This window comes from Cyprinus carpio, chromosome A14, assembly GCF_018340385.1.
Source record: "Cyprinus carpio isolate SPL01 chromosome A14, ASM1834038v1, whole genome shotgun sequence".
Classification (NCBI taxonomy): Eukaryota; Metazoa; Chordata; class Actinopteri; order Cypriniformes; family Cyprinidae; genus Cyprinus; species Cyprinus carpio.
In genome coordinates this window covers 8,730,066-8,802,154 of record NC_056585.1, presented here as the reverse complement: position 1 = coordinate 8,802,154, position 72,089 = coordinate 8,730,066, and the positions used below count along the sequence as shown (strand labels likewise).

The 72,089-nt window shown below is 36.2% G+C and overlaps 5 protein-coding genes and 2 long non-coding RNA genes across 7 annotated transcripts; 2 read left to right on the top strand and 5 right to left on the bottom strand.

Moving 5' to 3' along the window:
- Window positions 1–23,459: 23,459 nt before the first annotated feature.
- Window positions 23,460–26,039, top strand: si:ch211-175m2.5 (uncharacterized protein LOC568697 homolog). Its single transcript, XM_042769851.1, has 5 exons — window positions 23,460–23,620; window positions 23,872–24,039; window positions 24,149–24,248; window positions 25,244–25,374; window positions 25,489–26,039. Exons 1-5 carry the CDS (start codon window positions 23,567–23,569, stop codon window positions 25,780–25,782), a joined length of 747 nt encoding a protein of 248 aa, XP_042625785.1. The 5' UTR covers window positions 23,460–23,566; the 3' UTR covers window positions 25,783–26,039.
- Window positions 26,040–26,713: 674 nt separating this feature from the next.
- LOC109073775 (extensin-like) lies at window positions 26,714–27,468 on the bottom strand. Its single transcript, XM_042769850.1, has 3 exons — window positions 27,422–27,468; window positions 27,083–27,331; window positions 26,714–26,929 (listed from the first exon to the last, which is right to left on the bottom strand). Exons 2-3 carry the CDS (start codon window positions 27,305–27,307, stop codon window positions 26,903–26,905), a joined length of 252 nt encoding a protein of 83 aa, XP_042625784.1. The 5' UTR covers window positions 27,308–27,331; window positions 27,422–27,468; the 3' UTR covers window positions 26,714–26,902.
- A 30-nt stretch (window positions 27,469–27,498) lies between these two features.
- Window positions 27,499–28,108, bottom strand: LOC122147414. The gene is made up of 3 exons (XR_006161610.1): window positions 28,064–28,108; window positions 27,929–27,985; window positions 27,499–27,839 (listed from the first exon to the last, which is right to left on the bottom strand). It is a non-coding gene; the product is annotated as an uncharacterized LOC122147414 (long non-coding RNA).
- An 8,561-nt stretch (window positions 28,109–36,669) lies between these two features.
- LOC109054593 (proline, histidine and glycine-rich protein 1-like) lies at window positions 36,670–37,478 on the bottom strand. The gene is made up of 3 exons (XM_042769847.1): window positions 37,467–37,478; window positions 37,078–37,377; window positions 36,670–36,918 (listed from the first exon to the last, which is right to left on the bottom strand). The coding sequence occupies exons 2-3, from the start codon at window positions 37,321–37,323 to the stop codon at window positions 36,892–36,894; spliced, it is 273 nt and encodes a 90-aa protein (XP_042625781.1). The 5' UTR covers window positions 37,324–37,377; window positions 37,467–37,478; the 3' UTR covers window positions 36,670–36,891.
- A 1,161-nt stretch (window positions 37,479–38,639) lies between these two features.
- On the bottom strand, window positions 38,640–41,551 carry LOC109060327. Its single transcript, XR_006161609.1, has 4 exons — window positions 41,412–41,551; window positions 39,149–39,247; window positions 38,736–38,819; window positions 38,640–38,657 (listed from the first exon to the last, which is right to left on the bottom strand). It is a non-coding gene; the product is annotated as an uncharacterized LOC109060327 (long non-coding RNA).
- A 1,770-nt stretch (window positions 41,552–43,321) lies between these two features.
- On the top strand, window positions 43,322–54,688 carry ppp2r2cb (protein phosphatase 2, regulatory subunit B, gamma b). Its single transcript, XM_042769849.1, is given in 11 exon segments — window positions 43,322–43,531; window positions 43,959–44,057; window positions 45,094–45,191; window positions 49,516–49,657; window positions 49,789–49,901; window positions 49,976–50,173; window positions 50,838–50,853; window positions 51,808–51,933; window positions 52,307–52,476; window positions 53,759–53,850; window positions 53,939–54,688. Coding segments are annotated over 10 exon segments (1,341 nt in total). The 5' UTR covers window positions 43,322–43,531; window positions 43,959–43,999; the 3' UTR covers window positions 54,267–54,688.
- Window positions 54,689–57,288: 2,600 nt separating this feature from the next.
- Window positions 57,289–70,291, bottom strand: LOC109076604 (C-terminal binding protein 1). Its single transcript, XM_042769844.1, is given in 10 exon segments — window positions 57,289–58,494; window positions 60,475–60,589; window positions 60,760–60,887; window positions 62,073–62,203; window positions 62,294–62,394; window positions 62,397–62,507; window positions 63,014–63,220; window positions 63,323–63,467; window positions 67,309–67,463; window positions 70,136–70,291. Coding segments are annotated over 10 exon segments (1,344 nt in total). The 5' UTR covers window positions 70,200–70,291; the 3' UTR covers window positions 57,289–58,307.
- Between the last annotated feature and the right edge of the window lie 1,798 nt (window positions 70,292–72,089).

The window sequence follows — 72,089 nt, the reverse complement described above, 5'->3', positions numbered from 1 at the left end:
GACTTTCCCTCTCTCTCTCTCTCTCTCTAAAACACACACACATGCAAATCCACATATAAGCACAGAGCAGATGTGTAGGTCTGATTAAATGCACATCCAGAATGCTGAGTTGCATCCAGACCAGAGAAAAGATCTGGATTTTTTTCTTTATTTATTAATTATCAGTTAACCCAAACATTTCCAGTATTGTAAATAACAGAATAATACAATATAGTGCAGTGGTTTTTGATGTAATAGTGCAGTGGTTTGTTGTTGTAAATGTGCCAAAACACATAAAAAGTTTTCCATTTTTAGTTGAAAATGGTGTTGTGTAAACGCCCCTTTACTTGTTACGCAAGTTACATGTGTTACAAGTAACACATACTACACAAATGCTTGTAGATGTTACATTTGCTTTTATTTTTTATGCACTGCATATTTTTTCAAGCAAAAATCAGGGGTGTAATAGTCCACATAATCATACCGAAAATGTTCTGTACGGGTCTTTTGGAGTCGACACGCATGTGTACCAAACAAATGTAGCATTTTTTTGCTTTTAATTAAAAATTACAAAGGCACATGAATTTTAAATCCATAATGATAAATAATTTATAATAAACACTGCAAAAACTTTAATGCTGATCAATATCATCAAGTTGATGAAACTAAAACAATGAATTATTCATTAAAAAACGAATGTAAATGAGATTAACTTTATGTAACCAAAATTAAGCTTTAGTTAAGCCATTTTATGAAACTATATACAAATCATGCATCAAACAAGCTCAAACCGCTCTGGTGCTCGGCTTCCAATTCCTTTGATTTGATGTTTTCTTACACAGATATTGTGAAGTATTACTCCATTAATTCAAAGTGTACACACACACACACACACACTCAGAGAAAGCTGTGAGTTCTCTCATATGCCTGCCTGTCTCACAGCAATTACATGATGTGCTGTAATTGCCGGTCTTTCATGCATCCTCTTCAGACATACTTCAAAGAGATCTGAACACATCCAGAGCTGCAATTAGCAAGCACAGCGCAAGCCCCAGAGAAGCAGCACGGCTGCCGCAACGATCCCATTGTTCTCCATCTCCCCTCTCAATACTCACTCACGGTCTGCAGGGGGACACCTGCGCTCCTGCAGTGCCACTGACAAACATCCTGGTCAGGCATAGCTCAAATCGTCTCAACTTTCTCTTTTTTGCACATTAGCATGCAGTGTTGGGGGAAACATGTTACATGCAACGTGTTACAACTTGTAATATATTGTACAACTTAGAATGCATGTTTTGTGTATGTTTTGTAAATGCACATGCAGAACTTCCAAGTTGTCCTAAACATAAGACATGTTTTATTTAAAGTGCTTCAAACTCAATTATTCCATGCCCTCTTGTCCGATGTATGTGCTGTTTTCCTTTAGCACATAAGTTACATCTGATGGAATCCTTATCCATAAATGTTTGAAATTCATGCAAGTATTTACATTTTGGAGATCTGACACTGAGAAAAAGCAATTCAAGTTGCAAAAAAAAAAAAAAAAAAAAAAAAAACCAATCACCTTCCATAAAAAATAATATCAATAAATCTTATAGAGCAATATTGTAATACTTTTAACATTTTTGTAGTGAAGTTTATTTGCTGGCGGAGAGTAAAGATGCTTCTGAAGAACAGATGAGATGTTTTAGAGGTTTTGTTTACTTCCAAGTCAGTCTAGGTTGACCAACTCTTTATTCATGGAGTGTAATAGTTAGCATGATGAGAAGGACACTTTAGATGAGATTAATGGTTCTTTATGAAATTCAAGGTTTTTTATAAAAGCTTTATGATTTAATAAAATTTTTATGGGTTCATAATTTTGCAGCTGAAGGTTAAACAAAGATGATGCTCTGTGTGTGTATTTGTTGAGCGGTGTTTGTGCATTGCTACAAACACAATGAATCATCACAGACAGAAGCACAAAAGTCTCCACAGCAACTCGTATGAAGCTTTCAGCGGGTGTAAGACTGATAGTTCTGCGTGATAGTTACACAACATATCATCTCTGCCCTGATATTCTACACTGAGCAAACATACACGGTACATGCACAGATGTCCAAATGACTGACAGCTGATGATGGCCTCAGAAAACGGACGGCCCGGCTGTGTCTTGATTTGGTTTGGATTATAGCATCGGAGTAGAGTCAGGACAGACCAAACGGTAGGTAACAGATATGTTTGCTCCTACAGTAAAAGTTGGGGTGAACCTTCAATTCCTCATTCACTGAGATGCTGCAGTCGCTAGAAAAAAACGTGTATGTGTGGACTGGTATATATAACTGAGTGGGCTTGTGAAAGTCATTTGGTCTTACAAAAAAGAAGGGGTGTTGTTAGTGGTGTTTATTAAGTCAAGAATTTTTTAATTTGAAAATTAAAGGTTTTAATATAAATCTGTGACTGGGTATTAAATGTTTGTTAAATTTTGGAATATTAAAGGTTCTAGCTGAGTTTGGCCCACTCCAAGGAAAGGAAAAATGTGTATAAATTATAAAATATTAATAATAAATTATTAATAATTATTCAAAATATATGATTACAAATTCAAGTAGAATTTGTAGAATTTATAAAATAATAATAATAATATTGAAATTAATGAAAAAATAAATTATTATTATTACTATTATTGAAAATTATCAAAAATTAAATGAGTAAAAAAATTAGTAGAAATTATATAATGATGATGATGGTGGTGATGATTACTAATACTACTTCTAATAAAATATTTAATTAAAAACATGAATCATGATTTATTTTTATTTTTTTATACAGCTGAAGTTTGAAGGGCCTTTCCAGAAGTTAGTGAAGAGAATATGCGATGGTCACTTCAAGGAAGAGATTTCTATTTGTGATCACGTGATCTTGGGTAATGAGTTCTTGCTTTGCATTTTGAAGCGAAGTTGGGGTTGATTTCGACTTCACATACACATCCTTCTTTATTTTAAAACAATACAAAATATAAGGAGGTAAGAATGTAAGCAAGTTTAGTTTGTGAGTTCCAAACGCTTACATGAGACGGTAATGCCCTACACCCTTCAGTAACACACTTCAAGGGCTCTGCCCTTCAAAGGGAGTAGGGCAGAGGGATGCTCACTTTTGCTTAGAATTTACCCTTTAATTACTTATTAGAGTCCTGGCAACCACTTAGAACGCCCTGGCAACTGCATAGCAACATGCTAAAAACCACTGAAAACACCTTAACAACCTCTTTAACACATATCAGCACCTTGACAACCACCGTAGCATGATGATGGTGAAGGTGTACACAGGAAGTATACACTTACATATAAAAATCTAGTTCCAAAATAACCTAAATTTGCAAATAATGCCTGAAATGAAGTTTGATTAACAGAAGGAAAACAGAATGTGAACAGAACAGAATGTGAGCGATTTCAAAAAACTCCTGCACTCTAATAAGTGCCAATCATCTCGCTGCCTTTTAAAAGACAAACTCTGTGCAGAACGTCTTTCCTTATTCAGATAGAATCTTGATTTTGTCAGAAAACATCATGAACTGTGTGAATGGTTTGTCAGAAAGCGAAAGGAATGACTGTGAAAAGTAGATGTTGAGGAACACGCGTGAAGCGCCGCAGCAGAGCAGTCAATGGCTTTGCACTTTGATCCCAGAATCACTGTAGTGAACAGTGGATGAAATGGACTTTGAGAAGCCTCTTGAAGTTACACACACTTAGTACAAAGTACACACTCAAAAGCACAAAACAATAAAAATCACTATCATGTTGGCAAATGTTATGAGCGCTCTATCATCAGAAAGGGACGGTTTTTAAACACAAGCTGATCGTACAGCAGGCGCTCGAAAGCGGTGCAGGACGAGTGTGTTGTGTGCTATTATAAACCTGTCAATGAGAGCTTGTTATATAAGCAGCCAGGCAGTGCAGAGCACCAGAAATGGAGTGTGTACGTCTGGCCCCTGTCTATCTGACCACAGTCTAAGCCCAACCCAAACCAGCGTGAGACAGGGTGTGCAAAATAACAAGAGGCTCTTGTAAAGACTCTGGTCCAAGGGCTGCATCAGGCCTGTAATATATATAGGTGTGTTATTTAAATTAAGCTGCTTAGCAGTAAAGTGGTATCATTTTCTGGTAGAAGAGTTAGCTTGGAAATACTTCTCTTTAAACTTGCCAGAGCTGTACAAATTGTTTATACTGTAGTGTTAGTGCAGAGAAATGCACAGTTCAAATCTTAAAAGCTTACACACACACACACACACACACACACACACACACACACACACACATATATATATATATATATATGACAACTTCATTAACACTTTAATCATATTTCAGACAATATAAATAATTCAAGAATTTCATATAAAGATCAAAAACACTCTAAAGTTCAGCTCATTGCATTTAATATACATTTACACTATATCACATTTTAATTCAGTTGAAAATAACAGGCAAATAAGTGTCTGAAAACAATACATTCAGTTCACAATTAAGTATAATCTTTTAGTACATTTTTTAAAGTATTTAAAAGTATCTTTTTCACACAGGAAGTTGTAACAAGTGTTAGTTCAGTAACAGAATTTTATTTTTAATGTTCCGTTAAGAAGTTTTACAAACCCAATTTCAAAAAAGTTGGGACACTGTACAAATTGTGAATAAAAACAGAATGCAATGATGTGGAAGTTTCAAATTTCAGTATTTTATTCAGAACACAACACAAATTACATCAAATGTTTAAACTGAGAAAATGTATCATTTTAAGCGAAAAATAAGTTGATTTTAAATTTCATGGCATCAACACATCTCAAAAAAGTTGGGACAAGGCCATGTTTACCACTGTGTAATCCCCTCTTCTTTTTATAACAGTCTGCAAACGTCTGGGGACTGAGGGAGACAAGTTGCTCAAGTTTAGGAATAGGAATGTTGTCCCATTCTTGTCTAATACAGGCTTCTAGTTGCTCAACTGTCTTAGGTCTTCTTTGTCGCATCTTCCTCTTTATGATGCGCCAAATGTTTTCTATGGGTGAAAGATCTGGATGCAGGCTGGCCATTTCAGTACCCGGATCGTTCTTCTACGCAGCCATGATGTTGTAATTGATGCAGTATGTGGTCTGGCATTGTCATGTTGGAAAATGCAAGGTCTTCCCTGAAAGATGAGTTGTCTTGTTTGGATGATATGTTCTTCTAGAACTTGGATATACCTTTCAGCATTGATGGTGCCTTTCCAGATGTGTAAGCTGCCCATGCCACACGCACTCATGCAACCCCATACCATCAGAGATGCAGGCTTCTGAAACTGAGCGCTGATAACAACTTGGGTTGTCCTTGTCCTCTTTAGTCCGGATGACATGGCGTCCCAGTTTTCCAAAAAAGAACTTCAAATTTTGATTCGTCTTACCACAGAACAGTTTTCTACTTTGCCACAGTCCATTTTAAATGAGCCTTGGCCCAGAGAAAATGCGTGCGCTTCTGGATCATGTTTAGATATGGCTTCTTTTTTGACCTATAGAGTTTTAGCCAGCAACGGCGAATGGCACGGTGGATTGTGTTCACCGACAATGTTTTTTTCTGGAAGTATTCCTGAGCCCATGTTGTGATTTCCATTACAGTAGCATTCCTGTATGTGATGCAGTGATGTCTAAGGGCCCGAAGATCACAGGCATCCAGTATGGTTTTCCAGCCTTGACCCTTACACACAGAGATTGTTCCAGATTCTCTGAATCTTTGGATGATATTATGCATTGTAGATGATGATAACGTCAAACTCTTTGCAATTTTTCTCTGAGAAACTCCTTTCTGATATTGCTCCACTATTTTTCGCCGCAGCTTTGGGGGAATTGGTGATCCTCTGCCCATCTTGACTTCTGAGAGACACTGCCACTCTGAGAGGCTCTTTTTATATCCCAATCATGTTGCCAATTGACCTAATAAGTTGCAAATTGGTCCTCCAGCTGTTCCTTATATGTATATTTAACTTTTCCAGCCTCTTATTGCTACCTGTCCCAACTTTTTTGGAATGTGTAGCTCTCATGAAATCCAAAATGAGCCAATATTTGGCATGACATTTCAAAATATCTCACTTTCAACATTTGATGTGTTATCTATATTCTATTGTGAATAAAATATAAGTTTATGAGATTTGTAAATTATTCCATTCTTTTTTTACTCACAATTTGTAGAGTGTCCCAACTTTTTTGGAATCGGGTTTGTACATGCTGAATACTTCTTGTGTATCATTAACAGTGTATCATTAAAAAAAAAAAAAAAAAAAAAAAAAGATATGGTAAATGCATAATACTGAGCTAACAACATTGTTTCATAATTAATGTTTTTAACGTTCTAGAATTGAAGAACTAAAAAAATAAATCAGTGAAATCTTTTGCATCAACGGAGGAAATGTTCAATAACTTTTCTTTTGTCAAGACTTACACCTATATATAAACTGGGTTTTTAAACATGTAAACGACAAAAAAACAGTTTATCTGAGAGTGCAAGTCAAAACTATGACAAAATTATATGTATTGTTTATGAGATAATGATGCAGACATTTCAAAGAAACCAGATTCCAAATGAGTAAAATATAACCAGACATGTTGTACCAAAACATTTTCAAGAATTCCACAAATTCTCTTTAAAAATAAGGCTTGTGTTTCCAGATGGATCGTGCATTGCCTGTATTATGATTATATGATATTCCAGTGAGAGTTACTGTTTATTTGTCTCCTTCTGTCTGTCTGTCTCTCTCTCTTTCTCTCTCTTCACAATCATACACACAATTCATTGCAAAAGTAGGGCAGGAGTTTATATGTAACCTTTTAATAGATGTACTGTAAAACACACACGTCTGTTGTCCTAAAGCAATAAAAGAGCGCCAGATTCAAAGAAGTCATCCTGATAATCCTGAAATATTTAGTTAGCATAATAAGATATTAGATAGTTAAAATTATGTGGTTCTTGGCTTTGCAGATCTGATGTTATTAAGTCTGTCTGTCTGAAAAACATGGTTTACAAAAAAGGTTATTGTCTGTAAACTTGTGCAACCGAAAAACAAGTTGTTTTTTAAAGAGATTGTATTATGTAACAGGTTTTAACACGTCTTTTATTGTTCTAGACAAGTGTTGTGAAAAAGGAGGGAAAAACACAGTTTACATCCTCGATGGTGTGTGTTCATGTGTGTGCGGGGCAGCAGGCAGATAGTTTAGCCGAGCCAGAGTTTAAGAGGCTGGTAATTATGGTTAACCGCACTCACCCCTCACACTCATATTTATAGAGGGCCATCAGCACGGCCCTGTTTTTCACCGCAAGGGGAATTTTCACCAGATTTTTCTCCTCAAAGTGAAACAAAACTTATTTCAAAAGCCATATTGGTTGAATTCCATCATTCTGTATGTAGGGCAGTGCTGCCCCCAAAAAGTACATTGGTATGCTTTGTGTGTGATCCCTGATAGCAAGCATTCAAGATATGAAGTGTATGTTTACATACTGTATGGAAGATGTTACTTTCAAATGTCAGATCATTCAATGACATTCTATCATTTAAAATGTATTTCTTTAAAGTTTTTTGAACTTATTTTTCAAATAATCCTCACAAAATGTATTACAGTTTCCACAAAAATATTAAGTAGAACAATTATTTTCAATACTGTTAATAATAAATGTATAAAATCTATTAAAATAATAAACAAAAAATAAATTATTTAAAAACTATATAATACTTATAATACGGTATTACTATATATTACTGTATCTGTATCAATATTACTGTTTATACTGTATGTTTGATCAAATAAATGCAGCTTTGGTGAGCGCAAGAGACTTGTTACAAAAACATTCAAAAAACTTACTGACCCCAAACTTTTGAAAACATTTTGAATCCACTTTTCTTTTTTGCTGTAATCCCATATTGAAAATGTCTAACGTATATTTCCCTATATGCCATATATGTCACCTATAATAATATATATATATAACTCACAATTCACTAATAACATAAATAAAATCCCCAATAGAATCCCCACAGTAATCCCCATTTGTATAGGTATATTTGTTAATAATATCTATATGGTGATTTTTTTAATATGGTATTATATGGTATTATATGTAGCAAACACATAACATATATATATATATATATATATATATATATATATACACACACACACACACACATGGGCTAGATAAATATGAAGTTGTTCCAAATTCGAATAGGTTTCATATGCATTTTTACTACATATGACAATAAACTTAATATATGGAAATTTGTTATATTTAATCTTATTATATGTGAATTTGTTATTTTTATTTTGTTTTTTGTTTTGTTTAATTTTTTTAATATATGGACTCCCTGTGAACGCCAGTGCAAACAGATGCCCACAAGTAAAGTCATACCTGACTTAATGGTCCTGAAAAATAATAGACAAGCTCGAAAGAAAACCCAAAATAAATTAGTTCCAAATCTTGCGAAACTCTGAGGCTTTGAGGCTCTGATGTTATTACGTCTGTCTGTCTTGAAAAAACATGGTGGTTTAACAAAACAAATGTAATTTGTCTATAAAACTTGTGCAACCGAAAAAACAAGTTGTTTTTAAAGAGATGGTATTATGTAACACGTTTTTAACACGTCTTTTTTACTTTGTTCTAGACAAGTGTTGTGAAATCAAAAAAAGGAGGGAAAACACACGTTTTAACTCCGCAAGTGCCGTGTCGTTCATGTGTGTGCGGGCAGGCAGCAGGGAGATAGTTTAGCTGAGCCAGATTTTTAAGAGGCTGGTAATTATGTTGTTTTTTTTTTTAACCGCACTCACCCCTTCACACTCATATTATAGAGGACCATCAGCACGGCCCTGTTTTTCACCGCAAGGGGAATTTTCACCAGATTTTTCTCCTCAAAGTGAAACAAAACTTATTTCAAAAGCCATATTGGTTGAATTCCATCATTCTGTCTGTGTAGGGCAGGTGCAGCCCCCCAAAAAGTACATTGGTATGCTTTGTGTGGGATCCCTGATAAGAAGCATTCAAGATATTGAAGTGTATGTTTACATACTGTATGGAAGATGTTACTTTCAAATGTCAGATCATTCAATGGACATTCTATCATTTAAAATTTATTTCTTTAACAGTTTTTTGAACTTATTTTTCAAATAATCCTCACAAAATGTATTACAGTTTCCACAAAAAATATTAAGTAGAAACAATTATTTTCAATACTGTTAATAATAAATGTATAAAATCTATTAATAAATAATAAACAAAAAATAAATTATTTAAAAAACTATATAATACTTTATAATACGGTATTACTATATATTACTGTATCTGTATCAATATTACTGTTTATACTGTATGTTTGATCAATAAATGCAGCTTTGGTGAGCACAAGAGACTTGTTACAAAAACATTCAAAAAACTTACTGACCCAAAACTTTTGAAAACACATTTGAATCCACTTTTCTTTTTTTTGCTGTTAATCCCATATTGAAAATGTCTAACATATATTCGCTATAATGTCTAATATTCACCTATATATATATATCTATATATATATATTCTTATAATATATATATATGCAACTCCCCATTTAAAACCCCATAGTTTACAGAATCATTCTATAGTTTTATATATGTTTTTGATAATATCTTATATATATTGTCATAATGTATGGTAGATTATATAATATATATATATATATATCAATATATATATATATATATATATATATATAATATAATACACACACACACACACACACACCCACACATGGGCTAGATAAATATGAAGTTGTTTCCAATTCGAATAGTTTTTCATATCAGATGGCTTGGCAATGAATGTCTGCTTACTGGTAAAGACTCATTTAAGTCGTAGAACAGCAGTCAGTGGGTCCAAGTCGAAACTTCACCAAGCGACTCGGCTCATCTCCTGCTCCTTCTCTCTCAGCACTGTTAAAGATTGTGGTTCACATCCTCATTTCTGCCCCCGGACCGAGAGACCAAGTCAGTTCACAGCGTAAACAGCTGTGTGACTGAGAGCATGTTGAAGGTCAGGGATGTGCCCTGAGGACAGGATCAATTGTCAAGAAGAGTTGGCTGGAGCTAAACCGTACCGACAGGCCTCATCAAAGAAACATGGGCGTCAGAGTGGCTCTAAATCAAAGAGTGGGCCAAACTGAAAAGTGCCTTGACTGTCCTGCGTCTGTCCGGCCCTTGACACATTCACTGGAGTGAAAAACCCTCAAAGATCCTTTTTGCCTTCTTTCTCATACACCGTTTCCGGAAAGCAGCTGGAACCGTACAGGAAGTGGACCAACATTTGCTTTTTAATGAGCCACTGGAGCTTGTAAAGGATTCTTAATAAAAGAAACCTGAATATCAGAAACTGAAACATGTGCAGCACAAATGAGGGAAATGTAAAACATAACGACAGGATATCCGGGTTTGATTGTCATGAGGGGGGTGGCGTCCCCTTAGATGTGGTCCTTCATTGAGCCGTTCAAGTGGCACATGCTACAACTATAGGCAGCAGATTTTGTGAACACATATGGGGTTAGATACAGTATGGGGCTTTTGTTGGGCATTCCACCCTGTTAAATGTTGGGGTTTTGTTCATTATGGGGCTTTTGAAGGACAAGGTGCATTTGGATTTGTTTTGTTTCTGAGGTCTTAGGGTGTCTTTCATTTTTTTTTACAAATGTTCTTAATTTCTGTACGTGAGCAGAAAAGTCACAATAGCAATGCAGATTTATTATCCTCCTCCTAATGTTGATAAATCCAGAGAATGTGCACAGTTTTCAATTAGTATAATACACGCCCAAACATCTCCATACATGGGGTTTCCTTTTTCTTAACCAGCTAGTCATTACTCTTTTCAAATGCATGCTTTATATGTTTTCAAACTCGAGTGCAAAGTCAAGTTCCTTCTGACCTCCTTGCGTCTTCGTCTTTTGTTGTTTTTTCATTACTATGGTATTTTCAGTCTTCTTCTTCATATAGTTTTTAAAAGCAGTGGCCAAACTTTGAGTGTTGCCACCTAGTGGACCAACAAATCAGTGCAGTCAAATCCAGGCACATGCACAAATTACCGAGACCAGCTGGAAATAGCCTCACATATTGTTTGACCTTGGTATGAATCCTGCTCAGGGGTGTGTTTCTGCTTATCTACCACAATAGGATGCATTGTTTGAAAAATTTATTAGTGATTAACCAGTACTGTAGTAACATGTTTGCACCTCTGTTGTTTGAACCATGCTGGTTCAAAAATATAGGACTGGCATTAGCGACGTCACATGTAGGTGGTGGAGTAACTTCTGCTAATTAACCATCATGAAACAGAAACAGAACGCCATTCACTTTTTTAATTATGTTAACATGCAATATGTAATTGGCATACTGCATCATGTTAATATAAAAACAATGACTTTATTCAATGATTTCTTCTCTGCGGCGCATTCAGGAGAGTACCACGACGCATGTACATGTATGCAACACGTGTTGGAGACTGACACAGAAGAGAATTAAATTGTTAAATGAAGTTGTTTTTGTTTTCTTTGCACGCAAAAAATATTCTCATAGCTTCATAAAATGAAGCTTGAACCACTGATGTCACATGGACTATTTTAACAATGTCCTTACTACCTTTTTGGGCCTTGAATGGGTCAGAAAGCTCTTGGATTTCATCAAAAAATATCTTAATTTGTGTTGAAGATGAATAAAGGTCTTATGGGTTTGGAGCAACATAAAGGTGAGAAATTAATGACAGAATTTAAATTTTTGGCTAAACTAACCCAAGTAATTGTAGGTTCCTTCTTACAGTACATCATGCTCTAGGGTTCCTGTATGGCCGTACACATGTGTACTTTTCTAAAACACTGATTATTACACATTGAAATATATAGACTTAAATGTATATATATTAAAAATGGAAATAAATATATAGATTGTATTGAATGTTAGCTTGCTTGTTTTGCTCAAGAGCATGATGAACTGTTCGTACTAGCAAGAAATTCTGCTTCTAACCAAATGTCGACAGCTGTAGTTTCAACCACACAAGTTTGTGATGCTGAAACTATAGTTTCAGGAAATGCAGAATTGTTAAACTGTGTTAGTAATGACAGAACGTGGGACCATAGTTGGTTAGTGATGTTTTTTGGGAAACACACCCCAGAGTGGTAAGAGTGGTATGGGGACGAGTTATATTGGTGCCATGACCCGGATGGGGATGGAGTTTAGGCAGGCTAGCTTGTAAACCTAACTCCCCTGACTTCAAGTGATACACTAGAGGCTGCAGTTATTAGAATCCCTCTTAGCCTGTCGACCTCCTATGCCAGGTGACGGTGGTTCGAATCCCAAATACCATACTTTTGGCATGGTATTCATCTGGACCTTAACACTGTTTCCTAGTTAAACGTTATGCAACGATAACAGGTATCTTTTCCATGTTAATCAGACATTTTGCCCTAACTAGCCACGATGACAACACGTGAAATTTCTATTTTAGAAACGGTTTCTATTTCCGCAACGCCGTGGCTGGAACAACAACATACAAACTATATGACAGTAGATAATCTCAAGTGATTTTGTGCTTTATTCAAAGTTAAACGTGTCTAATGTGAGTTTGAATATCATTTTTCGAGACCTTTATAGCCATTTTGTTTATATAAAGTCATTTATTGTGGTATATTTGTGATGTGGGCTTTAAATTTTTAACCGTCTGCAGATGATGGGAAATTTTCTACATGGAGGTTTTAAAAACTGATGGGAAATTTATATACACCAACTCCTCTCATCGACTGCACCAGTGTCCACAGAAAGAGAAAAGTCTCTCACTCTTTCTGATTCGACTGCAGCTGAGAGAGGTTTTTAGCACTGTCCAAAGAAATAGTTGAGGTTAGAAGAGTAAGCACAGAAACCACTAACAACAAATAGACAAGAGGCAGTCTGTCTGTGTCAATACGGTACACAGCACACTTCTGAAAGTACAGGAGAGAGAGTTCAAACCATGAAAACTATGGGTAGATGAGGTAGTTAAAACAGTTATAAAGGGAATACGTTGATGAGATGCACTGATAGAGAAAATTATAGGGATATGCTGAATTTGGGTCTTACAGTAATGCATCGGTTAAAATCTGCCATGTGTGAAAATATTTTTAGTTGTTGATGTATAATATTTATTTATTTTTTTAAATGCCAGAAATGTTTAGAACTAAAATATATAATGGATTAAATACATACATACATACATACATACATACATACATACACAGTGTATACAGTCAAACCAAAAATTATTCATCCACCAGATATAATTTTTGATATATTTTTTACTAGTGGGTGCAGGACACTATAGTTCATTTATGTAAGTGAGGATAGCAAAATAAAGAAAACTGTGACATATTATACCCCAAAATTCGTCATACAGTGGACAACCAGTAAAATTTATAAAAATTTGGGACCAAAAATGATTCAGACACTTTGATCTGACCATGTTTTGCTTAAGTGTTATCTGACATTATCAAAATGAATTTGTTCTGACACAGTTTAACTCTGAGTTCTTGTCATATTTTATTACCATTTTCTAAACTATAGCCAGCGAATAAACTGTGATAATATGTGAATTTATTATTTCTTGGTCATTATTGGCCATATTATACATAGATGATATGATATGATATGATATGATATGATATGATATGATATGATATGATATATAAACAGGAAATTAAAAAGTCAGGGAGTGGATTAATGGTGTGAGCAAAACCTGAACTCACATTACTTGTATGAACACCATTTGATTTTATTAACAGTAAATAAATTGTAGTTATTTAAAGTTATTTACTGCATTATCAAGGTGCTAACAGATTTCAAAGTAATGTCTCTTGGGTAATAAACATGTCTGGCTTTTCGTCAGATCAACCCATCCTGAGTTTGGCCTTCTTGCTTTCATTTCCCAACTGAGGCAAATATTGACTGAGGTGTCTTCTTGGCTTGCCATAAGTGACTGTGGCTTTTCAATTCTCCTCTTGTTGTTTATTGCAGAAAGCATGAGGTGAAATGGAGCCTGCGGCGAAGCCATGGCTCACATCCATACGGCGGTCCATACGTGTGATGACGGGCTCCGTGGATACAGTCTGAGTGGGGGCCGGAGAGGAGGTTCAGTCTGGGTCTCTTGTTTTTGCTGTTCAGGTCTTGGCTCCACGGAGGCTGGTGGTCAGACAGAAACCTGGGTCATACCTGGACTGTTCTCTGCCAGTGACCGAAGCTGTCTGCCCTGGCGCAGAAGCCCCCGAGGGGCTCTTCTTAAGACAGACCTGAAACCACACACATGACTAATAGCTCTGAGCTTTAAGAGGCTGGAAATTTGGTGTGAAGAGCAGTTGACCTCAAAGAGATGGTGAGAGCCAGAGACAATTTCTCAATCACTTCTTTTCAGAAGAAACAGACCGACTGTACCGAAGCAAGACCCTGGAGTGGAACCTGCTCCAAAACAGCCCTCGTACACTCTCATTATCTTATGTTATTTGTTGTGAATTATTTTTGGATACTTATGGGTAACGCAGGGGAATGCAGGTTTCTTTTTGTTTAGTTTTGTTGGTTTATGTTGTTTCTGTGTTTGACAAAAGAAAAACATGGAAACAAAACGGCTGAAAAGGGCTGTGTTCCTCTTTTGATCCTTCTGCTCTGCGAGAAGGAAAAGAAAGCGACCACCAGTCAGCCTCGTTTCCAGTCCTCCCAGATTAGAGTTCCCTGTTTTAAACGTCTTATTATTCCAGTCTCTTTGTCCCAGTCCCCCTTCCCTAATTAGCGCCGGTTCTCTTTCATTCCCAGTCGTGTCTTGTTTCCACCTGTGACATAAAGAAAAAGTCTGAGAAAAAAGGAGAAAAGAATGGTGGAATGAAGATGAGAAAGGAAAAGCGCTTGGCCCCACAACGCTAGAGCGGAGGGGAGGATGAAGGAGCTTGTCATGTCTCATCTGCGCTTGGATCTAGAGACACGCAGCATGGAAACGCACACAGACTTGTGCTTCTGTGCGACACGGATGCCTTTGAAAGAAGAAAGCAATGTGGAGAAATGAAATGGGGAGGGAGAGAGAAGCTCAGGTTTCTTTGCAGTGTTGGGTATTTCATTGTGACCCATATTTGTCCCGGTGTATAATTCAAACAGAGAGGCATATCCTAATGAGTATCTAATTTCTGAAAGGGCATCAGAAATGCGATAAAGTACCTTTAAAGTCAAGAAAATCTAAATTATTTACTCTGTTTACTTCTTGTTGTTACTGTGTACAATCCATTTCTGCATGTTACTCCACAGAAAAAAAGTTTTATTTTTATTGTTACTGTGTAAAATACCAACTGAAAGGCCTTTCATTTACTGGCGGACGTCAACGAGCCATTTTATTTTTCTACACCTTCCCCCCAACCACTTGTCATAATATAGAGATCACTATTCACAGTCAAATCATTAATGATGGATGAAATCATGTTTTACCCTGCATTATATCTCCTGTTTCAGACAGAATTATATAACATATTACAAAAGTAAGTAATTTTTTTTTTTTACTGTCTTTTATGTTGTGTGTGTTGGTTATTAGTGTTTGTTAATTTATATAAATTTATTTAGTTAATTTAGTTATTGCTATCTGGATTTGGAAAACTGTTTTTGAACCAAATCACCTACCCTGCCTTTAAACCGGGCATATTTTTGCTGATTAATGCTGAAAATTTATGTGACAAACTTTCACCCTCAAGCAAAATTCCTTATTGCATGGATTCCTATTGAAATAACTGGACTTTGACCAAGAAAATCTGCAGTTTGTCAGTGCAGGTTTAATTTTTATGCCAATGGGTGGTAGCAAGTGACTCTCTTATATGAGTGAGTCATTGATTAATTTGTTCAACCAGTTTGTTCGATAATGCCACTTCATTCCTGGATGAAACAGCTAAGAGTTTTTATGAGTGAGTCACTGAATCATCCACTCACCAACTGATTCAAAAACCCTGATTTGGTCATGAACTAAACAGCTGACAGTCTTTATGAGTGAGTCATTGAATCATTCACTCACCCAGTTTTTAAAAAAAAATGGCGATTCATTCTTGAAAGAAACAGCTAACAGTCTTTATGAGTGAGTCATTGAATCATTCACTCACCAATTCATTCAAAACTGTTGATTTTTTTCATGAACTAAACAGCGGACAGTCTTTATGAGTGAGTCATTGAATCATTCACTCATCAATTCATTCAAAACCATTGATTCTTTCATGAACTAAATAGCGGACAGTCTTTATGATTGAGTCATTGAATCATCACTCACTCATTCAAAAACCGTTGATTTGTTCACAGTCTAAACAGCGGACAGTCTTTATGAGTGAGTCATTGAATCATTCACTCATCAATTCATTCAAAACCATTGATTCTTTCATGAACTAAACAGCGGACAGTCTTTATGAGTGATTCATTGAATCATTCACTCACCAATTCATTCAAAATCGCTAAATCGTTCACGAACTAAACAGCAGACAGTCTTTGTCACTGAATCATTCACTCAACTGATTCATCCAAGAATGCTAATTCACTTATGAATGAAACAGCTGACAGTAGGGTTGCCACCCATCCCTTAAAATACGGTATTTACAGGTACAATTATGCGTCCCGTATCAAATCAATACAGGATGAAATTTGTCCCGTATTTTACAACATATATTTGAATAAACAAATAAGTATTTTGCACTGTTTATTATACTAATAGCAATTATAATGAAATCAATTTCATAAGAAGTATTAGAGAAGCTCATTTGTGTGTGATTTTGGCATCTTTGTTTCCATAGCGACGGAGTCTCCAGAACGCACGCCGTTAAAGCCCATTCACACAAGCGCAGCATGCGGTAAACCTGCGCAGTTTAAAACATCTGGAGCTCACATCTGCCTTTTGAACACAAGAGGCTCTCCAGATGCAGGGCTGAATTGGAAAGTTATCAATTTGTCTGTCCAGTAACTAACGATGAACGCACAGTTTTTTTAGAGAAGCATTTGCTCACGGTGGACTGACTTAAGGGGATAGTTCACCCAAAAATGAAAATGTTGTCATCTTTTACACACCCACAAGTTGTTCCAAACCTGTAATAATTTCTTTCTTCTGTTAAACATAAAAGACGATACTTTAAATAATGTGGGTGACCACTTTTTTTTTTTTTTTTTTTTTTTTTTTACCTTACTATGGAAGTTACAACCAGCAGCTGTTTAGTTGAGACACATTCTTCAAAGTATCTTCTTTTGTGTTCAACATAAGAAAGAACTGGGTTAGAGCAACCTGGGTAAATTATGACTAATTTCATTTTTTGTGGTGAACCATGCATTTAAAGTGACAGACACATCCGTGCTTCTAAAGATATAGGCCTATTTTATTAAAATTTGAATAGTCTGTTAATATAATATTCCATACTTTATCAGAGCTTAGTAGACATTATTATATTTTTAGACATGATTAAACATAAATTAATATATTATTATTAATGTTAGGCCCTATTTATTAATTTATCATTGATATTAATCATAAATATATACATTTACATTTTGTCATTTAGCAGACGCTTTTATTCAAAGAGACTTACAAATGAGGACAATGGAAGCAATCAAAATCAACAAAAGAGCAATGATATGCAAGTACTATAACAAGTCTGAGTTAGCTTAAAACTTTTTTTTTATTATTAATTGTATAATAAATAAAAAGAAAACAACTACATAGAATACCAAAAGATTAGAGAAGCTAGTGTTTTTTTTTTTTTTTTTAAAGAAAACAAGCAGTAAATGTATAGAGTGCAAGTCTAAAAGGGGCATGCTTTTTTTTTTTTTTTTTTTTTTTTTTTTTTAGAACAAAATTAGAATAGCGAGAGCTAGAGTTAGAGGGTCAAATAAAGATGAAAGAGATGTGTTTTTAGCCAATTCTTGAAGATGGCTAGGATTGAGTTTGGCAGGTCATTCCACCAGGAGGGAACATTTAATTTAAAAGTCTGTGAAAGTGATTTTGTGCTTCTTTGGGATGGCACAATAAAGCGTTGTTTGGGGGGGGGGGTTATTTTGCCTCACTGAAGGTGGCAATCCTAGCTGACAGTCTTTATAAGTGAGTCATCGAATCATTAAGTGATGGAATTTTTTTGAGTGAGTCTTAGTGTTTTTTGGTATATGGTTTTGTTTGTTGGTATTAGATGCAATTATGCTGTGGGTTTGTTTGTCTGGAACTATTTTCATTGGCTGAGAAAAACGATTGTGTCTAAAATGTCATTTCTTGTTTATTAAACTGTTGTATAAAAACAATATCACAATCATGCTTTAAAAATTATTACCCATAAGGTATCTGATCAAACTGTGCAATATAAATATAGATGTGATATGACCTCCAAGACTGGAGGCTGTCTGAACCTTTTTTGAACTTTATAAAAAGTAGAGGGGATGTCTGAATTTTTTTGTAATTTATATGTATGTGTGTGCCAAGTAAGTGGTATTGATTTTTAATTAAAGAGAAAGCAGCATAATGCATTCACATTCTATGTTCTGGGCTTTCATAAACAGTTATTTCAACTCAAATGTTGCTGACTCACAGCATTTATAAACATTTGTACTATTCATAAGCATGTTGTATAAGCAGATCACAACCTTCTTGTGTGATGCCTTTAAATAAAGTGATTCTGTTTAACATTGACCGGTTTGTGGGCCTTGTGGCAGTGGGCCAGTGTAACTGGGTGTAAAAACCCAGAGAGAGGGAGCCGGGGCCGTGGCACTGACATTCCAGGCTGTTTATGCCAGCAGCTGGCCTGGGGCCAGTGCATGCGGTCAGGACATGTTTACATCTGTCTGGGCTTCCAGCAGCCACAGGTCTCAGAACAGCACAGTGGATTGAGACAGAGCAGAGGACGACACCCAGACTGTAAACATCAACCATACGCTGATGAACGTGTTGAAATCCAGCGGCCATGAACGTTGCTCCTCAGCCCTTCTGGTTTATTTTTCCTCTGGTTTATTGATTATTTTTTTCTGCTTTGAGCTTGCAAATGGATGCAAAATGAACGGTTAAGATTTGTGTTGATGCATGTCATGCGTTAATACCATGAATTCAGTTGTCTTTGTGTTTGTTAAACAATAGATGGGTTGAGACCAAAAAAAAAAAAAAACAAGGAAAGAGAGCTAGACAGAAGGAAGGATAATGTGTTATTTAAGTGTTAAAGCAACAGTTAGTGTTAAAGCAAAATTTATTCAAAATAATGTGTTTTCAAACTCATGTTTTATGTAGTTAGGAATTTGTATGGTTATGTCGTTGCTATTTTATATGGTTAAAGTTAATAGGAATTTGTGTATTCACCCTCATGTCGAAAATCTTCATGAAATCAGTGGCACCTCATGACAGCACTGGTCGAATTAGGTGTGGTCGTTGACCAAGCATTGGTCATTGGTAATTGTGTAAGTGTGAGTGGTGTAAAGCATTTGTCCTTGTTCAATTTTTTTTTTTGTCGAGACACGCTATTGTCTGACTACAGAAGACTTGGAATTTAGCACATGAGTCATATGGACTGCTGTTATGATGCTTTCTGATGCTTGACAAATATGGAAAAAGCTGCATGAAGATTCTTCAAAAATTCTCTTTTTGTGTTCTAACAGCGTACGGTTGGCAATGAGACTCTCAGGGTTTAGGATCATTAGAATTATTGTTGTTTGAGGTTTGTGTATGATAGAGTTTGTTGTTTTTTTTTCTTTTTTGAATTGAGGGAAGAGGGAAAGCACAAGAGGAAGCGGAGGGAGGGGGAGGGGGATGACTAAGGCGAGGCGAAGCATCATTTCTTTAGCTTTCTGTGATTCATCTGGGGAAATGATACCACGGCGGATCAGAAGCTAGGGAATGATGGAAGAGTGGCATTAAAGAAAAAATAAACGATTAGAACAAAGCAGCAAAAGACTGGCCAAGATTGTGATTCTTTCTCACACCTTCTAACTTTTTATTTCTCACTCCATGTTTTTCATTTCTCACTTCTGTATCACTTGGACTCATTTATGGCACTTTGTTCACCCAGTGTTTTTGAAATGAGAGAGAGAGAGAAAAAAAACTACTTTTTAACACTTGAAGAAAGTGAGTGGTGCTTGCTCATACAAGAGTTACCAGCATGATGCAAGGGTGCTTGCCATGACATTTTATATGTTTGCTAATGCGGTTGCTAGGTGGTTACTTAATATCCCAAATTATATGTTCCCCACCTCTATCTATATTATGTTTTTATAATTTAGATTCGGTTCATTTCTTAAATGTAAATCTTTGGGATTTTTGCCTAATTTTATTACATGTCATCACTACTTCCAGTGCAGTGCGGAAACTGTGATGCACAAAATTAAATCTTGAAGAAGTGTTACATCACAGGACAAAGCATTACTGATACAATCCACCTTCACACTAAAGGTATTTAAAGCTTATGGAACTCATTACTATATAATATAATTAATAATGTATATAATGTACTATTTTATATATATTTTTGTTATTAGTGTTTTTTAGAATTTTGAAAGTTTTTTTGTTTTTTGATTCATTTTTGATTGTCAGTTTTTTTGCTTTCTATACTATATAGTAGTTTGCTGTTAGTTTTTTGACGCAGCGTAAGATTTTAGTGAAGATGTCAGTTTTTTTGCATACTATATAGTACTAGGCGGGCAAACACTTGTTTAATACATCACATGTGGTGTTGATGATTGTCTTGATTATTAGATTTAGTTATATTTATGATTTGTCTTAGGTTTTGATTGTTGTCAACATTTTTTTATTATATCTTTTTTTTAAGCAGATTATTATTAATAGTTGTAGGTCAGCCTTAAACAACGGATATGCATGTAATCTAGCACTAGAGGGCAATATAAGACATTGGAGAAAAGGGACCTAGCAAGCACAACATAATCAGTGTACAGTATTTTCAACATCCTTCCTTTGAAAACCTTAAGTGGCATTTTGTAACAGCGCTTTTGAGGAGAGGTAAAATGTTTGGATCAACCTTACGACACACAGTAGATGTGTACGAGTAATGTGTTTGTCAAATATATGAAATATGTGTTTCACAGTCCGCCCATGCCCTCCAAGGAAAATCAAATCATAATTCAAGTTCTAAAAATACCTTCTTCTGAATGTTTGAGAGTTGTGAATGAAGAGAATAAAACGAAAGGCTCTTCAAATAAAAATAACATTTAGCAAATTGTCCCGCAGAACATTAATTCTCCAGCAACCTGCTTCTCTGTGTTGAGAGTTGTGAATTAATTCTCCAGCAACCTGCTTCTCTTTTGGATGGTATATCGGATTTGGTATGTACCGCTTTTGTTGAGATCTCTCAGTATTTTTGGTTGAATATTATTTTATTAAATTTTTTTTTTCATTTTATTTTTTTCAAGTTTTTTGTTTATTTAATATTTGGCTCCTATTACTTTTTTCGTTGAATATTTTTCTGATCATTTTTTATATAACTCAAAGTTGTGGAATCTAATTTAGATTTTTATTTTTTTAAAGTATTTTTTATTCAAAGTGGTGTCATCCAAAATTATCGCAACGTATTTTTAAATGTAATTTATTCAGAATTTTCAGCTTCAGAAATGATCCTAATATGCTGATTTGCTGCTCAGTTATTAATTATGGCTTTCATTATGTGGTTCTTGTCACATAAATATGCTGATTTGCTGCTCAGTTATTAATTATGGCTTTCATTATGTGGTTCTTGTCACATAAATGTTAAATATAGTTTTTGCTGCATAAAAGTAAAAAAGCAAAATGTTTTCTTTGAAATAATAATTTTTTAGCATTTAAATCAGTTTTTTGAGAATGATTCTGAAGGATCACGTGACACTGAAGATCGAATTTAATGATGCTTGCTGAACAAAAGTTTCTTTCTTTTAAAAGATACTTACTTCACACTTGTGTATCACGGTTTCACAATAAAACTATGGTTTTTTCTCTCAACACTGATTAATATTTCACAATATTACTGTTTTTCTCTCTATTTCTGATCAAATATATGCAAACTTGTGAGCATAACTTTAAAGAAATTCTATTTATTCCAAAATTGAGTAGTGGCAACCTTGTCTAATATTACACATTATAAAAACAAAATGGCATTTTTAAAATAACATTAATTTAATATGATATGTTCTTCAAACAGCTTTCAGAATCTTTCTGTGGTTTGTTTATTGTTGTTGTTTAGTCATGTAATTCACAGTTGTATTTAGCAACAATAAGTGTACTGAGCGCGTGGGATTTTGAGAGAAACTACAGCTGTCATGGTAATTGTTTTTATTGTTTAGTGTTTATTTGGTTTTGTAGATGCTTTTTTTTTATTTTGGTAGGTGATATGATAAATGTCTAGTGGTAAATTTTATAGAGGTCAAGATGATGTATCAGCCGCTGTGTTTTGAGGATGTGTAGATGCTGGAGGCAGAGAGAAGATGCGCATGATCTTCCTCTTGTTTCTACATGAAAACAAAACCAGATATTCGTGGCTGTTATTACAATCTACTGTCATCAGCAGCTTTCCCGCGTGACTGTGATCATGTCTTTGCAGGTTTTCATGCTAATGTGTTTTTGTGTTTGCAGCTTTCCCGCGTGAACGTTTAGTGTAACGCGGATTACAATCGACTGTCATCAACAGATTTACGCGTTACTGTGATCATGTTTGTACACATTAGTGGCCTCGTTCCAGGCTTCGTGCACTGAATAATCCAGAGATTCCTCATCTGACATCACCCCGTAGCCACCCATAATCAGACTATTATGCGCTTATTAAAATGCGAAAATATGCCGGGGAAATTCTGATATAAAATGGATAAGATTTTATCAGAAAACAGCAACCCAATTTTTTTTACATTCAGTTCCGGATGAGTGCGTATAAATATGTAGAGAACTTCAAAATAAAAGTCCCTGCGCAACAGCTTGAGGACTTCGCCTTTTATCACTAGGGATAGTATTAAACTTTTATATATCTGAATAATAACAATAACAGTTATTATTGTTGTTGTTATTATTGTTGTTGTTGTTGTGCTCCAGCATCCCATATTAACGTTAGTATATATTCATGTTTAAATATATATTTACTTCAAAGCTTGATTAATATAATTATATTCTTAATTTGTATTTACAAATATTAACCAAATAACAAAACTGCAATATTTTATTGACAATGTAATATTTTTATACAGGGTCTTTTTTATGTTTTCTACAGTTTAATATAAAACGAATTCGAGATTTTTTTGTGTTTTTAAAATTGTATTTATTTATTTATTTAATCTATTTTCCTTTCTCTTTCTCGCGCTCTGTCACGCGCATAAACACGCTTTTACATTGACGCTCAACTTAGTGTGATTTCTCTTATTATGCTTTGCTTCATTTCCTTCAGCGCTGTAAACAGGAAGTAAAATGCAACTCCATAGGATGTTTTGATTGGTCGAACGTTCATGAGGCGTGTCAGAATACGACTCTCTGATTGGCTGCGCTTTAGAGCGTATTGACTCTGAACCTGCCGTTGCTGGTAATATCAACACACGGAATACAGCGACGGTACACGAGAAAGTTTAACAATGTCGTTACGAGGCGTTTTGACGCTTAGTCTCCGCTCAAATGTTGGGTTATTGGTAAGGTTTTTAAATTAGCTGGTACTCTGAACTGTGAATTATTCATATATTGCGTCAAAGCAGCAGTAAATCTAATGCCATGCAAGAAAACATGCCTGCACCTGTATATCTTTCTGTCACTGCACTGAAATCATACACATATATATCGCTCTGCTCTGAATAGTTGAACTTGGAAAGTGACATCAAGTTGTTTATTAGTATGTAATTATATAATGCATTTAACAATACTTAACAAGCCGTGTCCTTTGCAGTACTCACTCTCCCCAGCAAGCAGAGCTGTTGTGAAAACAGCAGCGACTCACACAAGGAGCAGCAGCAGCAGCAGCAGGAGGTCAGAGGTCAGCAGCCGCTATCCAGTGCCAAACAAGAAGGACCTGCCATTTGATATCGTGGAGCTGATGGAGGAGGTCGAGCAGAAGGTTTGGCATATTGCGTAGGTAGAGGGATCTTTCATTTCATATTGTTTAGCCTTTTGATGAGTTGGTTCTTATGGTTTAGGTTAAAGAAGATGTGTGTGTGCATCTACAGGGAGGGTTTTTGCCCAATGTCTTCAAGGTTCTCGCCCATCGTCCTGCTGAATTTCGGGCTTTCTTCTCTTATTATAATGCCCTCATGAACAAAGAAAGTGGTATGACTTTTTATTCATGCTTAATGGTCGCTAGTAAATTTTTGAGTTAAATTTAATCCACATCTAAACGGCATTATATATATATATTTGTATGTGTTTGTGTGTGTGTGTGTGTGTGTGTGTGTGTGTGTATGTTTCTTATTAGTTTTCAACTGGAGCAATATATGGATCAGATTTTTACTTGCGTAATTATAGTTCGATTTACAGGTAGGGTAATATTCTGGGAAGCTGTCATGTCCTGTGGTTTATCCATCAAAAACAATTTTAAACATGATATTGGTAGTTATTTTATAAATAAAATTGTGACCCTGGAGCACAAAAGCAGTTGTAAGTAGCACAGGTATATTTGTAGCAATAGTCAAAAATGCATTGTATGGGTCAAAATTACCCATTTTTCTTTTATGCCACAAATCATTAGGATATACAGTAAAGATCATGTTCATGAAGATATTTTGTAAATTTCCTACTGTAAATATCTCAAAACGAAATCTTTGTTTATTAATATACATTGCTAAGGACTTTATTTGGACGACTTTAATGGTGATTTTTTCTATATTTAGATTTTTTTGCACACTCAGATTTCAGATTTTCAAATAGTTGTATCTCAGCCAAATATTGTCAACAAACCGTACATTAATGAAAAGCTTAATTATTCGGCTTTCAGATGATGTAGAAATCTCAATTTGACACGAAAATTGACACTTAAGACTGGTTTTGTGGTCCAGGGTCACAAATATGAAATATAATTTTTATTTGTAATTTGAAAATTAAGACTGATTTTTTGTTAAAGGTGGGGAGGGGTGACAAATGTTCAAATGGTGACTAGATCGGAGACCTACAGTCTACACTTATTTCATTCATTCTAATTATATTTTATTTATTTTATTATTATTATTATTATTTTGCTTTTAATTTAAATTTGATGTTAAATGTAGGTATTTTAATGCTTTAAGGAATCAGGATGTGATACAAGGTTTATTTTACTTTTGTAACAGGTGGTCTGTCAAAAGCGGATCGGGAACTGATTGTTGTTGCGACCAGTGCTCACAATCACTGCTTGTATTGTGTGGTATCCCACAGTGCATTGCACCGCATCTATTCCAAAAAACCCATGCTGGCTGATCAGGTACCTACAAATTTAACAAACTATGTAAAACTGTTTAACGCCCTCTCAGTCTCAATTTTGCAAGTATATTATAAATAATATGAGTGGATTTACTGGTAATGTCTTGTCTCACAGGTTGCAGTAAATTACAGGGTTGCAGAGCTGAGCGCTCATGAGAAGGCCATGCTGGACTTTGCGCTGACAGTCTGCATGAGTAAAACAGTCACTGAAGAACATTTCAGCACCCTAGAAGCTCATGGTTTTGACCGAGAGGATATTTGGGACATTGCTGCCATTGCTGCCTTCTTTGCTCTGTCCAACCGGATGGCCCATCTGACTGACATGAGACCTAACGCAGAGTTTTACAACATGGGGAGAGTGCCGAGAGACAAAGAAAAAGCCTCTGATGGCCACGCCAAGGACGAATAGAGTCATAGTTATATCTTTTATATCACCAAATTCTTCAAAACTGTCAAATAATAATTAATATGATTGTTAAAACACTGTTTTGCAAAATATCACCCAAAGTTCTTTCACTAACCCTTTCAGAAATGTTTGCATGTTTAGCGTTTAAGCTTCTTTGATTCACGCTGTTTTTGTGTTAGTATTCACAATGAGAAATTCATCCTTTTCCTTTACTTAAATCTGTGCCAGTTATTTATTAAAAAGAGAGCGAGAGATCTTAATATCACAAATGCATTCACAAATCACTGTAACATACAGCTGTGAGCAGGGTTATTGTTATCTAAAAACTAAAACTATGACAAACATTTGAATTATTCGAAATGAGCATTACATGAAATAGAATAAAATGATTTAGCATGTCAATTTTTTTTATAATTCTAAATGTGTGTTACATGAAATAGAATAAAATGATATATATACATTTTAACTTATTTTATTATTTTCATTCAGTTTGAAGTACTGAAGTAACAAACTACGTTCTCAAATTAAAAACTATGTAGCCTACACATATTTAAAAACAACAAAATCTAATAAATTTGAATAAAGCTTAAAACGAAAACATAAATTTAAAATATTAACAATAACTATAATAGTATCTCAGTGATAGTAAAATAACACTGTGGTTAGTTTGGATACTTTTTTTAAATTTAAGTTATGTTGTATAAACCGTATACAGGCTAACATAGTTTTTGAGATTTATTTTTACCATCTAAACCCATTTCAAAATTAAATTACCATTAATTTACCATGAAACATTTTACGAGAAAAAAAATCTTAAAATGAAAACGCAAGAAACCCCCTCATGCATGTTTGTGGTAAAAGTTTGTTATATATAAATGAGAATTCCTTACTAATTTTTGTTATTTTTTTTTTGGGTGAAAACAATTTTGCCTGATTTTTGACTTCACTGGTTTTATTACAATTTTTATGTGACAACATTCCTTTACAACAAGCATTCACATATTTGGTTTTCAAAAATAATTTTGTGATATTATTTATAAATTATTTACACATTTATACAATTTTTTTTTGTTTGTTTTCCATTTGCCATAATCCAATGTGTAAACACCAACTGAGATCCGGTTCACCTTCTGGTCTGTGAATCTTCACACTGCAATAACAAAACGCAGTGTATCAGAGCTGTGCAGTACAACAGTTACAGCATGATAGCAAGTAATTATGATTGTTGATAGGATTTTAATTTGTATGAACCATTATAAGTTATAAATAGATTTCCTACCATTACTCAGAAATACATAATTACCTCATATGCTGGTGGAGGAGCACTTGGGACTGGACTGTAGTTTGGTGGAGGTGCAGCGGAGACCTGGTCGTAGGCTGGTGGGGGTATAGTTGGTACTGGACTGTAATTTGGCAGAGGCGGAGGTGCTGGCAGCATGTACATGACCGAACTAATGGACTGAACCACCGCAGAGGGGTCCGGCTGGCCCATGAGCACAATATGGTTGACAGGCAAATCTGTGTTCATATAACGGATCTCGACACGTCTTGACTGAGAGGGAACCAACGTTATATTCGTTACACATCTTTGGGATTCATTTTTTTCAAGATGGGAAAATGTTAAGCTGTTGATGATGCTTACCCTTGGTCTGCAGGAACAGGAACAGGAGCTTAAAGCAACAGTGGTGGAGGAGAATGTGGGTGTGAGTGTATCAGGGGATAAGGAGGAGGCAGGTCACACCCTGAAAAATAATAGACACACAGTGATTATGAACGAAAATATGAATCAAAAACCGGTTGCCAGATCTAAACAGTATAGAGGATGGGCTACATCATATTGTTGTAGACTATCTGCATCACAATATATAAGGCAAGGCAAGTTTCATCTAGGCACTTTCAGCTAAATCTGGTAAAACAAGAAATTGTTTTAATCTAGACATATATTTTGTACATGTGTGAGTTTCAAAGCAAGCACTTACCCCAGTGTAATAAAAGTGAAAGTGGAGAGACAGAGCAGCAGCTGCTGCATTTAAAAAGCTGAGCATTTGTGAGGATTTGACCTGTAGTACAGAAGATCTGTTTTTTAAAAAAAACCATAAAGTTCCTCTTAAGCAAAAATATTACTCGTTTTTTTAAAACTGACACTAACCAGGCGTGGTTTACATGTGCTTGCTGCCGAGACTGTTAATACTCCAGTTAAAATGAACTGCAGTACAGAAATGGAGCAGAATTCAGTATTTATTAGATATAAAATATTGTTTTGGTATTAAAATGATCGACTTACACTGATTGGTGACCAGAGAAGAGATAAATGAACATTCCAGTTTGTTTAAAGGTTGTCAATAAGAGTAGTAATAGGTCTAGAATTTTTTAGACAAAAACAGAAGATAAAGTGCCTGTTTCTTGTTTTTCACTTAATACTCATTTTGTTGTTGTATTGGTGTGTTTTTGTGTGTTTTTACAGTGGGTTGATGTTGATTGGTCTTGAGGAGTCTTGATGCTTTTTATTGTTGTTTGTGGCGCTTGGCCTCACATCAGTGGGTTTTGGCATCTTTGAAATTAAAGAGAGTTCTTGTCTTTGCACGTCTTCTCTTTCTTGTCAGCCAAAGCTTAATGAGTGTCCAGAAACCAGGTTTCACTGATCATTCTTTCATTCTCAAAGCTGGGAGTCAGGATTTACCTGAACAGCTGCTTAACAACAATGTGGATCTTTTATTCATGTTTTAGTGTGGTTTTTTTCATTTACATGAGCATGTGCTTAGGAACTATGCGTACCAGTGTCACATGACCAAAGAATGCTGGTCTAATATCAGCACGGCTGTAATATGGTCACGAAGCCGCAGGTGGCCGCAGATGTGCTGATATATACAGAACAGCATAACTGAATATGTGATATTGCTTTTATACAACAGTTAAACAACGAGTTGATTAGCCGAGGTTGAGTTGAATATATATAGCTGGGTGTTTCTTCAGCTTTGGACACTCTACGTCTCAGCAGGAGTTATTATTACATCAGATTTAAATTTTGATCATATCAGGGCCAAGGACAGTGCAGGCTGGTGGTTGTTTATTAAATCAAATTTAAAATTGTTTTCTTTTATTATAGTCTGGGGAAAAGTGGCATAATAGGTGTGTATATAACCTTGCGGTCTATGGTTAAAGAGTGTATGCAAAATAAATGGATGACATGAAATTAAACAGAAACATTTCTAGTATTAGCTGGAAAAGTTTCTCTCTCTCTCTCTCTCATAGTTTTCAGTCTAGTGATGGGAATTCCAGCTCTTTTTAGGGATCCGGATCATTTGGCTCAGCTCAGCAAAAAGAACCGGCTCTTTGGGCTCCCAAACATCTCTTTATTTAATACCACTTCTGGCTTTTAAAATTCAGCCAAATTTGTCAATGTTTTGACAAATGTCTGGTATGTGTGCACAAATATAATTAAATTATTCAAAGTAATTAAACTTGATCATAAAAAAAAATTCAAAAATATAAAATGCAACATAATATTCAGTTTTGTTAAATCGCACTATAATTTTCAAAATTCAAATCATTTTGTCATACTTCTCGCTGCATAAACCTTTCTGAAATACCATAATTTTACATAATTTTATTATTTTTTTTTTTGTATAAAAACCTAATATATGTCAAATAAAACACTATTAAATAATTTATTACCCAGATTGCACAGCTACATCTTTAAGATGTCTGCTAAAGATCTCTCGATCTGGGAAACATCTGATAAACATCTTACATACATTCTAAATCATAAACATCTTCAAGACATTTTCTAAACATCGATTTAACATCTGATATGAACATATTGCAGATGAGCAAACGCTCTAAAAAATACATCTTGCCACATGATACAATAAATACAATAAATGCCGACATTAGATGTGATGTACAGGGTGTGCTCTCAGGGTAGTGAACTATCCCAAACACAAACTGTCATGCACAAATCATACTCAGAATGTAACATATGGTTTGCCATATCACAGATAAAAACTAAATTACAGTGCGCAAAGCAGAAACATCGAACACAGTTGTATCGTTATATGTAGGCTATTAACCCTGTAACATTGTGCACGTGTGTTGAGCGAGAATCATGACGTACACATCAAAGCAACATAAACAAAATCCCTTTGACACAAGTCAGTATGTGCGCGTGGATAACAAGCAGTGCTGCAAAAAGCATCCCATTAGTTTGTATTAAGAAAGTAAAAAAAAAAAAAAAAAAAAAAAACGATGAGAGCCGTCTCAAAACAGCTCTCAGATGAGAGCCGAGCATAAACTGTATAAAAACGGAGCGGACTCGTTCGCGAGCGTCACAGCACTATTTCAGTCACGTGACTGTCTCGAAGACCCGGAGGGCAAAACGTCCAAACAACTGCGACACAAGCCTGTCACTCTTCCATCTGTTTCCAAGCCTCAAATATTAGACCACCTCTCAAGAGAAAGAAAGGGAAAAAGACGTGAACAAAATGCAAGTTTTGCTCATTTGTATTCCATACCTAAAGCACCGCATAGTCACTAAAACAGCGGGGCATTCGAACACGTTTAATGTGAAAAACACTTAACGTTAACGTTAAAGTGCCGTGTTAGAACATTGATATTAAAATATAAAATGCAGTATTATTGACTATGTATACGGGATATAAACGCTTACGCGCTTAATTTTCTTAAGCCTTTTAATTTCACTTATTACTACTATTCTTAAACCTTAAATGGCAGTCAGTGGAGGAAAAGCCTTTCTGTAAGAGTGCGATGTCACGTGAAAACTACATGAACATAGCCTTACTTTGGACATATGCATGTAACTTTGGAAAGTCAGATTCGTTCTAGTGAATCGGTTCGCTCGGACGCTTCTTTCAGCCTCCCTAAATTAACATAAAACTGAAGTTGATTGTCTTCATGTGGTTATATGTATCGTGCATGTATCTGTTTAAATCTCTAAATTTGATATTGCTGATTGGTCTGTCTATAACAGTTCCAGTCAAAGCTGAATCAACAGACGGTATCGCAGAACTAAGCAACTCTTTTCGCTGCTGTATGAATGAATAACTTTAGTGAATGATTTAATAACTCACAGAGACGGTCATCTGACGCTAATAAAAGATATTGACTATAAGCTAAATAGAGGTTTGATCATCTCTAGCCAACATCTGCCAACCCCAACCTTACTTTAAGGAGAATGTGGCACTCAAATATAATTCTAGAGCTCATGGAGCTGTATGTGAAAAGTAACATTCTGAGTTTATTAATTATTACATCTGGAGATTGCTTTACCTGATGTGGGTGTTGCTCTTGGATCTTGCTTTAGCCTAATCATTTTCACTTTCATCCCGTAGGTCTATGTAGCCTAAAAACAGGCTCCTCCCCTCCAGTCAGTGTAAGCGCGTCAGAAACTCACGTTACATTAGAATTAACAGATTTAACATGTTTTTCAGGGTTTTTTTATTTTTTATTTTACTTTTTTCACGTCACCAATTGCATATCTGTATACCATCAGTAGCCTATACCACACCATTTGTCATTATGAAGCATTACAGAATGTTGAAAAATATAAAAATCTGTAAAAGTAGTATTTACTGCTATCTTTGTGCAAGTCAGGAAGTGAATTAAACTCAACACCTAATGTCCTCTGGTCCTAAAACCACACCTCAGCAGCTGACAATAAAATTCAAGCAGTCTTCATTTTATTTCATGAACAGGATATGAAATGCTTGATATCAGCAGAGAATCTAGATAAAAGCTCAAATATAAGCTCTTTTTGATTTAACATTTTAGTTACTACACCATTTCCATATTTCTGTTTGTGTAATTTCATATGATGACTTTCACATTATTTTAAAATGTGGTAATTGGTTCTAATAAAAAATGAAGGTAGCAGTTAGTGAATGCCAAACCATATGCACGTCCACCTGTATATCTGTAAATGCTTAAAGTCACTGCATTGTAATCATAAACACATTCATCGCTCTGTAATTGTTAAACTTGGAAAATGAGTTAACGTTTATAAGTTTGAAATTATATAAAACATGTCATTTGTGTAAAATCAGCCAGTATCCAGTGCCAAATAAGAAGAACCTTCCATTTGATATCGTGGAGCTGATAGAGAAGACTGAACAGGATTGGCATCACATCTGGTAGTTCACCCAAAAACCCAGAAAAATCTGTCATCATTTACTCATTTCGAACACATATGGTCTTTATTCTTCTATAAAACACAAAACAAAAAGAAATTTGTGTTGCTACAAAGTCACTGGCAATAGAAGGTGTTTTGCCCAATGTCTTCACCGTTCTCGCCCATCGTCCTGCTGAATTTCGAGCTTTCTTCTTTTATTATAATGCCCTCATGAATAAGGAAAGAGGTATGACCATTTATTCATGCTTTAGCAACTTTTTAATTCAAATAATCCACATCTATACAGCAACAAAACAATTATAGTAATGTACAATGTTCTGTGACAACACAGAGTTTCACAAAATCTCATCATAAGTCTGACACTTTCACTGATGTATGCACATTTAGCTTTTAAATTATATCGATTACATTTGTTTCTGTGTTAGTCCTCACAGTGATATGGAAGCTCATCTCTACCATGGAATAAAAATAAAAAATATAAATGTGACTCTTTATCCCACAATTCTGATCCCATGAGTCTATATCTATACGGACTTTATATCACACAATTCTGAGAAAAAAATACAAATATAAAACAGAATTGTGAGTTACGAAGTCCAAATTGTGAGATATTATGTACATGTTTACACTCTATCTTAAAATCTCAGAAATGTCAAGACAGAAGAAAGCCACATTCATGTTTTCATCATGTATATACTTTTTGTTGTTGTTATAACCAAAGGCCACTTAACCAAGGCTCAGTCTGGGGGTTCATGTGTAAATTTTACCAGTTGGAATGTCAAAGGTTTAAACAATGAAATCAAACTCAACAAGGTCTTGTCCCGTTTAGAACTTTTAAATACTCGCATTGACCCACTTTAAAAAACCCAGATCGTGCCAGACTTTGTAAGAAATGGATTGGACAAGTATTTCATTCTAAATTTCTCAGTAAATCTAGAGGGGTGGCAATTATTATCAACAAATGTATACCATTTGATTCCGGTGGTAGATATGTTATTGTTTCAGGCCTTCTTTATGGTTAAACAGTGACTCTGGCTAATAAATATACACCAAATTACGACAATGGAAATTTTATTCAGAAAATATTTTCTTTACTCCCTGACCTTAAAGGGATGCTCCACCCCAAAATGAAAATTTTGTCATTAATCACTTACCCCCATGTCGTTCCAAACCCGTAAAAGCTTTGCTCGTCTTCGGAACACAGTTTAAGATATTTTGGATGAAAACCAGGAGGCCTGTGACTGTCCCATACACTGCCAAGTAAATAGCAGTGTCAAGGTCCATAAAAGGTATGAAAGTCATCGTCAGAATACTCCATCTGCCATCAGACGTGCAATCTGGGTTATATGAAGTGACGGGAACACTTTTTGTACGTGAAGAAAACAAAAATAACAACTTTATTCAATAAGTCCTTTGTCAACAGTCATCCGTGTCTCTCCATATCACCGTATGCTGTATGCTCTTCTGTATCATCCGCACCAAAAGGATGCACTGTTTCTAGGTGTATTTAGCTTTGATTTGAAAGAAAACAGCGCATCCTTGTGGTCGCAGATGACACAGAAGAGCATACGATTTGGCTCATGCAGCTTCTCCAGATCCTGGAATTTACAACAAAAAGAGACTCAAACTTCAATCTGATTTGAATATGTTATCAACCCATCAGGCTGAAAAGTTATTGCTGAAGGCTAAACATGCATTTGAGCATGGTGACAAGCCAAGTAAACTTCTTGCACTTGAGTTAAAGGAAAAGTCAGCTCAGAATTTAATTTCTAAGATTCGGTCCTCCGATGGCAATTTGATTACTGACCCTGTTAGTATTACTAAACATTTTTAAAGATTATTACTCTTTTGTTTTTTGTACAAGTCAGAACCCCCCATGGATAGGTCCCTCATGGAAAGTTTTTTTGAACCATTGCCCACACCTACAATAACGGACCTACAATAACTAGAGAAGAGCTAGAATTACCTTTTTCCACAGAGGAGATTGAGAGCAATTGAGAGTATGCAGAATGTCAAGACCCCTGGGCCGGATGGGTTCCCTGTTGAATTTTTTAAGAGGTTTTCTCAAACACTTAAAACGTCATTCCTAAACATGTAATAGGACTCCCTTAATAATGGCTGCCTGCCTCCAACCCTCCGTCAGTCTTGTAATATAATTTATTCCTCTAATTCTCACCCATCAGAGGCTCTTCTACTGCTTGAAGATCGGGTGGAATGGGATTACCTTTTCTATGTGCTACAAAAATTTGGTTTAGGCAATACGTTTATATGCTGGCTATAACTTTTGTATTCCTCCCCAGTATGCTACGTTCGGGCCAATGGAATATCCTCCTCTATTTTCCCCTTAAAACGTGGCACTAGACAAGGCTGCCCACATTCACCTTTGCTTTTTGCACTGGTTATTGAACCACTGGCAATTGCCATCCGTAGTGAGCAGGCTATACAGTGAATTAGGAGAGCTGATAGTGTTCATAAAATCTCATTATACGCCACTGATGTTCTACTCTATATCTCTGATCCAGCTGTTTCTTTGCCCGAAGCTCTGAGAATTATAAACTCCTTTAGCCTCTTCTCAGGCTATAAATTGAATATAAATAAAAGTGAGTTATATCCAATAAATTTTCCAGTTTCTGATTTACCAATGAGTACTTCACTGTTTAAAGTCTCTTCCCATAGTTTTAAATATTTAGGAGTAACAATTACATGTAAGTGTTTAGATTTATTCAAGGCTAATTTCACTACGCTCCTCCAACGAGTTCAGAAAGATTTTACTCGCTGGTCAGCTCTTCCCCTTTCATTGGCTGGACATGTGAGTTCAGTGAAGATACACGTTTTACCTTGATTCTGTATTTATTTCAGTGTGTCCCAATTTTTATACCCAAATCTTTCTTTAAGACTCTAAATCAACACATCTTTTATTTGGAATAAAGGACCAGCCAGAATTCGTAGAGAAATACTTCAGAAAACAAAGCTTGAGGGCGGGCTTGCCCTTCCTAATTTCTTTTTTTATACTAGGCAGCAAATATACATTCTACATTATTTTGGTTTCAAAGTCATTTTGTGCTCAGTGATTGGGTCCCGTCTTGGGTCAGTAATGAAGAGAGTTCCTGTTCCCCTGCCGCACTATTGTGTGGCTCTCTTACTGCCATCTCACGTTGCCCTTGTGATAATTCGATTGTCTGATTTTGGTCCCAATTTCGAATCCATTTTGGCCTTCAGCACTTACCAGTGGTTTCACCTTTAAACCGCAACCCTTTATTCCCCCCTTTTCACTTAATGACAAGGCATTTAATATTTGGCAGAGAGCAGGGATTTCAGCTGTCAATGATATTTACATTGCTAATGTTTTTTTCCTGCTTTTCTCAGTTGAAACAAAAATTCTCTCTCACTAGTGCACAATTTTTTAGATATTTGCAGCTCCGAAAATTTTCTTAAAAACTCATTCCCTGATTTTCCAAATCTTCCTCCAAAATCTTCGCTTGATCAGATTCTTGAAGTAGCCTTAGATAAAAAAGGGTGTGTTGTCTTGGCTATACAAGCTGATTTCTTCCATTTCCACTTCCTCTCTGTCTTTTATTAAACAACAATGGGAGTCGGATCTCTGCCTCACATTTAATGACAAGACTTGGAACCAGATCCTGTCCTGTGTGCATACCTCCTCTATTTGTGCACGTCATAGTCTTATCCAATTAAAATGTATTTACAGAATTTACTGGACAAATGTGAGGTTGGCAAAAATCAAGCCGGGTATTGATCCTCTCTGTGATCATTGCCCTCAGCCCCTTGTGGATTTAATACTTTTTTTTGGTTATGTCCATCCATAAACTTCTTACTAAAATAGTTTTTCTTTAGTGACAAAGAAACAGATCGAGCCTTGCCCTTTGGTTGCACTTTTTGGACTTCCTTCAAATGTCACTGGTTTATCTGGAAATACTGCGCAGACTTTTGCATTCTTAACATTATTAGCTCGACGGCACATTCTCCTGCTGTGGGAACAAAACTCCTCCATCTTTCGAGGACTGGATAAGAGATGTCATGAGCTTCATTCATTTGGAAAAAAATAGGTATACGTTAAAGGGCAACACTGGTATATTTTCGGAGATCTGGGATCCCTTCATTATTTATTTTTTTCTGAATATTTAATTAGTTATTATTTTTTATTAGAGTGTGTTTTAAGATGTTATTATGATCGTGGCCTGAATCTGGTTAGGAGTGTGTGATTATATGTGTGGATACTTACGTATGTATATGTATATACTTTAAAGATGTAAGGTTTTGCTTGTGGAGGTATATGCATAGCCTACATTTGATGAATGGTTTTGGTTTGATTATTTATTAAAAGGAGAGAGAAGATCTGAATATCCAGTTGCACAAATGCATTCACAAAACACTATAATATACAGCTGTGAGAAAAATGTTTGGAATAAATGAGTGTGAATGGCTGTCCTATGCAATCTGATACTCAACTAATTTATAATTTAGTTACAGTACATTTTTACTGATTTTATTAACTGAATAATAGAGCTGCTGAGGTTAATGAATAGTCAATTTATGACTTGATTGTGCAAACCACTTGTTTGAGTGATACAAATTTAAACATTTTTTTCTTTAAAAGTACACACTGAACACTGTTTGCTAGGATTTTAAAGGCTAAGTCTCAGTCTGTAAATGCTGGGCTGAATTAATCAAGTGAAATTTCCATTGTGCTGCCTACTGTGTTGAATTACAAAAAAACTGCACATAAATTAAGAAAACTGACAAACAAAAAACAATGTATTATGTATAATCATATCCAACAGAACATTATACATTTGGGTGAAAACAAAACGATCGAAACAAAGGACTCTGATGCGTGTTTCTCATCCATTTGATTTACACAAGTATCAGTTTTGGTTTTACATTCGCCATAATCCAACACCATAAATTGTGTAAACTTCAAACATTTCAATTTGCGTCTGAGATCTAGTTCATCTTCTGGTCTGTAAATCTTCATACTGCAATAAGAGAACACAGTCTGTCAGAGCTGTGCAGTATCACACTTGCAACAGGTTAGCAAGCAAAAATGATTTATGGGTTTTGATGTGTTTCAACAGTTTTTAAATATATTTTCTGATGTAGTAGGCCTACAGTTACTCATAAATGCTCATAATTACCTCATATGCTGGTGGAGGTGTTCTTGCAACTGGACCATAGTTTGGTGGTGGTGCATCTGAGAGTTTATCGTAGCTGGGTGGAGGTGTAGTTGGCACTGGACTGTAGATTGGTGGAGATGCATTTGGGAAAAGACCACAATTTGGCAGAGGAGCAGGTGTTACTAAGCCATGTGCTGCTGGCAGCATGTACATGACTGAACTAACCGGCTGGGCCACTGCAGAGGAGTCCGGCTGGCCCATCTGCATGATGTGGTTGGCAGGCAAATCTGTGGTCTCATAACTGATTATGACAGGGGTTGACTGAGAGAGAACCAACATGATGTTTGTTATACAAACTATTTTATCAGATTTTTTTTTTAAGCATGTTTTAATCTTTTGATAATGTTTACCTTTGGTCTGCAGCAACATTTTTTTTTTTTTGGATAATGTTTACCTTTGGATTGCAGCAACAGGAACAGGAGGTTACGGCAATAGCAAGAGAGAAGCTGAAGATCAGTATATCACAGGCGATAAGGACATAGGAGGTCACATTCGGAAAAATCTAATTAATAGAGATACAGTAATTATTAACTAAAATATAATCCAGGTGCTAGATCTAAATATACCAGTATAAAGGACAGATTAGGCACTGCTGTTGTACTGTTGTAGACTATCAATGTCAAACACTTATTTTTAAGTTTGGGGGGGGAAAAAGAAAGAGTAAATAATTTTAATCTAGAGGGTTGGGTAAAAATATAGATTTTTCTGTTTTAACCAATCACATGCATAGCGCACGGGAAAGCTCTTCCGCTTTACTATTAGTTACAACACAAAATAAACATACATGAACATCAGAGGATATGTTGAAAGATTTGGTACATGTTACTGAAATCCATATCATGTCTCATGTAATCGCTCAGTCAGGGTTTCAACTGGGGAAAGATGCCAATAAACAGCTTATAAACAATATATCACATAATGTTTACCTCAGAAATGTCAATGACCATAACTAGTTAGCCTTCTAGAAAAATATAGGCTACTCTAGAGAGGAACATTTTGAATAAAATATACTAGGCTATATAACAAAATATTGTAATTATAAAGTTAGTATTATAACTTAAGTGTTTGTATACAAATCAGTTAATTTTAACCTTCTGTATTATAGTAGTACCAACCAGCATTAGTCAAGAGCATTTTTTTTTAATGAGAAAATTTGCCATGTACTGTATGATATAGTATATCCAAATGAATCAATATCGAATCGCAAGCTTATGATTCAAAACTTAATCAAAATTTGTGTCACTACCCAGCACTACCAGACACACACACACACACACACACACACAGTAGGTCATGTAACAACTTACCAAAACAAAAAGAATGTGAGTTTGGAGGGAGAAAGCAGCTATTGCAAAATGTACATAGCTGAGCTTTTGTGAGATATTGACCTACAATACAAACAAACAATCAAATAAATAAAATTCCCCTTGTGTTTTTTTATTAATCATATTACTTCTTCTCAAGACAGTAAAGTTGATGATTGAATGAAGTTCCGCTAATGTTTGTATTCTTAAACATAGGCCTCTTGCAATTATAGTGGACTGTAGAACATAAACAAAACATAATTCAGTATTTGTTCACTGTATAATGTTGTACTGATATTGAAATGATTGACTTACAATGATTGGTGACCAGAGAAGATGAAAACTCTCATTATGGAGCGTCAAACCGAGTGCCAATAAGGCTATCAGTACTACCAAAATCTGTGAGACAAAAACATAAGATATAGTGTCTGTTTTTAATTCATACACTCTGAACATGGCAAGGCAAGAAGAAGAGTGGATCTAAATGCAGCTTATTTTATTTACCAAAATAACAAAGATTAACACAGGAGAAGACAGAAATGCAACAGCTTTACAAACAAACAAACCACACTTGACAGACAACGGAGAAAACTGAGTGCATTTAATACAGAGGTAAATGAGGACTTAAACAACAATGGAAACAACGGAAAAGAACGAAACATGGGAAAATAAGAGCATACACGCTAACAAGAACACAATCCAACACAGAATGCTACAAGTTTTTTTACCCCCAGAGCCAGTGGCTTGGTCTTCAGGAACTTGGAGATTTCATTCTGCTGTTGCTGGTATAATGGCGTGGTTATCATCACATCAGAGGGTTTTGGCATCTTTAAACATACAGAGAGAATCTTGTCTTTAAACGTCCTCTCTTTTCTATCAGACAAAGCTTATTGTGCCCAATTCTGAACCCTCGCCAGATTATTAGCCCCTAGGCTAGGCGCACAAGATGGCGTCGATGAGTTTCGGACGGCAACACAGGTGTGTGCTTTTCAACATGGTTATACAACAACCATTAGCTTCTTCATGTTTTATTGTCTCGTGTCCCGTAAGTGTTTAATTTTATTAAACGTTTTGTTTTATATAGCCTACTTTTTCTATATTTTTTCTATACTTTTTCTATAATATACTTAATCTACAGTGGGTATGGAAAGTATTCAGACCCTCTTAAATTTTTCACTCTTTGTTATATTGCAGCCATTTGTTAAAATCATTTAAGTTCTTTTTTTTCCTCATTAATGTACACACAGCACCCCATATTGACAGAAAAAACACAGAATTGTTGACATTTTTGCAGATTTATTAAAACAGCAGAAAAACTGAAATATCACATGGTCCTAAGTATTCAGAGCCTTTGCTGTGACACTCATATATTTAACTCAAGTGCTGTCCATTTCTTCTGATCATCCTTGAGATGGTTCTACACCTTCATTTGAGTCCAGCTGTGTTTGATTATACTGATTGGACTTGATTAGGAAAGCCACACACCTGTCTATATAAGACCTTACAGCTCACAGTGCATGTCAGAGCAAATGAGAATCATGAGGTCAAAGGAACTGCATGTCTTACTATAGGGAGATAAGAGGGTCTGTGTTACTTACTGTTGGAGAAAGCGTAATGGTCAACTTGGATCACGTGTGCCTTAATACATTAAAGCCTTGATGTCATTGAATTTCAGTCAGAATTAAGCGACACTCAATCGCCGTTTATGAATACTGCAGGAATGAATGAGAAATGCCGTAAGCTGTATCCCAACTGTTGCAAAAAGTCAGTGACTTTTCTTATAAAACAGCATTTTTTTTTCAGTGGAAACTCTGAAAATAGTTCAATCCAAAAGTATTGCTTAGTGTAAAACATGTTGGAGATTAGCCAATAGGCTGTCGATTCATTAAATGATAAGCTGTTTCCTCTAAAAAGCTGTTTATTGAGCGTAGTGAAGACTCTCCTCCATTGACATCCATTAAAAAAAACAGCCTCTGGTCGAAGGGTCAATATTCGAAGGGTCAACTTGACATCATTCACCATAACAGCCGATGATCTGCGAACCCTCGAGTATGGTGGCTGAGAGAGCTCAACGTATTGTTGTTTAAGAACTAACTAACAAGTTACCAATCTTTCAAAACTTTTTCTTTCAAAACAGGATTTTGGCATCTTTGAATATTCATTGATTATTATGGTGAATGAAGTCAAGTTGACCGTTAAAGAGGGTGGACTCGTCTACGTGCTTGGTGCAGTCAAATGGGGCATCTACCTATACATATCTATGCATGCCAAACTCGAAAACCGGAAGTGTCACCGGATGTGCCACTACCCTTATGAAAATTAACCATGGTTTTACCACAAATAAAACCAAAAACACCAGTGGCTTCCATACGTCAGTGTTAATATGCTACTGTCAGCTTGGCTCTCAAGAGTCACGATGGCTACAGAATGCAAGCTTATGGTTTAGACTCATCAATCCACTCAGACACTTTGATCTTGTAAATGAACAGCTTACAAAAAGACTCAAATGTCTACATGACATTTAAGGTCTGTTTTAGCCAACAATCAGTATTTCTCAGTTATAATAATTAAGTAATTTTTATGTGGTTATATTTAGTGTAAATTTATCTGTTCAGTCCCTAAACTGGATATTTGCGGCTGACTTTGCTTATAGTTCCAATCAAGAAGTCTTGTAGAATCGACCATTCCATCTCTAAACAACAGTCAGTAGTACTGAATAAATTAGTATTGCTAAACTAATCACCTGAGTGAATGATTCAATAACGCATTTACAGAGACAGTCATTTGACACTATAAAAACATAGGTAGTCTAAACAGTGTTGTACCCCACATGTCTGTTTCCTCTGCCAGCCCTACACGATCTTTACAACTAATCCTAAAGGAGTGTAGTGCTCAAATGTCATTCTAGAGCTATCAGGCTGTATGTAGGCCCTAAAGGGAAAAAATATCTGAGCAAATTAATCAAAATGTTGATAAAACTGCATGCTTTACCTAGAGTTGGTGTTACGCTCCTGTCTCCGATCTTCTTATTTTCACTTTCATCTAGAAGGCTTGTCTGTGTGAAAAGAGACTCCTCCCCTCCAGCCAGTAAATGAAACTCATGCAGCAAACATGTCTGAAACAGCACAAAATAAAGTTAGTTTAGAATGTTTATTAAAATTTAATAACATTTATTTTTCTGTAAGTTTTTTCTTACATCAGTTACAAGCTAATATATTAGTATATAAGTATCAGCAATCCAAGTACACTGTGTGTGTGTGTAGTTATAGTTATAGTTATTGTTATGCTATCTGTGCAGGGCAGGAAGTGATTTGACTCTATGCACAACCCACACAAAGCCAAAAGTGTAATGATCCAATATGCACCATATAGCTTACAGTAACAGAAAGGCAAGCTTCTTCTGCTGCTGGTGGCTTCTTCTCACTTGTGCCTCTGATAATCCCTCCCTGCACAGATTTTTCTTCATCGTCGCTGATCCCATCCAGCACAGAGTCAGCCGGCTCCACCATGGCTCCCTGCCCCATTGGCTCCACCTGGGATAGACATCCTCACAGCTGGCTTGTACTCTGGCTCCACCTCAGGGGCTTGTCGCTGCAGCTCCACCTAGGGCACTGAATCCTGTGGTGTCCTCAGGTCCCGCCATTGCCTCAGCTTTGCCTGGGACTCCACATCTCTCGACTCCATCACTGGCAGTCGGGACACTAACTCCACCCTGATTCCTCCGACCTTCAATTCCACTGTGTGCCTTTGCACTACCCGTGCTCTGGGCTTCCACCTGCTTCATCCTGTCATCTCCTCCTCCGTGGTTCCTCCCACCATCAGCTCCTCCATCGTTCTTCCCTCCATTTGTCTACTATTTTGGTTTGTTATTCCAGCTGCTCCGCCGTGGTGGTTTCCAACCCTGACTGCTCCACTTTGGTACCCTGCACCAGTCCTGTCTCCTTGCCCTGATACTCCTCCTAGACCTGGCCCTCTATCCTTCCCCTGGTCTGCCTCTGTTCCACCAACCTCCTGAACGGTTCTATCACAAAATATCTGTGTTTCTGTCCATGGACCGCTATTCTGATATTCTTTTGTCCTGTTTTGCCTGTGTTCAGTTCCAATGTGTTTAGTTCCTGTTTCCTTGGTTGCCATAATTATTAATCTCACCTGTCTCTCTTTACCACTGTGTATTTATTCCCTCAGTTTCTTCAGTTCTGTGCCCGGTATTGGTTGTGCGCAGTGTGCCGTTTCACTTGTGTTTTAGCTTATTGGATTACCTGAGTTTAATAAACTATGCTATTAATTTCTAACTTCACCTATTTTCTACATTAAAGTCAATTTTGGTCAAATCTGTTAGAGACAAAAGGTACACAAAAAGAACTCTAAAAGCTGTTCTTTATGTGCATTTTGTCTATCTTCAGAATATTCATGAGGTTTCTCACATCTTTATGTAACCGTTGCAATGCCTCATGTTTCTTCCCAGACTCATGCTCTGCTCTCACAGACAGATGCGGTTACTAGGCAACCACTCTTGAAGCTGTATCAGTATGAGGCTGGAGTGGGGGGTTGCTGCTCAATGTGATGATGAGCTGCTCTCCCATTGGCCACAACTCCCTGACCAGTTACTCAATTGGATGAGAGTACGTCACTCAGCATCCCTCTCTGTGATATGCTTTGGAGGAGGAGTCTATGCAGCAGAATAGATAGAATTTTACCCCTCCCTCATTCTTTTGCACAAACATCAGTATGCCTACGCACAAGTCCAGCTGTCCTGTGTTTACCTCTGATATCAGGAAAACCCAACAGGAATGAATTGACCGGTAGAGTTTTTTTTGTGTAGATGTATGTATGCTTAGGCAAGAGTTTATGTTTTTTCTTCAGCATTTTTTGTGGAGTTTATATTGTGTAGAGTGTCATCAGCCTCTTCGTGTGGACTTACTGCTCATAAACCCCATGACGCTTTGCAGCAGACCTTCATGCTGATGGCTGAAAAATGGATGGTGTGCTGCTCATCCATCAGACAAACACGCACCTTCACAGACACCTTTTGTACAAACCATCACAGCAATGGAACTGAATGAATATATCAGCAACTGAACACGATTGTTAGCACAGCAATGTGACAGAAGGTAAAAGAGTGTTTTTCTAAGTATGTCTTGTTATTCATTTGAATTTTCCTTTTCGTTCATGCTGTCTGAATGTTTACATGCATAAATGTGCTTTGTGGTCACTCTTTAATGGCGTTCATGCTGTCTGAATGTTTACATGCATAAATGTGCTTTGTGGTCACTCTTTAATGGCTTAACCGATAATCTTATGTTTATATTGATATAGAACAAGATTAAATCCACTAATCTCTAATCTAGGCCCGCATTAACACACCAAAACAGATCTGGATGATCGTGTTTGTCTCTGCTGGCATTCATGTGACCTGCATGTTTGAATATCAGCATCTGGAATCGTTCCAACAGAGGAGAGACACCAAAACACCGGTAGCTTATTGTAACCCTTCCACACAGATTTTAAGTCTCATCATGAGACTCCGCCTCTTTGCAGGATTGGTAGAGCTGCAGCCCCGCCCTTGGTTCTGTCCCAGAATGCTGAGCCCAGTTCTCTGTTCCGATCTCGCAGCCTTGGAGCCAGAGTACACAGAGGGTAACACACACACACACACAATCACATGCTACTATCTCTCACAGTAGCTACACTGTCAATCAAAAATTTTGTACACACTTGACTGAATTTGTTTCTTGTAAGTCTTTGCTGAAAAGCTTGAAATTAGGTTTGTAGACAATGATAAACATCTTTATATGAAGCAGTCGTATAAAGTGGGAAGTGGGAACTACTTCAAATACTGTTTACAAGCATCCCATGATGCACCTCGTGACATTTTGTGAGATAGCAAGTGTGCAGCAGTGTTATTTTAATATCTGATACAATTATAGTTTTTAATAGTTTGAATTATTATTTTTATTTTTATTGCAATTTCCGTTTAATTTTATTTCCGATGTTAGTGATTTTGTTGTTTTTGTCATTTTTATTTATTTTATTTTTTTCAGTTTTGTTATTAGTAATTTTAGTACATAACGTTAAACTAAATAAAAATGAGAAATGCTTCCATCCTAGCTGATTTTTTTTATTTCCATTAATGTTGATTTTATTTCAAATAACTATTTATTTATTTATTATTATATTTATATATATATATATATATATATATATATATATTGTATTAGTTTCAGTTAACTAAAATAACCCTGGTGTAAGACAAAGATCTATAAAAAGAAAGTCAAATGATCATTCTGATTTAACAATTTGATTAATACCTAATTTCCATATTTTCATTTGTGCTAATTCATAGTTTTGATGCCTTTCCCATTATCTTAAAATGTGAAAATTAGTCATAATAAAAAAAAATTGAAAACTCCAAACTTTTGACTAGCAATGGAACAAGACAGAGACGCTCTTTGACCTTTGTATTTGTGTTCACAAACAAAGTGAATGTGCACGCCGTGGCATTAATGCTGTTTTTGGATCCATATTCGAATACAAATATTGCATTAGTTTACTTTGGCAAAGCAGTGTTTGACTGAGGCCCATCTGATCTTAAACAATAAATAGAGGCCTATGCAAGTTTTTGCCAAAACAAAGAGTTCAATCTATTTCTTTTTCAATCTTGTCTGTGATCCAGCTGATGTCATCTCTACGGTGGAGTTCAACCAGACTGGAGAGTTCTTGGCCACAGGAGATAAGGGTGGGAGGGTCGTCATCTTTCAGAGAGAACCACAGGTCAGACACATCGCCGACAAACACATTTTTTATGTTTCCCTTTTTCGCAAACTTCCTATTGAAACAGGAAGCTAAATGGGTCAAACTGAAGCATTTTTTTCAGTCAGTAACTTTCAGTTTACATCAGTAACACCATTATATTCTTGCTGTTGTGAGTTGAAGGCAGGTGATGTTTATAATACAGTGGGAGGAGACATTATCATTCTAGAGAATATTTTATTAGACAAAACTTTCTAAAGATAGATGAATGATACAAGAGCCGACTAAATGACTTGTAAAATCATTCTTATGTTTTATTTCCCAACCCTGACGGCTTCCACTTTGGTACCTCACCAGTCCTGTCTCCTTGCCCCTGATACTCCTCCCTAACACCTGTCCCTCTATTCCTCCCCTGGTCTGCTGGCATCTGTTCCACCAAACCTCCTGAACGTTTTCATCACAAAATATCTGTGTTTGTGTCCATGGACCGCTATTCTGATATTCTTTTGTCCTGTTTTGTTTTGCCTGTGTTCAGTTCCAATGTGTTTAGTTCCTGTTTCCCCCTTGGTTGCCATAATGATTCATCTCACCTGTCTCTCTTTACCACTGTGTATTTATTCCCTCAGTTTTTTCTTCGTCAATTCTGTGCCCGGTAATTGGTTGTGCGCTGTGTGTGCCGTGTTCACTTGTGTTTTTTAGCTTATTGGATTACCTGAAGTTTGAGATAAAACTATGCTATTTAATTTCTAACTTCACCTATTTTCTACATTAAAGTCAATTTTGGTCAAATCTGTTAGAGACAAAAGGTACACAAAAAGAACTCTAAAAGCTGTTCTTTATGTGCATTTTGTCTATCTACAGAATATTCTTGAGGTTTCTCACATCCTTTATGTAACCGTTGCAATGCCTCATGTTTCTTCCCAGACTCATGCTCTCTCACAGACAGATGCGGTTACCAAGCAACCGCTCTTGTAGCTGTATCAGTATCAGAGGTTGGAGTGGGGGGTTGCTGCTCAATGTGATGCTGAGCCGCTCTCTCATTGGCCACAACTCCCTGACCAGCGACACGATTGGACGAGAGCATGTCACTCAGCATCTCTGTGTCTCCCTCTCTGTGATATGCTTTGGAGGAGGAGTCTATGCAGCAGAACAGGCAGAATTTTACCCCTCCCTCATTCTTTTGCACAAACATCAGTATGCCTACGCACAAGTCCAGCTGTCATGTGTTTACCTCTGATTTCAGGAAAACCCAACAGGAATGAATTGACCGGTAGAGTCCTCCGGGTGTAGATGCATCCAAACTGAGGCAAGACATTCTGTTTTTTCTTCAGCATTTTTTGTGGAGTTTATATTGTGTAGAGTGTCATCAGCCTCTTCGTGTGGGCTTACCGCTCATAAATCCCATGACGCTTTGCAGCAGACCTGATGGATGAAAAATGGATGGGGTGTTGCTCATCCATCAAACAAACCTTCACAGACACCTTTTGTACAAACCAACACAGCAATGGAACTAAATGAATATATCAGCATCTGAACACAACTGTTAGCACAGCGATGTGACAGAAGGTAAAAGAGTGTTTTTTGTAAGTACGTCTTGTCTTCCATTTGAACTTTCCTTTTTGTTCATGCTGTCTGGATGTTTACATGCATAAATGTGCTTTGTGATCCTCTTTAATGGCCATTTAATGCTTATGGACCAGATGGAGATTTGTTTATATGTGTGGCAGATCTGGGATTCCCCCACCCGATAATCTTATGTTTATATTGATATAGAACAAGATTAAATCCACTAATCTCTAATCTAGGCCCGCATTAACACACCAAAACAGATCTGGATGATCGTGTTTGTCTCTGCTGGCATTCATGTGACCTGCATGTTTGAATATCAGCATCTGGAATCGTTCCAACAGAGGAGAGACACCAAAACACCGGTAGCTTATTGTTATTTTTGCAGAAATATTTTAACGGTATTCATGAGACTCCGCCTCTTTGCAGGATTGGCAGAGGTGCAGCCCCGCCCTTGGTTTCGTCCCAGAATGCTGAGCCCGGTTCTCTGTTCAGATCTCGCAGCCTTGGAGCCAGAGTACACAGAGGGTAACACACACACACACACACGTTCCGATCTCGCAGCCTTGGAGCCAGAGTACACAGAGGGTAACACACACACACACACACGCTACAAGACTGAATTTGTTTCTTGTAAGTCTTTGCTGAAAAGCTTGAAATTAGGTTTGTAGACAATGATAAACATCTTTATATGAAGCAGTCGTATAAAGTGGGAAGTGGGAACTACTTCAAAATACTGTTTACAAGCATCCCATGATGCACCTCGTGATATTTTGTGAGATAGCAAGTGTGCAGCAGTGTTATTTTAATATCTGATACAATTATAGTTTTTAATAGTTTGAATTATTATTATTTTTATTTTAATTGCAATTTCCGTTTAATTTTATTTCCGATGTTAGTGATTTTGTTGTTTTTGTCATTTTTATTTTATTTTATTTTCAGTTTTGTTATTAGTAATTTTAGTACATAACGTTAAACTAAATAAAAATGAGAAATGCTTCCGTCCTAGCTGATTTTTTTTATTTCCATTAATGTTGATTTTATTTCAAATAATTTAGTGTACCTATTTATTCTATAATATAATATTTATATATTTTATTTTAATATATAATTATATATATATATATATTGTATTAGTTTCAGTTAACTAAAATAACCCTGGTGTAAGACAAAGATCTATAAAAAGAAAGTCAAATGATCATTCTGATTTAACAATTTGATTAATACCTAATTTCCATATTTTCATTTGTGCTAATTCATAGTTTTGATGCCTTTCCCATTATCTTAAAATGTGAAAATTAGTCATAATAAAAAAAAATTGAAAACTCCAAACTTTTGACTAGCAATGGAACAAGACAGAGACGCTCTTTGACCTTTGTATTTGTGTTCACAAACAAAGTGAATGTGCACGTGGTGGCCGCCTTTGTGTTTTTGGTTTCATATTTTTTTGATAATTTTTCATTTGTTTATTTTGGCTTAGCGTTTTCTTTTGCATTTATGTTTTTTTTGCTTCTGATCTCACATATTGCTGCAAGTTTTTGCCAAAACAAAAAGTTTAAATCTATTTCTTTTTCAATCTTGTCTGTGATCCAGCGGATGTCATCTCTACGGTGGAGTTCAACCAGAGCGGAGAGTTCTTGGCCACGGGTGACAGGGGTGGGAGAGTTGTCATCTTTCAGAGAGAACCACAGGTCAGACAAATCTCTGACTAACACATTTTTTATGTTCCCTTTTTCACAAACTTCCTATTGAAACTAGTAAGCTAAATGGGTCAAACTGAAGCATTTTTTACTTTCTTTCTTTCTTTCTTTCTTTCTTTCTTTCTTTCTTTCTTTCAGTCAGTAACTTTCAGCTTACATCACAGTAACACCATTATATTCTTGTTGTTTTTATTTTAAGGTGGGTTTTGTTTTTCTCATTCTTGAGAATATTTTATTAGACAAAACTTTCTAAAGATAGATGAATGATACAAAGCCGACCAGAAGACTTGGATGATGTAAGAGCACAATGACAGTTTATGTTGCCTGGTTTTAAATGACTACACTGTAAAATTTTACAAATGATTTACACTGAAATTCATTCCCCTCATGTTTTAACAATGAGGCCCAATGCATGTTGAATGTGCATATGATGTTTAAGCTTATTTTGTTAACTTTTTGCATTCAGATGATCTATAAGAGGGCAAAACCATAATGCTTTGATTTAGATTCATGCATTGGGCCTTTTATTATAATTAAATTATTTTATATATTTTAATTTTATATTATTTTTATTTTAGTATATACATTATATTTAATAAAAAAATTTTTAATATGATAATATTTACATAGTTGAACTTATTATTACAATATTTACTCAAATATCTTAATACAGGAAGTAAGCAGCAAAATTAAGATAAAAACAAATCATGGACCCTGTTCACAGACTGTAATGATGCTGTTATTAACATTGTGAATATAAAAATATTAAAGTGCATTTATAAAACTATACTTTGTGTTATATTACCTTTAAAATTAAATTACATAAAACAAGTTAAAGCCACCTCGTGAGAATTTCTAACACTGTCTACTGAGAGAGGGACGGCAAATTTGAAACCGTTCTCTCTTCTGACTAATTAAATCAATCTCTCTGTATTTTTTCCCCTCTTTTTGAAGAGTCATAGAAATGCTATTTCAATTTTTTTTTCTGTTGGTGCAAATGGGAATTAATTGTGTAATTAATTAATTCATTCATGAAAAAAAAGTCACTACTTTCTGTTATCTTGTCCCCTCTCTTTTAGGGAGAATATAATGTTTACAGTACATTTCAGAGTCATGAGCCTGAGTTCGATTACCTGAAAAGTTTGGAGATTGAAGAGAAAATCAATAAGATTCGCTGGCTGCCTCCGCATAACCCCGCCCACTTCCTCCTCACCACCAATGGTAAGAGCTGAAACGCTTGCTAACATCCTTACGCATACGCTTGAAACTTTATATAACACAATGCCAAAACACAGTGCTGTTTCTTTGTACTGTTTCTTTAAGAATAACATACTTTTTGTACTTCTTTCCAGACAAGACCATAAAGCTGTGGAAGGTGAGTGAGCGAGATAAGCGAGCAGAAGGCTATAATCTGAGAGATGAGGAGGGCAGACTGAAGGACCTCTCTACGGTCACCACTCTACAGGTGTGTTGCATTTCTCCTTCTGTTTTCTTCTCTGTTAATACTTGTTTCCTGATGTGAGTTACTGCATTGTCCAGGTCCCTGTCCTGCGGCCGATGGATCTCCTGGTGGAGGCGTCCCCACGGCGTGTTTTTGCTAACGGACATGCATATCACATCAACTCCATCAGTGTCAACAGTGACTGTGAGACGTACCTGTCTGCCGACGATCTGAGAATTAACCTGTGGCATCTCAACATCACTGACCGCAGCTTCAGTATCCTCATGCGTCATATTGTAATATATGACTGCAGATTGAGTTTAGTGGTTTTTTGTTTAGTAAGTTTAAAGTTTGGGTTTTTGTTTTCTGAGAATTGATATTTGAAATCACCAAAACAATCACACCCCATCTTGCCTTTTACGAATTTACGAACACACTATTCAACACAGGCACCTCCCACATCACTACTGGACACGCCCCTTACTGGTGATTGGCTACAAGTCCGATCCACTTTCAACAGCGTTTCTCAGAAAGGGCTTACTGCACCTTTAAGCAAAACTAGATTCTGAAAATGTAATGCTAGAGTGTTTTGGGTGGTTACCAGGGCATTGCTATACAGTTGCTTTTAGTGGCTTTTAACATGTTGGGCACCAGACAACATCTTTTCAGAAGGAATACAGAAGAAAACTTCTTGCTAAGATACTTTTTTGTTAATAATGAAGGCCAGTTTACACATAAAGTCATAACTATGATGATAGCTATAACCATATATAGATTCCTCATTAGCATCTGTTTCTATGGGCTGCTATATATAAGCCGTCCACCATACTGAACCAGTCAAAGCCGTAAACAGTTAAGAGCAAGTTGACTCTGTGTGTGCAACCGTAGTTGCATGCATGTATGATTTTCTGTATGTGCAGACTTCAGTGGATGATTTTGCTACGCTAAAACAACATTAAGAATTTAGAAGTTTTAAGTTTGTGTATTTTTAATATGTACAAAAACACACATTCTCACCTGTGAAAGGTTATCCCATTTCTTCTGAATTTAAGTCCAGGTGGTTTTTACAACCAGAGGCTGCGCAATATTGAGGCTTCTTGGAAAACTCATGAATTTTTATTGTGAGTGACAACATGTTGACCGATGCATCAATGTGTCTGGAGCAGTTGAATGTAGACTCTATGTATAGATATCTATGGCTTTATTACAAACCATTGCATGATAACGTTCTGTTTATTTTGTGAGTGGATGGTAGCGTTCTGTTTATTCTAAGCACTTGCTTTTTTTGATCAGTTGCTTTAAATGCACGGGTTTTTTTGTTTTTTGTTTTTGTTAATCGTCTGTGGAGATTATTCTGATACTGATTTTAACGAAAAAATTTTTTTTTGTTTTAATCTTAATACAGTAATGTGGATCTCTATTCTCATAGAATTAGAATGGTTATTAAAACTTTATAGTCATAGTGATTGTTACCGTTATAGTTATAATTCTTGGTGTGAACAGGCCTTAATTATGGAATCCCGTTCCTACCACTGAATAAAAAATAAAACAAGGTAATTGCGACTTTTTATCTCATAGTTCTGATTTTTTTCTTGCAATTGCGAGATTATTTCACGCAATTCAGTTTTTGCAAGATAAAAGTGATATAAACTCGCAATTGTGAGTTATAAAGTCAGAATTGTGAGATAAAAAGTTGCAATACCATTGTTTTGTTCAGTGGCAGACACAGTGAAAGCACGTAAAAGTCAAATTGATTCTAATTGTCTGTCAATGTTTTTATCATTCATCAGCTGGAAAAAAATGGCTCTGAAAAAGATTCTAAATGTATATTTTCTCTATAAGTGGTGATATAGTTTTTAATAGTGTTTGTTATTAAGTGTGTTTGTTTGGTTTATTGTGTGTTTTTATCTAGGATATTTTGGGTTTGTAGGTGGAGTGATTGGGGTGGCTGAGTTTGGTGATCATTGTTGTTGAGTTTTAGCCTTCAGCAGCAGCACAGGAACCACACGCCTCTGTGACATGAGAGCCCGCGCACTCTGTGACCAGCATGCCAAACGTGAGCCACGCATACAATACAAGATGATACCTCCAAGCAGGACATTTTCCTGGATGAACATACTTTGTTGGTCTTGAAACAACATTCCTGTCATGCATTACCATTAACTACCCCTGAAATCAGAGTGTTGTTCCAAGACTTACCAGGATGTTGATTCATTAACATATCCACTAAAACACCCACAGCACAAGTGTTTTCAGAAGTCTGGGTGTATGTTAAATCACTGAAACTTTTGGGATTTGGAACCCAATTTAACATTGTCAGTATTTAATGTAAGGTGGTTTACTTGTTATAGTGTCAATATCCCAACACTTTATATTAAATGAAGTGTTTTATATTGTAATGCCATGTGTGTGTGTGTAATCTCCATTAGTGTTTGAAGAAGCAGTGGATCCATCCCGCCGATCCTTCTTCTCCGAGATCGTTTCCTCGGTGTCAGATGTGAAGTTCAGTCACAGCGGCCGCTACCTGCTCACTAGAGATTACCTCACCGTTAAAGTCTGGGACCTCAACATGGAAAATAAACCACTGGAAACGTACCAGGTGTCTCATCTACTCACTCATTCTCTCAGTTATTTTCTGGGAGTTCAAGGTGTATCAGTGCATATGAAGCGGGTTTGGCCTCACTATTATATACTGTGTTTCTTGGACAGCCACGATGGCAGTACCATGGTATTACCAGTGTTTTTTAATTCTGAGACCCCTTCCTGTAAAAACAGAAATATGTATAATACTATGAAGAGGAAATCATGTTTGCAACATTAAATAGACTTTTATATATTTATTACACTAAAGCCAAATTAATCATTAAAATATGTGGAAAATATTTACTTTGAATTAAATTTAAAGTCTCTGCCTTCTATTAAGAATACATACATACATACATACATACTAAATTTAAAGTCTCTGCCTTCTATTAAGAATACATACATACATACATACATACAAGCTAAAACTTAAATCAAAAATATTTCCCCCCCCCAAAAAAAAAAATACCAAAAATAAAAGTTAAATAGTAAAAATTATTCAGTTATACCAATGTTTTTTATTGATAAATAAAGATAAATTTTATATATAATATTTTTTAATAATTGAAATGAATTTAAAATAAAAGTAAATCTAAATATAACATGAAAATCTAACAGAAATAAAATGAGTTTAAGTACTAAAATGACTGAAACTAAAATGAAAATAAATTAAAGATAAATAGAAATAATTATAACAATAGAATTACTAAAATAAAAACAGCAACAAATTGCTAAAAACTTGAAAATGAAATGAAAATATAAAAATAACAGCTAGTTAAAATATTAAATACTATAATCGTATATAAATAAAATTAAAATACAGCCATAAGCACATTATATAATATAAAATTAATTAGGAATACGATAGATTTTGGTAATTTTTTTACATTTATATTATTATTGTCCTATTTTATTTTTACTAGTGATTATATTTCTGATTCTTCTGTATTTTAGAGTAAAATCTTCTTAAAATAACTATAATTACCCAGGTCTTAAAGCGTTTGAAACCTGGTAATTGCTGTTTTATATATATTATTGCATTTTTGGGGGGCCCCTTGGAGGACTGTACAATATAAATAAATAAATAAAAATTTCAGGCAATAGTGAGGGGGGCAGCAATAATTTTTTTTAATTATTGGGTTTTTTTGCTACAAGCAACATTCCTGTTATATGGTTATGTATAAATATAAAGAAGCTTGAATACATGTATCATGTACTAAACGTGACTAACCTTAACGCTAATGTTTTTGTACTGCATTCTCTTGCTCTTTCTGTCTCATGTTCGCTTGTGTTTTTAGGTCCACGACTACTTGCGAACCAAATTGTGCTCTTTGTATGAAAGCGATTGTATTTTTGACAAGTTTGAATGTGCCTGGAATGGAACGGACAGGTGAGGCTGATAACCCTCAAAACATCACCTTTGACCTTTGAAATTTAACCCGCATCTGCATCTGTTCCCTCTCAATCCATCTCTGCAGCGTGATCATGACAGGCGCTTACAACAACTACTTCCGAATGTTTGACCGGGCGAGTCTGCGTGACGTGACTCTGGAGGCCAGTCGGGAGGTGTGCAAGCGGAGGGCGGTCCTGCAGCCGCGCCGGGTGTGCGTGGGCAAGAAACGAAAAGAGACGGACGTAAGCGTGGACAGTCTGGACTTCAGGAAGAAAATCCTCCATACCGCCTGGCATCCCAAAGAAAACATCATCGCCATCGCAGCCAGCAACAACCTGTACATTTTTCAGGACAGAATGGCGCCGAACGGACATCACAACACGCCGGAAATACAGAGTGCGCCTCCCAAGTAGAAGACGCAGGCCAAATCAGACGTTCTTCAGTATGGTGCAACACATGCTAAATTCACTTAATTTTCCGACCCTTTATGACCACATTTCCAATCTGGATTCAGTGTCGCCAGCATCAGAACAATCTCAAGAACTATTATGAACATATATGACCCCGAAAATCGAATGATACAAACTATAACTGTGGTCCTGAATGAGAATGTTTTGCTCAGATTCAGTGCTATCGCATGGCATGCCGTATGAACACTTGGGTTAGATAATGTTCACGTGATTCAGATCGCACATGCATGTTTACAAAGCTGTCTGCTCATGAACAGGGCTTATTTAACAATGATGATTGTAAACGAATCAGAGCCTTTACGATGCTTTATAATGCTCTGCAGTGCTTGTTTAGAGTTAATGTCTGTTCGTTCTTCTCAGGCTTTATTTTTGTTGGTTTTGAGTGATTGTTTAGGGTTTTTTTATCGTGCGTTCATTCGTTTTCTTTGGTTTGACAAACTGCTCAGGTCCAGAACAAGCAGAGGACAGGATGTGGGAATTATGGAGGTCTGCTGAGAGACATTGCTGGAAGGAAAACCGCATGTGCAGGGATCAGTTTCAGTGCTGAGTCATCACCTCCCCCCCCACCTCAATGTGTATAGAACATTACCAATTCAACACTTCTGATCACTTAATTACAGGCGCTTGCTAGCTTGTGCACTGGTTTAATGATTTTATCTAAGTGTTAAAGAAATGAAAAAGAATTTCCCACCCTCATGTCATTCCAAATCTATTTGATTTTCTTCCTTATTGTGTAAAAAAAAATTAATGAAAACGTACAGTAGCTCTTCAGTATATAACAGTTATGAGACAGACAATAAGTAATGTAGTTTGTCTTTGATGACGTCAAACTAAGGCTACGTTTACATGACAACGTTGTATTCAAAAGCGGAAACGTTTTTCCCTTGCGTTTTTAAAAAGTTTCACGTATACCCGACAACATTTTCAAACGATTTGCATTTACACATATCCGCGAAAACGGCCAAAAATGCTGTGTTATGTATGTCAGGCCAGTAGTTGGCGCTGTCACCTTGTTCGTAAACAGTACCTGTAGGGAAGTGATTGATACGTAACTGCGTGACCTCTCTGTACAGAAATTCATGTGTTATGTATGTCAGGCCAGTAGTTGGCGCTGTCACCAGCGTAGCATCTTTAAAAGATTATGAAAAATCAAAAATAAAAATAGCATGCATGGTATTTCGCAGTTTCACTTGTACCAAGAACAGTTTTGTGTGACATTTGAATTTCGCATCATGAATACGTGTGAAAAAGATTGCGATGTGCTGGGTACTGTCTCTGTTCAGGCATCGAAAGCATGCTTATTTTGTGAGTAGCGAGCGTAGCAGAAAGATTATAAAAATCAAATTTCGATAGCCATGGTCGCAAAAGACACAGGAACATCCGTAATGAATTTGTTGTGATAACTAAAAAAAAAATTGCGATGTGCCTGATGTCTTATCGGCTATCCGAAAGCCTTATATTGTGAGAGAGAGAGAGCGTCCAAAAACTTTTTGCATGCAAAAGACAAAGTCTTGTGTGATTGAGGGAAACCTTGGTGCCCTTGTTTAACCTAAACCCTTGCAGCAGCGTCCAGCCCTTTTAACAAACTCTTGAGCAGCTGTTGTGTATGTTTGTTCGCACTTGCCTTTAAAATCGCCACTTAGGCCCTGTCACAATGGAACACTTCATGTGCACTTTCACTCTATAAACGGCTGCCGTGTGTGTGTGTCCATAAGTCCATGAGACAGTAGGGTGTCCCATTCGTCATTTTAACGTTCAAAAGGGTGCTCGCGAGCGCCCCGTTTGCGAGTTATGTGCCCTCGATCGGCGCATTTGCCGAGTCCACACTGCGAGCTCTGCAGCAGACTTCTACCCGACAGTAAAAGCGGCATAACATCACGAAAGTGCAGAGTCAGAAGAAGACCGTGAGGGTTTAAGGTGCCATTTGGGACGGGGCCTTACTGCGCATGTCTGCATACCTAACACGTACTACGCACACGCATGACCTCACCTTTTTCAAAGATTCCCATATTAGGTATTTACATGAAAACGATAACAGTAAATAAAAATATGGGGTTTCAGCCCGAAAGTGCTGTTGTCGTGTAAACAAACAGGCAAAAGGCATAAAAGTTTCCCATTTTTGGCTGAAAACATTGTTGTGTAAACAGCCCCTAAGTGTTAATGAGATTTTAACGCTATAGTGGAAGGAGAATTTTTTTTTTGCAAACTTAAATTTGCGATGAAATGGAAGTAGCGACAGATGTATATTTGAGTGAAACAGATTATTAAACAACCGATCAAATTACAGGACGGGACTTGTGCACTTGAATGGAGTTAGATCTGAAAGCGAGATTGTAAAAAAGGGCGGGGTTTATGCAGATGAAGTTTCTGGAGAAGTTTGCCGTAAAGTCTGCATTTCACTGTAAGTTCGAGCTATTTTAAGAATTACAAGGTCAATCTAAGTCAATCATTCAAATCAAAATCTCATCCAAAATTTGAAGTCGCCATGAAAATTTGATATATTTTCTAAATCTGTTATTATTTTTTTTGCTCCTCACACTACACTACTACAATGTTTTTTAATTGATCTACCTACAAAAAAAATATTTAAATTTGCTGGTGTATAGCCTAAAGTTAATTTAGTCGGAATAAATATTTTAATTTAATAAGACATTTCTGGAGCTTGATAAACCCAACTTCTCCTCTTAAGCAGCATGAGGGTGAGGAATGACAGAAAATTTGGGGAAAAGAATCCTTTAATACAAATTCTTCAGAGCGAGCTTGATCACACCCAGTTCCCCTGTATGAAATATTTCCAGCATGATGCCTGGTTGGTACCTTTTGATCTGCATTTTACAGAACGTCCACAAGAGGGCGCTCACAGTGATTGTGTTCATATCCTGAAATGGGTTCAAATACAAAGGAAACCTGAACTGAACCTGCACTATTTCTGTTGTCCTGGCATGGCCTCAGTGAAACGCTGCTGTGTCGTTTAACTCAGACTTTTATTTCATTTAAAATAATTCATACAAATGCATACAGTCACAAACATTTCTTTTTGGATTCTGTTTAACAAAAAATATTAATATCTCATAGTATATATAGTATGTATATTGCTAGCCTACCACTTTACCAGGAAGGAAACTATGTAGGCGATGGAGAGCTGCAACTATCCCGGCATCCTTGAAAAACACGGTACAATCAAGTCACACACAAACAGGCAAGCATTACGCCAGCTTTGCACAAGACAAATTTCGTTGTTTTTTTTCTTTTTGTTCAAAAACTGAACATTTTCTGTTTTCTTTTTAACCTTTAACACATAAAGTAATACATGCTCCGAAAATGAAAATAAAAACATAGTGAGTGTAGTTCTTTAAAGTACTGTACTGAATTTTGACTACAAAAGACAAAAAACAATGCACTATGTGGTTTAATTTAAAAGGAAGGGAGGGGGGGAAATCAATTTTCCTGAGAGGGTGTGCAAATCCTGCCTCTTACGGGGCTTTTAAAATCAAAGGAGCGAAACTAATATGCTTTTTGTTATCGTATCTATAATCAGGTGGTAAGATGCCTCCCTTAATGCTGTTTCTATTTTTTTTTTCTTGTCTACAAACCATTGATCATGTCCTAAAAACTGTACACAAACAGGTTACATTCATGTTATAGCTACTGTTGTTTTAACAATGAAACCCATTAGACAGACAAAATAACAGATAAAAGATCGCCCACTGCACTTGGACAGACTACTATCTAAAACAGCAGGATTTTGCATCAGGGAGAAGTTTGAAATCCACAAGTTTTTCTCTTTTTTGTTGTTGTTTTTTCCCACTAGTTACTTCAGAGAGTGCAGTCCAGCACCTTCAGTCGAAGAGTTGGCTACTTCAGAGTCGTGGTTGTTTTTAGTGGCTGGTTCTGAGACCGGGAGCCTGTTTGTGCTCCTCTTCTTTGGGGTAAAGAAGGACCAGGAGAGTTCTATAGTGGTACGGAGAGCCTTTGAAGAGGGGGCTACAACTGTTCGTTGGGGTGCTGCTCTCTATCGGGTTCGGCTTTGCCGGTTTGGCCGGGTGACGGGGCGTGCGGAGGGTGGGCTGCGGTGGGTAGGCTGTGGGTGATGGGCACGGTGCTTGGCATGATGCCCTCCACTGGAGGAGGCAGACCCCCTGAAGCAAGACTCACGACGCTTGGGGGGTACCTGAGGAAGAGGAATAATATTAAACAGCAGTGTCAGCAACACCTGGAGCACAGTCTCTGTTGAACTAAAATCTTACCGCATAATAGTGGGTTAAAAAATGGATAGTTACTTCCACCTCTACAATCTGATTGGATGAGCCACGTTTAAATGAATCACCACACATATTATGTGATACATCTTATTGTACAATCTCGATTTAAAAAGTTTGGGGTCAGCGTGTTTTTTTTTTATTATTATTTATTTTTTATTTTTTTTTTTTTTTTTTTATGTTTTTTTTTTTTTTTTAATTTTTTTTTTTATTTTGTTTTGGGTGTGATGTTGAATTAGAAATCTAGAGAAAAATTCATTAAACAAAATTCAAAGGAGTTTTGATGGCTCCAAGTGGCTGTTTGTGGTATGACGCCCTAAATAAAATCTCACAGGAACCTCAATTTTTTTCATCTCAACTTCAAATTTGGAACATAACTTATTTAGAGACACAAGGGTTTAATTTTATACCAATTTTAGAGTAAAACCTGTTATGTAAAATATTTATAATAAATAAAATAAAATTAAATTAATATAGCACATTTTATTTACAGTACATTTAAACTTCTACAACTTTTTGATACTTTAATTTTTTGAGAAAATAACAACTTTGCCAAAATCTGCTAATTTTCTTCTTTAAAAAGAGACCAACCGTAGGTCTATATTCCAAAGTGTTCATAAATTACAATAATTTAAGTTTGGATAGTGCACTTTAATGCCTATTTTAAAAAATGGGGGTGACAGTTAAAGGGATAACTTGATCAACAGTCACAGTAAAGACATGTATAATGTAACAAACATTTCTATTTCATTCATATAAATGGTTTTGAAATTTCTATTTATTAAAGAATCCTGAAAATTAGCTTTGCCATCACAGGAATAAATTGTATTTTAAAATATATTAAAAAGACAACAGTTATTTAGTAACTGTAAGTGTAATACTTCACAATTTTAACATTTTTACAGTATTTTTGATCAAATAAATGCAGCCTTGGTGAGCATCAGAGACTTCTTTCAAAAACATTTATACAAATTTTTAAAAATCTTTATAAATATAAACACCCTACAGTTAAGCTAATGAAATATTAAGTAACTACATTACTTAACGTTACTATATTATTATTAAAAAATGTATTAGTAATACATTTTTATTGAAAATGTGTCTTTTATAATATTGCTGTTGTTGCTGTTATATAAAAGCAATAAGCAGCTTGATGCCGTGTGTATTGAAATTACAATTTCAATAGTGAATATATATATATATATATTTCAGTTATCTAGTCAGTTCTTTTCAATTAATCAGTCAAAAATATTCACATATTGGTATGAATGATTCATTAACGATTCATCAGTCGGAATCAAAACTATTTCAAACATTCTTATCCAGTAATCATAAACAATTGAAAAGGTCCCAGAAATTAACTTCAAATAAAAAAAAAAAAATTAAAAAGCCATTACATGCCCTGTGTGTCAGTTTCAATAACTCTTAGATTTCAATTTAAAGTTTTCAGTTTAATTTTTTTTTTTTTTTTTTTCATAAAATATGTGCATGTGAGCAATTCTGTGTCTCATTTCATTTGCATTCATTAAATCTTATTATATACAGTGCATATCATAATTAACACTGGCTACTGTCCACTCTGCTCTCTAGATTTCGTAATGGGCAATGAACCCATATCAGTCAATCATTAATTATTTCCCCCACACACCTGGCACAGGCGTTTCAGAGGTGACATCACTGAAGAAAGATTAGAAGAATTTTCTAAAAACATGCCGTAAGACTAAGAGATCTAAAGTACTGATTATAAGCAGAGTAAAAGCTTGCATGGCCATCTGTGGATTATTCTTTCACCAGAAGTCCTGGTAAAAATGTCTGTGCAAATACGAAACAGCAGCCCCATCTGTATCCTACATTCAGTTACAATTAATGAACTATTCAGTAGCTTGCTGTACCTGTAGGCTCCGTTGAGTTCTGGATGAACAACAGTAGGGTCCATGCCGGCCCAGTGTGTGGTCTGTGTGAGGAACTCTTTGTTGACGCAGTTCTTGAGGCTGTCTGGAATGCGACCTGGAGGAGGAAAACAGCTTCATTACAGGAAAACCCTGAGTCATTGATCACAGCACATCAAGCCTGCGGAGCTGCAATTAAAGAACAAGGTTTTCACTCAACTGATGAAAAAGGCCAGACACCCAGCGCTCTCAAATCATTTGACAAACGCCAGCTCTGTGGTGACGTACCGGTGATAGCTCGACGGATCTCACGCGCCGCCTCCTCGCGCATCTCAATGGAGGCCTGCTCGCTGTACCACGCCGCGTGAGGGGTGCAGATCAGGTTGGGCGCGTCTTTAAGAGGACCTTGGCTGAAACTGAAGTCATATTCACTCAATGAGCGTCTCAGACTCTTATACAGCTGTCAGTGTACGGACAAGGTGAGCAATGAATTTATGAACTAGAGGAGGAAAAATCATTATCTAGAGAGCAAGATTTAGACAATTAAATATTTTAGAGCAGAGAATTTTTCAAAATTGTAATACATTTCTATGACTTTCCAGCAGCACACTGCAGTGTTTCGTTACTGAATGAATCCGCAACTTTGAACGAATCTAGTAAGCCGTTCATAAAAAGTCACTTGGTTCATTTCTGAATGAATCAGTTGTTTGAATGAATCGGTTGAGAGTTTTAGTTTTATATTTAGAGTTTTAATGCTCTTTTTTTTTATGTTGAATCAAAATTTTTCTTTCTAAAGTCACTTTATTGTAACGTCTATTTCATTTAACACAATAATGACTTTTGGGGCTAATTTCTAAGCCCAAATTGTTGTGCGATTAATTTTGCAAATAATTAAGATTATTTAATCAGCACATCATGTAATTTTAAACACTTGACAGCTCTAACTTTTAACTGAATCTAAATCATTTTTCTGTTCATTCAAATAAATCTGAAATAAAACAAAATTTAATCTGAATGTTGTTACTAAAATAAGCTGAAGCACAGAAAATAAATTCAAATGAAACTAACTAAAACTGATTAAAGCAACAAAATTAAATAATTAAATAAAAAAGTATAAGAAAAAATAATTTTAAAGTTTTTTAATTATAATAAAACTATAACAAATTAAAAGAAATTATAAAAACTGAAAAAAGAAAATAATCAAATCCATCATAGTATATACATACTAAAATAATATATATATATATATATATATATATATATATATATATACTACAATACTAAAATAACACTGGCTTTCACAACTGGTATGAAAGCAATTTAACTTCATTTACAAAAGTGAACCACTTTTTATGCTTTAATTTCTCATTGCTGCTTTTCTCCTTGGAAACTGCCTTCAGGAAACAGCTCGCATTCTTTGCATCCCTTGTAATGCATTTGTAGCAAACAGACGCATATTTTGTGGGGTTTGAAGCCAAATAACAATGCAAAAAAAGAATCGTAGAGGCAGAGTGTGGAATACAAATGTGGTTTGGGGCAAGCAATCCATCCAAATGTCAAAACAACACGATTCTTAAACATCAAACGTTGTTGTTGTTCACCTGAAGGGCTCTGTCTCATGGACGTCCAGGGCTGCTCCCCGTATTCTGCCCTCTTTCAGAGCCTGGGCCAGAGCTTTCTCATCCACCAGACCGCCACGCGCCGTGTTCACGAGGAAGGCGCCCTGACGCATCTACGGTCAACACACAGTAATGATCAAACAGGAATGCGGCACCAGCTCGTGTATGCTCTCGCGCTTGTGATTGTAGGCTGTAGGCGACACCTGTTTGATGGTGAAGTCGTTGATGAGATGGTGGTTGTGCTCGTTGAGGCTGCAGTGTAAGGTGACGCAGTCGCTGTGGAAGAGCAGGTCCTGTAGGGTGTGACTCTCTGCAGCCCCAGGGCTCGCTCCGTCCCGTCAGACAGGTAAGGGTCGTAGAAGATCACGTTGAAGCCGAATGCTTTGGCCCTCAGTGCCACTGCCTGTCCAACACGCCCTGAGAGCAGACATAAACCATGAATAAAAGAAAATGTATTATTTTTTTTGTATTACATTAGTTCAGTATAATGCAGTCACGGCATATTGACATTACAAAACAAGTTTCATTAAAACAGTGTGTAGTGGAGTTACTTTTCTCACAGTCTGCCAAAAAAAAAGAACAAACTTTCTTTTGTAGTGAGCCACTGGCAGGCGGGGAAAAAAATGAAGCACTGAAATGAGGAACTGTATACTTCATACTTCAGAAATGCAGATCACAGTCACTCAAATTACAAACTGTTTCCTCTCTGTTATCTTCAAAGCCACTGGTGGCTCCATAATTAGGATTTTTTCAAAGCCACTGGTGGCTATTTTATTAGGATTTGTTATTTTTTTTTGGTTACTTTATATCTCGTTCAGAGGACCTCTTTCTGTGTCAGTCGGCGGTTCTTGGACAGAATACACAGCGAAGTGGATCAGAATTAACGTAGAGGGTCAAAAGTCTGGCTCTGCGAGACAACACACCTAAACCAATGATCCCCAGCGTCTCTCCTCTGATCCGGGCCGCCCCAGACGCCACCTCCCGAATCTGTTCCACGCTCTGGACCCGTGTGCCCTCCCGGAGAGCCTGGTGCAGCCAGGTGGTGCGTCGGTACAGGTTTAGGATGTGACACATGGTGGAGTCTGCTGTCTCCTCGACTGAAGCTGCTGGCATGTTGCAGACTGCTATTCCTGTGGATGTGGAAGGGTTACAGTCAGACTCTTCATATAGCAAACACACACACACTGTTGTGCAATGTGTGGGATGTCATAGAAAACCTTCTTAACCATTACCTAAGTCTCCAGCAGACTTTATGTCGATATTATCAAAGCCGCTCCCAATGCGGACAATTATACGAAGTGCTTTGAACTTTTCCAGGTCCTCCCTCATCAGGGTGATGGTGTGGTACATGAGAGCACCCACTGCTTCATTTAATACCTGAGAGAGTGGACACAAAGTACAGTCAGTCTTTGCAAAGAAGACAGCTCTCAAACTGAGAGAAAGTACAAGGAGTAAAAATCTCTGGAGCCTTGCACATGACATGAGGACAAAAATATAAAAATTTACAATTTGTTCCCCCAACTCAGATAAATGTTACCCTGTTTTAGTAAATCATGAACATGTTGCACTTATCCAAGTAGTACAATATGCTAGGGATGCACGATATATCGGCCACCATATCGTTATCGGCTGATAAATGCTCATTTTTTTCTGTTATCGGTATCGGCTCAATAAGAAAATTTGGGCAATATCTTAAAGCAGATAAATAATGCATTATATCCTTAAGAAACACTTGACCTGAGACAACTTGTTTGCATTATTTATGCATTATTTTATTTATTTGTAAGACTTTTTATGATGAAATTTGGTAATGGGAGAATAAAACTATTTTTAAAATGTACACTGTTCAAACTAGGCTGCTTATGTTGAAGTGTTTGGGATGTGGCTTTTAATGACGAGACCTTTTTTGTAATCAGGCTCTCAAAAAGTACATAAAACTTTGGATATATATTTATCGGCCAACATTTCGGTTATTGGCTTTCAAATAAAAAAAAAATTATTGGTTATCGGTATAGGCCAAAATGTTCATATTGGTGTATCCCTACAATATGCCCACAATTTACTAAAACAAGGCAAGGGATTCTTAATATGGGGCAACAATTTAATTCAAATGAGGGAACAAATTAATAATTCATAGTAATGAAGTCCTAATTCCTATAAATATATGTGATGTGCTATACTCCTTAAAATTCATTTTTTCTCTATTATATATTTATTAAAATATTCAAATGCTGAAATATTCAAATGCTGACACAAAAGCTGTGAGTTATTTCATTATTATTATTTCATTACATAGTATTAAAATGCATAGCATCACAGGCTGGACCAATTTCACCCTGGTCAAGAGGCTGCAATGAAATTAATTTCAGGATTCCAGGTTCTACTACACTTTCATACAAGTAGACATTAAGCCAGTTGAATTGAGATCATTACAAAAGATTTCAAACGAATTAATTTCAAAAACTGGCTGCATTGATATGGGCTTAATCCCAGCCCTAGGGAATCACAGTCAGACATAATTATATTATATTATATTGTATTATTGTTTGCATTATATGTTTGTTTGCATTTTTATTTGAACACATATTGGAAAGTTCAGAAACAATTTATGATTTAATTAATTTTATTTTTTAAATTTGTATATTTTTATAATAATTTTGGTGTCCTTTTTTGTCTTATTTATTTATTATTATTTAAAAAAACATGTCTATATAGATTTATTAACATTTACTTTTTAGTTTTAATTATTTTACTTCAAATGTAAGCTAACTGAGAAATGTTACTTTGGCGACTAGCTGAAAACGATAATAAAAACAATAAATAACCCTGGCAATGAGACTGTGAGGATGTGTTTTATTGTCATGAGCTAATTATGCACTCCAGGATCATGTTTTTACATTGTTATTCTGATTACAAAATCCTGAGGTAGAGGGAAACTCTTTAGAGGAAAGTATTATGACAAACACTAAAAGTCTGCAGCATGATTTGCTGTTAATATGACTCAACATATTTCGTTTTCTGCTGATGACCAAAAACAATAACTTCACTGTACAACTTCACTAACAAAGGGTTCATAATGATTAATCAGTTTACTTGAAAACACTTGACATAATCTGGATCTGGAGTATGTTACTCCAACACAACATAAACAGATTTATCACAATATAACTGTGGTTGATGATAAAAACATCATTCGGTTTGACACCCATCAAGAAAAGTCACCACATTAAGCAATCAGTGTTGTTTATGAGCTGCAACAGAATGAAACAGAGATTTTTCCAGCCATTTTAGTAGACAGTCTTCACGTCACTTTATCATCCGGTAATAATTTCTCTCCCAGATAGAAGATTGATTTTCTATCTTATCAGAAGCTCTTTTCTCTGTATAGTTTCTGTCCATTCAGCAGCGGTCGGTTAAAGCAGTCAAATGAGGAGGATCTTTTTTTGTTTGTTTGTGGGGAGGGAAAGGGGGTGGGGTGTGTCTTGTGTATGTTCTTTGTAGGTTTGTAGTTGAATCAACCTGGCAGCCACCCAGAACCACAAAAAACACGCCAACAGCAATCGACAAATCAGCAGAAATCATGCCACGTTCTGAAGGAGCACGAACGCATCAAGAGGGAGCTAATGTTTATATGACATGGAATTAAGCGAATTGGGTTAAAACTGAGAGTGAATGATGTATGGTGGCCTGCGATGGCTGGTCTTTCGTGTGAAGCCAGTTGAATGAATGGAGCAAATGAGTTTCATTTAGGTTCATGGCTAGAGTGAAAAAGAAAGCGGTTACTCTTGATAATACTGACAAGCAGAAAATCAACTTTCCTCTGTGTATGAACACACTATCAAACGGTGCACTTGCTCTTTTTCCAGCCAGTTGTATTTGATCCACATACACTTGTATGGGTCAATAGTGCTTTTTTCCCAATACAGGCCAAAAGCAGCATTTTATTTATTTATATTATTGTATCCTTCAGATTTGGTATATTGCAAGCAAATAATATACTGAAATTGTAATTATATTTAAAATACATTTATTTCATACGAAGTATAGTTCAAATATATTAGATTTGACAGATTATAAATGTCATTATAAATTGCATTCTAAAAATCTTTAGTTAATGGTTTATTTTTGACCATATTGCACTAGAGTCAGAGATTAAGTTCATTGCTGAGAAACATGCCACACATTATTCTTAAAGACTGACAAAGAGAAATGAGTTTTTTCACGATGAAACATCAGAACACGACAGATCTGATTCCGCACATCTAACTTTAACAAAGAAATTGATTGATCAGTGGCTGCGAGCAAGTGAGATTGAGAAGGAAATAAATAAATCACATGAAGTACAGCGGGAAAGATGGCTGTGAGATTTCATCACGCTACCTAGTGAATTCATCTAATGAATCATTCTACTCATTTTCTGGCAAAAACACTCACAGCCTCATTAATATTACCCCATTGTGCAATCTACTTTTTTAGCCTGTGAGATGAAGTGCTTTTTCCGTGTAACAAAGCCAAAGAGGCTCAATCACGTCGAGCCAGTGGGATCTATGATGTATTGCAGAACCATACTCTAACATATATTACATGATATATTAATCTATACAAACCAGTGGATAAAAAACACCACTCCACACAGTTGTAATAAATCTTAAACGCATTTTACATGGGGAATTCATGAGCAGGAATTGGTTTTATTCATCTGGATTGGATTGGTGAAAAAATAGGCTGAGATATTATTGGTTAAAGGGATACTCCACCCCAAAATGAAAATTTTGTCATTAATCACTTACCCCCATGTCGGTCCAAACCTGTAAAAGCTCAGTTCGTCTTCGGAACACAATTTAAGATATTTTGACACTGTTATTTACTTGGCAGTCTATGGGACAGTCAAAGGGTACCCGGTTTTCATCCAAAATATCTTAAATTGTGTTCCGAATTTTGGGGTGGAGTATCCAAAATGAAAATTTTCATTTTGGGGTGGAGTATCCCTTTAATGTTATTTTTCTCTGCCCACACGGTCATGGTTAAGCCAACATGAAAGACATTTCAAAGGTGGAGAAAGTTCCATTTGAACTTTTTTGGCTTTGTTCTGAACTGTGAAATTTACATATATTTAGCCGATGCTTTATCCGAAGCCATTTAAAACAAGAATAACACAACAACGAAAATGAAAAGTGCTACCGTGCCAAAACAGCAAGTGACGTTAAGTGCTAGATACCTTCTCGTGGATCTCCTGGGTGGACTGGGCATCACAGAAGGCCACGGTGGCCACGTCCTTCAGGATGGGCATCTCCACCGTACAATCCCGGCCATCCAGCAGCGCCACCAGAGGACGAGGGTGCATGGGGCCATTCATTATGGGAGGCCTGATGCCTGCAGAGAGACAGAAATCACACGTTACACATCTTGATCTTGTGAGCGCTGACTGTGTAACCATCATTTTGTCTGCATAGGTAAAGGGAATTCACTGTTATTGTAAGACTCCTTCCAAATGATGAAACCAAATACTAGATTTGGCTCAAGGATGCACACAGACATGTGATTATGGACAAACTCTTAAAATAAAGCGACTCAAAAACACAGAAAAAGACAACAGTGTTTATTAGCAGTCACTTGATTCCTGGCTTTATTGCTCAATATTAAAAATGTTTTTGCAACCGCTGATACAGTAAAACAAAAAGCAGTTGTGGGTTTTATTACCACTCATAAAAGACACATCAAACAGACTAATAATGCTGTTATTTTAACACTCTTTGAGTATTATGAACACTGATGATGTCAACTTGTCAATTACTATTCAGTAACATTTTGCTAAATGGTTATATAAGAGAACTGTGATAACTAGACTGTGTGTAAATATATAATCAGCCAGACTCTTGATATCAATCCCTTTGTAAGAGGACTGATGGAATTATGATGAAATAGCTACACAGAGAATCAGTTTAAAGGAGAAAACAATGAATGAATGATCTCAACGTAACTGCAGATGATGGATAATAATAAAGTCATCAACACCTGTGGGGCTTCTTTCTGCAGATCTGATTTTCTGTCAGTACTTCAAACTGTGCTGTTTAAGCTCCTCCACATTTACTGATCTTAGACTACCAACATTTTCAGACTTGAATTATCAGTTCATAGTGATAGCCCAATATACACTGGTCAAGCTAATCAACTTCAAGCCAAATTCCCACTGAAGACCAAAATATGTTGATGCTACCATATAAAAAAACACTTTAAAAGGACTCATCAGGGCAGCCCTCTTACATAAATCACTGCGAATCGAATGCACTCTCAAACTGCTTATATATTGGTATATTAGAATATTTTGGAATAAACCTCAAATTATAATTAATTAGTTTTATAATAAACAAAAAATAATAAATTATAAGATATATATAAAAAAATAGATTTAAAAAAATAATTTAAAAAATAATAAATAGTTTTTTTCCCCGATTACAGCATTTTCAGTGTTTCATGGGACATTCACTTATAAAAACGTTAAATACACAGTCCTGCCTTTGCTTCTGGTTTTCACATATTTTTTGTTTGCAGTCAGTGTTTGTTGATTCATCTCAGAGCTGGTTGGGTTAAATCCCTATGGAGAAAATGAATGGGAAAAATACCACCGGAACCAAGGCTGCTGAAGAGGTGGGCAGTGACTGTTGCGTTGTATTGACATTGGCGATAAGTGCGCTGCTTGGCTGAGTAGCAGAAGTTGGCATTCTGCCTAGTGTCAGTTAAAAAAACATCCACCAACGGACTTGTCAATGGAAAGTCCAAGTATGTGTGTAAACTACCGTTCAAAAGTTCAGAAAGATTTTGTAATGCATCTGAAAGAAGTGTCTCATGTTCACTGGAGCTACACTTATTTAATCGAAAATACAGTAAAAACAGTAATATTGTGAAATATTATTACAATGTAAAAAAAAAAGTTTTCTATTTTGTTTTCTATATTTTAAATGTAATTTATTCCTGTGATGCAAATTACTCGTCTTCAGGGTCACATGTTCCTTCAGAAATCATTCTAATATGCTGATTTATAATCTGTGCTGAAACTGTTGTGCTGCTTATATATATTTTTTTCTGGAACCTGTGATACTTTTTTCTTTGAGTCTTTTGAGTGCTTGACGAATAAAAAGTTAAAAAGAACAGCATTTATTCAAAATAGAAATATTTTCTAACAATGTAAGTCTTTACTGTCACTTTTTATCCATTTAACACAAACCTTGCTAAATTAAAAGTATTAATTTCTTTTAAAAGAAAGAAAGAAAGCATGAACTGACCTCAAACGTTTGAATATTGTAACACAAAATTTCTATTTTGAATAAACACTGTTCTTTTTAACTCTTTATTTATCAAAGAATCCTGAAAAAAAGTATCATAGGTCTCAAAAAATATTAAGCAGCACAACGGTTAACAACATTGATTATAAATCAGCATATTAGAATGATTTCTGAAGGATCATGTGACTCTGAAAACTGGGGAATGATGCTGAAAATTCAGCTTTGCTTCACAGGAATAAATTAGATTTTAAAGCATATTAAAATAGAAACAACTTATTTTAAATTGCAATAATATTTCACAAAATATTTTTTTTCTGTATATTTGATCAAATAAATTCAGCCTTGATAAGAAACGTCTTTAAAAAAACATAAAAAATCTTACTGATCCCAAACTTTTGAATGGCACTGTATATGTGTATAGAGAAATTTATTAATTTGGTTACATTTTATATACACACCATAAAAAAAGGTATACAAGACATCTAAACACCAAGATAATTCAAACTTAATCAGTATCTTTCAGGTGCAAATATTCAGGTAAAAATACTTAGTTATTTGTTAATGATATAATAACAAAAGCACAATATATGTACCTGTGACCTCTCCCAATTTTACCATATACAGCCTGGCAAGTTCAGACATGGTGTAATCATGCCCATAAGACACAGACACACCCACCTCTGTTAGCACCACCCTCATCTTTCACACTCTTTCACACACACATACAATACACATGTTTATGCACAAACAAGAACTCTTTACCTCTGTGAAGAGATCCCTGGCTTTCAAGCATCCGTTCCCACACAGAACCAGCTGTTTTCTCCATTTGTAATGAAGGTGAACTCTTACAACCGTAAATTATGTGTTAGTGACATCTAAACCATCCCAGCGGGATCCGGTTATCTTGTAACACAGCCACTGTTTCTCTCGTTTTCGTTTCTTATTTTGTTTCTCTGCCAACCACATTTTTTTGATTAGGACAAGCAGGCATAAAAGTGCTATGTTTTGGTTTTTTTTTTTGTTTTTTATGAAAAGCACTGTTTTGCTCCGTCTTTGCATGTTAGACCACAGCTAGGTAAATCAAGATGCCTGGGTTGGAAAAAAAAAACACATGGTAGTTCTGTCAAAATCCCTCGGCGCTCTGTTCATATTGCCCTGCCCCGAGGGTGAGCTGGATCTGTTTGAATTAGCTAGTTCATAGCAACAAGAACCAACAGGGTCAGTCGCACACGGCGTCTAAAGACCTCGGCTGCCCGCGGGCGATAATTCAAGCTGACATCCCCCTTTGTTGTCTTCTGGCGAAAATAAAAGCCAATTTCAAATCCCAACCTCACGTTCACTGTGCGACAAGAACTAAATCCTTTTTTTTTTTAATGATTTTGTTTTTCTCGTAGTGTTGTGTTTTTTGTTTTTTTTTTTTGTTGTTGGTGAGAAGATAATTTGTTGTTAATAAAGATTTCCTGGAAATGTGCACTTGGGATTTTTCAAAAAGGTGGAAAGGGAGTCACTTGAATATTGTAATGACATTCATACGGATTTTAACTTTCACTAGTCGATCTACTCTTAAAAATAAGACAATGAAAAATTTAATTTTTGGTCCATCTGATGATCAGAAATATCTTACGAATGCATGTTTATTTTAAGATATTAAATAGTTGCCCATTCGCAGAATGCACCCTGTTCTTCCTACGGCTAAGTATTCCTGCTTTCGGACTCTTCTAGAAGGAGAATTTCCTTCGAAGAGACAGAAATTAGGAAGTAAGTCGAGGCCGGAACTGGAAGCCACATTTCCACTGCACAATGTGAGGGAGGGCCATAGAGGGGGGGGGGTTGTGTAGTTGGAGAGTCATGTCATTTTTTACAGATTGAGTAGTGTGTGTTTTTTTTTTAATCTTTGGAGCTCGGAAAGATTAATGCAGTTAATAAAGCGAGCCATCAGAGGTCCATAGCCCTGGCTCTCGGATGAATGCTGTCTTCGCACGGGAAAGAGAAAACAGAAAGCAAGCAATTGTGTGTGGATGAATGGTTCAGATGAAAGATAATAGGAAAGAGGGAAAAGCGGAGCAGAGAAAGAGGGGAGGAGGAAAAGAAGAGGGGGAGGGGAAGCCAGAATACTGTACGGCAGCCGAACGAACGCTCAAATATCCGCAGATATCCGTACAACACTTTCACGTGTGGCCCCATGCAGAAGGAAAGGTAAACGTTTACCTAATGGCAAGCCTTTGTTCAGCAAATGTGAGCTTCCCATCTCTTAGGATCTGCCGGAAAGACGAGCGTGTCTCCTCAGCAAGGCATTCACCAAAATCCTCAGCATATGGCGGCTACTTCAATTTTCTTATTCCTTCTTTTCTGTGAGTAGCTAGCTTAAGCACACACACACACGCGCTCGCGCTCACACTCCCACCCCTCCTTGTCTTTCTCTTTCTCTCTGACTCCCTCTCTCCCCCCCTCTCTCTCACTTTCTATTTCGACTCTCTCACTCGGACAAACACGCATGCACACACAGAATGCAAGTGTCACTGCATTTATGGGAGTGGGAGAGCGAGAGAGAGAGAGAGAGAAACGAGTGTGAGGTGGCTACAAGAAAGACTGAAGAGGAATGGGGTGGAGCCTGTGCTCTCACAAAATTTATCTTTTGTTTCCTGAGAGGGGGCAAAAAAGAAAAAAAGATAATGGAAAATTGCGAAAGAAAAACAAGATCGGGGTGATCGGGGGT

Excerpts from the sequence above, each read along its gene's own strand:
- si:ch211-175m2.5 (XM_042769851.1), top strand. The coding sequence starts at position 23,567 with ATGTCGTTACGAGGCGTTTTGACGCTTAGTCTCCGCTCAAATGTTGGG. Across the intron at positions 24,040-24,148 it reads TGGAGGAGGTCGAGCAGAAG|GGAGGGTTTTTGCCCAATGT; the intron begins GTTTGGCATATT and ends GTGCATCTACAG. Across the intron at positions 24,249-25,243 it reads CCTCATGAACAAAGAAAGTG|GTGGTCTGTCAAAAGCGGAT; the intron begins GTATGACTTTTT and ends CTTTTGTAACAG.
- LOC109073775 (XM_042769850.1), bottom strand. The coding sequence starts at position 27,307 with ATGAACACAGATTTGCCTGTCAACCATATTGTGCTCATGGGCCAGCCG. Across the intron at positions 26,930-27,082 it reads CTCCTCCACCAGCATATGAG|TGTGAAGATTCACAGACCAG; the intron begins GTAATTATGTAT and ends TTGTTATTGCAG.
- LOC109054593 (XM_042769847.1), bottom strand. The coding sequence starts at position 37,323 with ATGCAGATGGGCCAGCCGGACTCCTCTGCAGTGGCCCAGCCGGTTAGT. Across the intron at positions 36,919-37,077 it reads CACCTCCACCAGCATATGAG|TATGAAGATTTACAGACCAG; the intron begins GTAATTATGAGC and ends CTCTTATTGCAG.